The 67860-nt window shown below is 45.9% G+C and overlaps 11 protein-coding genes and 1 non-coding gene across 16 annotated transcripts; 5 read left to right on the plus strand and 7 right to left on the minus strand.

Moving 5' to 3' along the window:
* Window positions 1-6835: 6835 nt before the first annotated feature.
* Window positions 6836-10575, plus strand: LOC100842824 (sugar transport protein MST1). Its single transcript, XM_003581254.4, has 4 exons — window positions 6836-7165; window positions 7268-7587; window positions 9164-9796; window positions 9929-10575. Exons 1-4 carry the CDS (start codon window positions 7027-7029, stop codon window positions 10361-10363), a joined length of 1527 nt encoding a protein of 508 aa, XP_003581302.1. The 5' UTR covers window positions 6836-7026; the 3' UTR covers window positions 10364-10575.
* A 55-nt stretch (window positions 10576-10630) lies between these two features.
* Window positions 10631-10703, plus strand: TRNAR-ACG. The gene has a single exon. It is a non-coding gene; the product is annotated as a tRNA-Arg (tRNA).
* A 198-nt stretch (window positions 10704-10901) lies between these two features.
* LOC100840580 lies at window positions 10902-14299 on the minus strand. The gene is made up of 5 exons (XM_003579831.4): window positions 14102-14299; window positions 13891-13964; window positions 12727-12856; window positions 12009-12320; window positions 10902-11452 (listed from the first exon to the last, which is right to left on the minus strand). The coding sequence occupies exons 1-5, from the start codon at window positions 14222-14224 to the stop codon at window positions 11180-11182; spliced, it is 912 nt and encodes a 303-aa protein (XP_003579879.1). The 5' UTR covers window positions 14225-14299; the 3' UTR covers window positions 10902-11179.
* A 2117-nt stretch (window positions 14300-16416) lies between these two features.
* Window positions 16417-17498, minus strand: LOC100843128. The gene has a single exon (XM_003581255.4). The coding sequence runs from the start codon at window positions 17290-17292 to the stop codon at window positions 16666-16668; it is 627 nt and encodes a 208-aa protein (XP_003581303.1). The 5' UTR covers window positions 17293-17498; the 3' UTR covers window positions 16417-16665.
* A 2826-nt stretch (window positions 17499-20324) lies between these two features.
* LOC100843430 (lipoyl synthase, mitochondrial) lies at window positions 20325-24489 on the minus strand. Its single transcript, XM_010241679.3, has 4 exons — window positions 23952-24489; window positions 21984-22195; window positions 21236-21615; window positions 20325-20735 (listed from the first exon to the last, which is right to left on the minus strand). Exons 1-4 carry the CDS (start codon window positions 24392-24394, stop codon window positions 20610-20612), a joined length of 1161 nt encoding a protein of 386 aa, XP_010239981.1. The 5' UTR covers window positions 24395-24489; the 3' UTR covers window positions 20325-20609.
* A 4828-nt stretch (window positions 24490-29317) lies between these two features.
* LOC100841488 (endoplasmic reticulum-Golgi intermediate compartment protein 3) lies at window positions 29318-35975 on the minus strand. Of its 5 annotated transcripts, none has more exons than XR_733064.2 (14): window positions 35649-35975; window positions 34429-34502; window positions 34058-34141; window positions 33820-33900; window positions 33442-33522; window positions 32719-32811; window positions 32322-32501; window positions 32121-32188; window positions 31936-31987; window positions 31711-31764; window positions 31509-31601; window positions 30233-30299; window positions 29743-29906; window positions 29318-29630 (listed from the first exon to the last, which is right to left on the minus strand). XR_733064.2 is itself a non-coding variant. In XM_003579835.3 (13 exons), the coding sequence occupies exons 1-13, from the start codon at window positions 35788-35790 to the stop codon at window positions 29815-29817; spliced, it is 1161 nt and encodes a 386-aa protein (XP_003579883.1). In that variant the 5' UTR covers window positions 35791-35975; the 3' UTR covers window positions 29318-29814. The 5 variants fall into 5 exon arrangements, 1 of the variants encoding a protein (XP_003579883.1); XR_733065.2 differs by having other exon boundaries at window positions 29318-29633; XR_733062.2 differs by having other exon boundaries at window positions 29725-29906.
* A 1842-nt stretch (window positions 35976-37817) lies between these two features.
* On the plus strand, window positions 37818-38899 carry LOC100841793 (PLAT domain-containing protein 3). The gene is made up of 2 exons (XM_003579836.4): window positions 37818-38037; window positions 38152-38899. Exons 1-2 carry the CDS (start codon window positions 37996-37998, stop codon window positions 38695-38697), a joined length of 588 nt encoding a protein of 195 aa, XP_003579884.1. The 5' UTR covers window positions 37818-37995; the 3' UTR covers window positions 38698-38899.
* A 1508-nt stretch (window positions 38900-40407) lies between these two features.
* Window positions 40408-42532, plus strand: LOC100843739 (ETHYLENE INSENSITIVE 3-like 5 protein). Its single transcript, XM_024455546.1, has one exon. It carries the CDS (start codon window positions 40590-40592, stop codon window positions 41991-41993), a length of 1404 nt encoding a protein of 467 aa, XP_024311314.1. The 5' UTR covers window positions 40408-40589; the 3' UTR covers window positions 41994-42532.
* A 176-nt stretch (window positions 42533-42708) lies between these two features.
* On the plus strand, window positions 42709-44795 carry LOC100844042 (probable glucan endo-1,3-beta-glucosidase A6). The gene is made up of 2 exons (XM_003581257.2): window positions 42709-44201; window positions 44675-44795. The coding sequence occupies exons 1-2, from the start codon at window positions 42821-42823 to the stop codon at window positions 44713-44715; spliced, it is 1422 nt and encodes a 473-aa protein (XP_003581305.1). The 5' UTR covers window positions 42709-42820; the 3' UTR covers window positions 44716-44795.
* A 1981-nt stretch (window positions 44796-46776) lies between these two features.
* Window positions 46777-48032, minus strand: LOC100842091 (chlorophyll a-b binding protein CP24, chloroplastic). Its single transcript, XM_003579837.4, has 2 exons — window positions 47722-48032; window positions 46777-47622 (listed from the first exon to the last, which is right to left on the minus strand). Exons 1-2 carry the CDS (start codon window positions 47940-47942, stop codon window positions 47073-47075), a joined length of 771 nt encoding a protein of 256 aa, XP_003579885.1. The 5' UTR covers window positions 47943-48032; the 3' UTR covers window positions 46777-47072.
* Window positions 48033-52349: 4317 nt separating this feature from the next.
* Window positions 52350-54325, minus strand: LOC104581378 (two-component response regulator ORR24). The gene is made up of 4 exons (XM_024456051.1): window positions 53992-54325; window positions 53821-53897; window positions 52705-53685; window positions 52350-52394 (listed from the first exon to the last, which is right to left on the minus strand). The coding sequence occupies exons 1-4, from the start codon at window positions 54323-54325 to the stop codon at window positions 52350-52352; spliced, it is 1437 nt and encodes a 478-aa protein (XP_024311819.1).
* Window positions 54326-56193: 1868 nt separating this feature from the next.
* LOC112269377 (two-component response regulator ORR22-like) lies at window positions 56194-56733 on the minus strand. Its single transcript, XM_024456053.1, has 3 exons — window positions 56619-56733; window positions 56357-56509; window positions 56194-56213 (listed from the first exon to the last, which is right to left on the minus strand). The coding sequence occupies exons 1-3, from the start codon at window positions 56731-56733 to the stop codon at window positions 56194-56196; spliced, it is 288 nt and encodes a 95-aa protein (XP_024311821.1).
* Window positions 56734-67860: the final 11127 nt, after the last annotated feature.

Genomic DNA, 67860 nt, shown 5'->3' on the forward strand with positions numbered 1-67860 from the left:
GGCCCCAGCGGTGAGCCTTTTCTCGGCCCACCTGTCATTAACGATGACCGTCCCACCTGTTAGGACGCATGGGCGTGGCCCGCATGTAAGGTAACCAGACCCGTTAAGATCTGCTCGCTTGCACTGTCTCCGAACCCCACACGCCAGAAACGCGGCTTCGGCCCCACCTGTCAGCACTCCCCACGGTCCACCCGTCGGAAGCAAACGGTCAAAGGGGCTTGACCGTTAGCAGGTGCTCCGTGAGGGCATTTGTGAGGAAGCAGAAAGCGAACAAGTCTAGTAGCGAGCACAGTTTTGAGGCCTGGGTATTCCTGAGTACAGCTAAGGGATGAGGGGCACGGAAATAAAAAAACCCTAAATTATTACTGGTACGTAGTAGCTCCTAACAAAACAAAATCTAACCACGGATTCAGTGCTGATCGGTTCTTATAAATACTTGTAACAGATTTAATCTTATTATAAACAGTCTTGTAAATTTGATAACTTCCGCTCCTTGATCTTAATTCTGATTCACATGCCCAAAATGTTGATATTAGAGAAACCTGGTCTCTAAAACTGTTTTCCATGACTAATCATCGCTATATTCTTTCTTGTAAGATCCAACAACATATTCATATTTGTGGTTGATATCTAAAAAATCGTCATTATATGTATGTTGCCCCAAAATCTCTTCTCAATGGCATTATCGATATACTCCCTCCGTCCCATATTAAGTGACTTTCCATTACATGTATCTAGACACTTTTTAGACATAGGTACATCCATATTTGGACAAATTTGAGTCACTTAATATGAGACGGAGGGAGTAGATCCCAATATCCAAAAATTATGGGCAACTACCCATATTTTGCCCCGGCCTCAAAACCCAATGGGAATGCCCACCAAGGATACCCAAACGACCCAAAGCACACACGGGAAAGAAACTGCATCAAGCGGGACAAATCCGGCTGCCCCCGCGCTTCATGGCCCCCAAGACGTTGTACCTCTCCCCAATGAGAAGCGCCATGGCTCAATATCTCCGGCGCTACGGTTTCTCCTGGACAACCAGTGTTGCTGCCGCCACCTCGCTCCTGCAGCTCCTCTGCCCCGAAGCTCGCACCGCCGTCACAAGCGGCACGAGCACCACCGGCCTCCCACGACTTTTCCTGATGCGAGCGCCGCCGCCGCAACGCCCTTTGCGTCTCCCCTTCTGTGGCCGACACGCGTCCCCTTCCATAGCCATCGTTGCTTCTCCTATCGACTATAAGGGAATAATGTGCCCCTTGTGGGTTTTGACGATTCATGATAAATTGATTAAAAGACTAATGTGTAACTTGAGTGTTTCAAATGAATAGTCCCATTGAAAGCATTGGTTTGAGCAGCGTTGGCGACCCCCTAAAATGGAAGAAGAGATGAAGGCTACAAGCATCAAGACTAAGGGTGGGTTAAAGTTGTTTCCTAGATTTTTTGTGAAGCATTGACGAGCTGTATTATTAAGAGGGGCTGAAACACTAAGCTATTTAGGGTTGAAACCAATTGCTGCTCTAGCTTTCAGAGAATGAACTCGGATGTTCGGAGTTGCATGCTTCAAGTTATTGCTTTGCTGAGTTTTCAAAGGTGTTTAAAAAAATGGTTGTCGCATTTGGTTTGACTTGTTAATCTACCCATCGAAGTTGTCCGTTGGTGCTTGAAGAAACTGGATGCTTCGTGTTGTGCTTGTTCAACGGCTCTTAACGGACAGATTTTCTATCCCAACTACAAAAATCGACTGACCGCCTCGCCATTTGGTGGCGATTCCCAAAACGACTTTCTTGAAGAAAACTTTAGAGCTGAGTTGAGCTTGAAGCAAATGGAATCCCCCACCTGGCAGCACATTAATACTTGTTACTATTGGTGATTGGCATCACCTAGCCAGTTAGGAGTTAGTTGAAGATCATCCAAGCTATGTGGATTTGCCTCAATAATTTTGTGAAGCTTTGAAGATAGCTTTCCAAAGAAAGATCTACCACGAGTTATTGGGAGGGACTTTGTGTCCTAGCTCAAAGGGAATAGGGTGAGGACTGTGAGTCCATGAACCTTATGTGGTTCAGCCCCTCCAATGTAGACGTAGAACTGGGAAACAAATATGTGCCACAACCTGTCCCGGTGAAATCATTCTTCAACCTTGCGCAGAACATTGCCCAGAACATGCGTTGTCCAGCCGGGCTTGCTTTCCGGCATCCCTTGATGGAAAGCACAAGGAGGAATTAAATTCAATGTCACGTACATGCCGACACATTCAAGTGTACGTACAAACGTATTCCCTCCGTCTTATATTAAGTGACTTTCTATTACATGTATCTAAACGTTTTTACACATAGATACATTCATATTTAGACAAATTAAAGTCACTTAATATGGGACGGAGAGAGCACAATCAATGCTTGTTGATGCGGTGTGGCCACGATTCTAATATGTTGAATGCTAGTATTATGGAAAGGACGAAATAACATGACCTTCGTGAACGAGTCCACAACTGTAACCGGCGGCAAAGATGCAAACAGAGCTTGCGCTGTGGAGCGGTGCTGCAGTCCCGGGCGCTTCGGTTGTTCGGTATTCTAGTCACTGTAGCCAGCAAGGCTATTGCCGGTGGCTCTGTTCCCTCTCTTTCTTTAAGTTCTGTAAACGTATAATTTTATCACTTTACTGTTTTGTTGTAGATCGTCTTTTATGTGTGTTCCTGTCTTCCTTTCGAAAAAAAGAAAAGAGAAAACGTGTGGGCATGGATCCAAGTTGCGTTGAGTTTAAAACTGGCCTATGGTAAGGCTTGATCAATGGTGCATGATCCATTACCATCACAACATGGGCTCATGGCTGTCGCCTGTCACGTTCTAATTAACCCTGAAGCTGATCGAACGTACGGTCTGCTGATCACATCACGCACGGCGCTATCTTTTGGGTTAGGCGAGAGCGAGACTAGGACGTGAGTGGCTTGGGGTCATGCAAGTGATATATACTTTCAGTGGTTCGTTAGTTGCGACTCTGAGTTGCGCGCGCACATGAGTCCCTGTTGTTCGACACACACCATACAGTGACCACTTCCCATAATGAGACCCGTGTAGTGTTTGAAATCGATGCCAGATATGCTACGGAGTAGTAGAGTTTAGGCAGGCATTGAGAAGTTAGTACACGCAACTTCCCACCTATATCGGCCCCATTTGGGTGTAGGATCGGTGCTGCGCAGTGAGAACATGAATCTGCTATGCCTTATGCTAGCTTGCAAATTCTGACCGACATTTTTGCCTATAAAATCCAAGTTTTTGTGTCCAACTGTTTTAGATAGAAAAAATCATCTCAACTATAAAGGAAAATTATAGGCACATTGATATATGGAGTAGGACCAATTTACACCGCCTCTTAATTTGCTGGGTGGGTGAGTGAGTGAGACCGGCCTTGTGACCTTGGTGGAGCGTGCGGGACCCTGCATGACATGCACGCACTTGAGCTGCACACATGCAAGTACGGCCACGTCCGCCTAGCTACTTCCCTCTGTTTCATAAAAAAAATTTCAAATTTGTTCAACAATGGATGTATTTGTTTTTAAAAATGTCTAGATACATATAATATTTCGACAAGAATTATGAAACGGAGAGAATAGCAAGCAAATTGCTACGCTGCCACTGCCGATCGATAGCTCATCGTCCCACTTCGAACGGCCGGACGCGACGCGCCCATCATTCCGCCGTTGAAAGGGGCCAATCTCCCGGCGAAAAGAGAAGAGCCCGCGTAGCGGAAATCGATCTCTCCTCCTCCTGAGCCAGTGTGCGTGTGGACGTGTGGTGCTCAGCGATAACTGATAAGCGCTGCTGTCGGTTCGTCACTTGTCCGGTCGTCGCGGCGAGGGTGAAGATAACGTGGGGCGCGTGCGGTGAGGAGACGGGACGTACGACGGCGATGGATGGAGATGCGCAGCGGCTTCTTCTTCGGAGGAGGAGGTCACACGAATCGGCCGGCACACGGGCGAGGGAGGGCTTTGTTGAAAGGAAAGGATGCGTGGGCGGCCACGGTCGTGTCGCGTGACAACTGAGAACTGACTGTCCGCACTACGGCTCTTCGAAGGCAGCAGTTGGCTTGTAGCGTACTGGTAGCATCTCGGGGCCGGGCGAAATGATATGGAGGACTGGATGAGGCGGGACCCCGGAGAGATCTTTTTTTGGCTGCTCAATCAATTCCATTTCATTTTAGCGTGCTGAGTTGTCTCGATATAGAAGTTTAGTGGCCAAGACGCAACATTTTAATCTTATTTTAGCACAAAACTGATAAACAGATTGCAAAAATAGAATACTCAGTATCATAATTCATAAACCAAACCCACGGCAGTGCCAACTGCCAAGTGGGCCTAACATTTCATTTCATCCAGTGGAAATAGTATAAGCCCACAGGCCTTGAACAGTTTACAATTCTGCAGCGACTCGCTGTTCACGCTCTACTAATTTCACCAAACCGATATATAGTTGCCACACCATTAACCATTTTGACGGGTTGGATAGATTCGTCGTCACATGTACACTGAAGTTCGCCTGCACGTACAGCGGCGAATGGATCGATTCACCTAGACCGGGGGCACACAAACTAAGGCATAAGGCAAAGCAGAATACGAATGCCGCCATCTTTATCAATGGCGAGCAGAGCAGATCGGCATATAGCCCCGCATGAATGCGGCATGCACGAGGTGGAGCAGTTACTTTCGTCCGGTATCGATCCAGCGGTGCAATTATTCCGCGATTCTGCGTGTCCACAGCTCCTCTCGATCTATCTGTACGCACTACGCCGGGTACGTGCGTGCATCGCCATCGACGCCGATCGAAAGCGTGCGCGTCACGACCAAATCCACACGTACGGCATGGTGCGCAAAGGCGGCGGCTGGCCCAGGATCCGCACGCAGGACTGCGCGGACCGCAAAGCCGAGGAGCGCGCCCACCCGGCCAGCTCCGCGCCCTGCCCCCACGGACCGGATCCCCTCGCCCAGAACAGCGCGCCCACCCCCGGCCCCGCTCGACAGCGCGAACGTCCCCGGTGGCCCGCCGCGCTAGTCCCGTCGTCGTCACGCACACGACATCCCCGACCGTACCGCCGCATCGTGAGGGCGCGCGGATTGGTGCCGCCGGTGCTCACCAGCCCCAACACGGCATTGCCGATGCGTGCGTGCGTTTTAGAGAGAGAGAGAGCCTGGTGTTGCCGATGTGTGTATCTGTCTGTGTGCATGCAGCCTTGCTCGTTCGGTCGTTCCATGCGAATGGGCTTTTCCGTGGAAGCAGGCCTTCTTTGATCCTGAACTAAAAGAAAGGAGAGTGGAGAACGGAAATATTCCATTGACCCGGAGATATATTTGCATTGCCGTGGGGGCCATAAGAAAAGAATGGTTCGTGGTAAGCAACTACCCTAAGCATGCGAGGCTGCCGTATATGGTTGATGCAAATAATTCAGATTGCCCCACCAATTAAAGAGGTTGGTGCGGGAAACCAACACGAGAGGTGTGCATGCACATGATAGATTGATAGCTAGTCCCATTGACGTGGCATGGCAGCCCACACGGGCAAAATATGCATGGTTGCCACGAGCTTTGCCCAAATCACCAAATGCATCCTGCAGATAAGCCTACCACACGGGCAAAATATTTTGAAGTTGCGGTGGGCTGATTTGTTTTTTTGTTTTTTGAGAGAGAGGAGGTTGGGCTGCACGGATGAAACCAACAAACTGCTTTTTATCCAGCAAAGGAAAACGTGGGCTGTATTTTCACTACATTTTCTTACGAAAGTAGTCTAAAGGCCCAACATATGAGTAGTTCCTGGGTCACGGCTTGTCCCTTCTCCTAACAAACAGGCCCATTATGCATTGCTATCCCGTTGCCTGCTTGAATTGTTTGTTTTGATTTGTTTCTCCTCTTTATATGGAGCAGTGTCATTTCTTTGAGCTGCAGGTATTCAGGGCAGCAGAAAAATGACTCGTGATTTGGCATTATGGCTGGGATACCAAGGGATAGGGAGGAGCGAATGTAATGTTTTTTTTCTTATCAGTATAACAAATACTCCTACATGGTGGCAGGGTCAGAATTCGACACAGGTTGAGTGAAGAAGAGAGGAGAAACACACTGAGCCAAGCCTAGAATTGTTAAAATTTACAGTACCAAAGAAAAATGTTGCAAGCCGCGGATCATGGCCCTCGGCGCTCCAGATATGTTTGTGCCGTACAAATATGTATGGAAAAACTAGACTTCAAATGTACAGTACTCCTTCCGTGCATAAATAAGCGTACATTTGAGATTTTCCAACAATTTTATTTTAATTTTTTTAATATATATCGATGTTGTATATACAATATGTAAGTATAAATGGAACATTGTGTGGCCGCTTAACCGTTCAAAAGCGATTTGTTTAATCATCGTCGCCAGTGTGTGTACAACATCGATTTATCGATCTTACAGAATTACTCCCTCCGATTTTAAATTATTGTCGAAACATTACAGTATCTAGACGCTTTTTAAAAATATGTAAATTCATATTTGGACACATTTAAAACAAGAATTTAATATCGGAGGGAGTACAAAGCAATACACGGGGCTACGAAGTAGAATATGCTATTGATTGGAACGGAGGGAGTATATCGGATGGATGTAACGACCCACCCGTACGTTAATTGCAAGTTGCAATCTGCAACCCGGCCGCGAGCAGTAGCAAGGAGCTTCTGACAGACATTTTTATGGGGTTTGTTCAGGAACCGATCAGTTCTACCCTACACGACAACGTCGACAAGGAACTGAATAATTTGGTGCCGGGGGATCGGGTCCTACGGGCGCTTATAGCTACCTAACAAAACAACATGCTCTCACCTGTCACCAGCCCTATACAACAACGCTACGCCACACTGAGCCGGGTTATAGCTACCCCGCGACACCGTGTCCGTTTTGCTTACAGGCACAAAGCTAGCGACCAAGTCCGCGCGAGCCTGCCACGGTGCAATTGAGGCTAGTCACGTGCTGCTTGCCTGCTTGCGCATTCGCTTCTTCCGATGGCGGGTGGAGCGTTCGCCGTGGGCGACGGCGCCCCGTCCGTCCACTACGGCGGCGGCATCACCTTCTCCGTCGTGGTCACCTGCCTCATGGCCGCCTCCGGTGGCCTCATCTTCGGCTACGACATCGGCATCTCAGGTACGTACCCTCAATTTCGCCAACACATCATCCTTATCTACTCGATTTCTCTCTCTCTCTCTACGTACATCGGTGACACGTACGTTGGTCGGGCTTAATCAGGCGGCGTGACGGCGATGGAGTCGTTCCTGGAGGAATTCTTCCCGGGCGTGCTCCGGCGGATGGCGGCCGCGCGGCGGGACCAGTACTGCGTCTACAACAGCCACGTGCTCACGGCGTTCACCTCGTGCCTGTACCTGGCGGGGCTGGTCGCGTCGCTCGCGGCCGGCCGCGTCACCAGGGCGGTCGGGAGGCAGGCCGTCATGCTCGCCGGCGGCGCCTTCTTCTTGGCCGGCGCCGCCATGAACGCGGCCGCGGTGAACATCGCCATGCTCATCGTCGGCCGCATGCTGCTCGGCTTCGGCATCGGCTTCACCAACCAGGTATGTTTGTTACACAAATTTTTTGCCGAGAGCCGTCGTGTTGCAGATTTATGAATTCCAACGAGTATCTTCCGTGAAAAACAGAGAATGACCAGTACAGCTACAACTGTACAAGTAGCGTGAATGTTTTACCGGCATTTCTCTAGTTTGAATTTTACTCACGACGATTTTAGAAAATTGCATGTGTAGAAACCAACTAGTCAGCCGATCACTGAATTTCACAATCTTTTAATGGTTTTGCTATATCTTAGTCGCCTTATTTTTAGTTAATACTCCCTTTGATTCTAAATTCTTGACTCAAATTTGTTCAACTATGAATGTATCTATTCTTAAAAAGCGTCTAGATACATGTAATATTTCGACGACAATTTAGAATCGGATGGAATACATCGATTCCATAGGCATTGGATATGATTTGTGCTTTAAGATTCGAAACGAATAATTAAAAGAAGTCAATATACTAATCGAATAGTTCTGATTCATCAAGTTAGATTTAAACATTCTTCTTAAAAATCAGGCGTCTGAGACATAGCCCCATCCTTTAATTCTGGCTCTTTAAACTGTAGTTTTTTTCACACCAGATTGGTTCAAATTCGCTGTGGAATTTTGCCTAAAATAGTCCCTTTTTCAACAAGTAGCATGTTTTTAGGTGACCAGGTGGTACATTCAACGGTTTATGATACATATAAATTAGTCTTTGGAGCAAAAAGAACATGTTAGATAGCCTCCTCTTGTGATTTTGATGTGTGGCTTTAGAAGATCTCCACGGGAAGCCCCCTTTTCCTCGTCATTTGTCCATTTGAATACATGGACAAATTAGTAGGACAAATGGTGTCTCCTAGCCTATTTGGTACATAGTATTTTAGTCCAAAATAAGTGGGCTATCTAATATATCCACAGAGTTTTATAAAAAAAAAATCACTTCACCCCACGTTAGGCGGGGGGGAATACTTCAACAGAAATGGCATTACCACCACGCGTCGCATATGTCATGCAGATTTTTGTCAACAGGGTTTTCACCCCTGTTGGCGATTGCAACTTCCATTGGAAGGGAAAACCAGCCTCAAGTCTTACAAGTTACAACCATTAATTCACATCATCACATGTCATGCAGATCAGAATGGTAGTTGTGCCGGCCTCCTTGCTTCGTTTGTTGGGTGTCTCTCGAGTTAGCTAGCGCGAGTGGCCGGTTTGGGGTCAATCCGTCGCCCTCTCATGCTCCAAAGTGAATAGTAGAGGATAGGTTGTCACGTTTCATATCTTGGTCACTGGTCGATAGTTGCAACATGCACTCGTGCAGGCACGCATGAGGGGCACATATCACTTTCCTTCACTGGTTGGAACGTAGTAGCAGCGTCCGTGGGGAGGCAGTAGCTCCAGTGTTTCTGTCGTCCGTGCCGCGCTACCTGCCCCCTGTTGCACGAATGGTTTGATCAGGCCACCAGCAATGCTAATCCTAATCTCCTTTTGCATGCGTCATGATCGATAAGTATGTGTCACGTGTATGAATAAGCACACGATCTGATGTGTGAGTATGTGAATGTGGCCGTGGCAATTGATCAATTGATGACGCCAGGCGGCGCCGGTGTACCTGGCGGAGACGGCGCCGGCCAAGTGGAGGGGCGCGTTCACGACGGGGTTCCAGCTCTTCCTCGGCATCGGCAACCTCGCGGCGAACCTGACAAACTACGGCGCGGCGCGCATCCCGCGGTGGGGCTGGCGGCTCTCCCTGGGCCTGGCAGCGGTCCCGGCGTGCGTCATCCTCGTGGGCGCGCTGCTCATCCCGGACACGCCCAGCAGCCTCATCGTGCGCGGGCACGTCGAGCAGGCGCGCGCCGCGCTCCGGCGCGTCCGCGGGCCCAAGTCCGACGTGGACGCCGAGCTGGAGGACGTGGCGCGCGCCGTGGACGCGGCGCGCGTCCACGAGCAGGGCGCGTTCCGGAGGATCCTGAGGAGGGAACACCGCCCGCACCTGGTGATGGCCGTGGCCGTGCCGCTGTTCCAGCAGCTCACGGGAGTCATCGTCATCGCCTTCTTCTCCCCCGTGCTGTTCCAGACGGCCGGGTTCGGCAGCAACGCCGCGCTCATGGGCGCAGTCATACTCGGCGCCGTCAACCTCGGCTCCGCCCTCGTGTCCGTCGCCACGGTCGACCGCTACGGCCGCAGGCCGCTCTTCTTGGCCGGTGGACTTGTCATGATCATGTGCCAGGTACATTACACACATGTACAACAAGCACAAACAGGAATTAATTAACCGTGTTTCTGAAGCTAAGTATCCGACATATATATTGACCTCGCAACATACTGGAACTGACAGATTGAGACTGCTGCCTTTGATTAGGTTGCGGTTGCTTGGATCATGGGATCGCAGATCGGCCGTGACGGCGAGTCCACAATGGCGAGGAAGTACTCGGTCGCAGTGCTGGCGCTGACGTGCGTGTTCTCGGCGTCGTTCGGGTGGTCGTGGGGGCCTCTGACGTGGGTGATCCCCGGCGAGATATTCCCGGTGGAGGTCCGGTCGGCGGGGCAGGGCATCAGCGTGGCCGTCAACCTCGGGGCCACCTTCGTGCTCACGCAGACGTTCCTCTCCATGCTCTGCAGCTTCAAGTACGCCGCCTTCATCTACTACGCCGCCTGGGTCGCCGTCATGACCGCCTTCGTAGTGGCATTCCTGCCGGAGACCAAGGGGGTGCCCCTCGAGGCCATGGGGGCCGTCTGGGCGCGCCACTGGTACTGGGGCCGCTTCGTGCAGGTGCAGCAGCAGCCCAAGAATTAACGACGAGGCGCTCATCAGCTGACGACGTCTTTGCCGCGTGCCGCGTGGTGTGTGTCTCTTTTGATTCGTTTTCCGTACCAGTGTTGTTGTCTGTAACACATGCGAGTATTGAGAAGTTGACCAATATTGTTTGTTGGAACATTGTTTTGCGGTGTTTTATGTACGGAGTACGTTATTCCAGATTGATAACAGTCTATTGGATTCTCTATCAACGAGTGTCTAGTTGGATAAGAAAGTATAAAGAAACGAATTAAATACAAGCAGCAGGACTCCGTGGCCCAATGGATAAGGCGCTGGTCTACGGAACCAGAGATTCTGGGTTCGATCCCCAGCGGAGTCGTACAATTTTCCCCCATATAAGGCAACCTGGCCCAACTTTTAACAGTCCCTGCTTCAGTTCTCCATTCAAAATTTTGAAGCCAAAGTAAAAATTCAGTGAAAACGGGATGGAACATAGATAAGATTTGTGATGTTCAAATTTCACTTCAGTTTTACTGACATTTTAGTAATTTGGGGAAAGACTCCACGAATTACCGTATAAGCTCCAGATGACAGCCTTGTCAATGATGCCTTAGTCCATGATACTTATTCGCAGGTTCTCAGTACGGTGAGATTAATACATAAGTAGCAGAAACCAAGGATGGATCATGGATCACGCATAAGCGTACAAGATATGACCGGAGTCAGACTCTGCGACTCTGCATTATATTAGGGCTAAAGTATCCACCATAATTTAGATCACAAGCATGGTGTTGGGAAGAGCACACGCTTTGCCGATGAGGACTAGCCAGTCCCGATTAGAGCAGTCTACAATCATTAGATCAGCGCAATGCTGCTCTCGCCACCAGGGGGCTTCCGGACACCACCGAGGTAGTCTCGTGAAGACGCCTTCCCGTCAGAGAAGATGTCGTTGCCACTCATTTCCTTGAGCTTCGCCGAGCTCAGAGACTTCTCAGCTGAACCAGGGGAAGCATCCTCCTTGAAGATGTTATTGCCTGTCAGCTCTTGGAACTTCTGGTTGTGAATTTTCTTTGATGTTTTTGTTACAGGATCCTCGCTGAACGTGATGTTGCTTGGACCTCCAGCAGGCTACAAAGGCATTCCAAGTCATGCAGATTCAGAGGGTCAGATAATCATGCTAACAGCTTAAATACCATCTAGACTTTGTTGAAAGATGGTGATGCAACAGATCACAGAGATATTGTCAGATGAGCAAATTATCAAATAAAAATTGGGACATTGTTATCTGTGTTGACGTTAGACACTTACGATGAGTATGCCAGTAGTTGTGTAGATCATGAAATTTGCGTGAGAAATTTACAAACATGACAGCATGCTTATAAGGCAAAGCTAGCAGTGACTAAGTGCATCCATTTCCTGTACAACCAAGGTTGAAATTTGACATTGGTTTGTTTAAACTGAACACTGAAGAAATCAAATCACAGTGTAGCATCTAGAATGTAAGGAACAGAAGCATGTAAATATGATATCTAAGAATGCAATCAGCGCTATGCAAGCACATCAGATGGGGAGTAATGGGCCTTTTTTCTGGTCACCTGGCTCCAAAAGGAGTAAGGTACACAGGGTAAATATGGAATCAAATGCCAACAGGAAGTCAGGAAGGCGATACTGTCATGTCACTTACATTAGATACTTTCACTGATGTGTGGACACTTCTTGGTTGTGGAAGTGCAAAATCTAGATTTCCTTGTAACTCCATATTACGAGCAGCCAATGGCCTTGCAGGGGTCTCAGGAGGTGGACCAAAGATATCACTCCCGCTAAGCTCCTTGTTCTTGGCTTCAGAAAGCTGCCTGTTAATTTTAGCTTCAGCATCACTCTCGAATGTGCCACTAAGCTCTCGCTGCTTAGCCACTTCAGGCAGTGATGACGGCTTCTTTGGAGATACACTTCCATCAGCACTAAATGAGATCTGGCTTATTCCAGTAACAGTTTGCTGTTATGAAAAGGTGCATCAGTGAATGATATTTTTTAATACCACTAAATGGTAGTCGGAAGAAATCAAAGCTTGAGGTTTAGATTAGTCACCCCCACCCACACACACACATGAGATGCTGAATCTTCCTAAAAGGAAACTATATATACTTAAACTTGACACTATATATCTGAAGATGTGCTTCTTTTCAAGTCCCAAATACGAAATGGCAGTTTGTCTGAGCAAATTATTTCTGAAGTATGCCTTAACCCTTTTTTTTTAATTTGAAGTATGCCTTAACTTAGTACTCTCACCTGTTGCTCAGTGCTCTGTCAATCGACACATAATATAACATTAACAGCACTAGGAGCCATCGCAATGATACCCAGAGGGGAGATCATTACTTATTTTAGAACATGCTAAGTACCTGATACATCCTCACCGAAGTTCTGTTAGCAGGATTTGCAGACTCTGAATCACCATATTCACCCTTTTCAGCAAAAATCCCACTCCCAGTCATCTCTTTCATCTTGTAGCCAGAGACCAATTTCCTTTCACTAGAATGGGCTAACAAGTTTAGACACTTGACATAAAGTTCAATGTATCTTATCTTCGAGTAAGCATAACACATATGTATAAAAAGGCACCTGGCTAACTTTGTAATCACAGGAAGCAAATCAATCGCCTATCAGACTTACATTCATGGTACATAAACCAATGGAGATGGAACAAAGACATATATCGCATAGGAGTACCATGATACCACTAACCACAAGAATTTGTATACTCCGAATTATAACACGGAAGATAGCAATGAGGACATCGCTACTTTAAGAAAATGCATATCATCTACAGAAAATGTGAACTAGCATAATGTCTATAAGAAACCCACAGACAAATCTACCATGCAAGCATAGGTAATTCCAAGCAGGTCCTTAAACAGATGCAAGGGATAAATTGCAAAAACAATGCTCACGTGAGTAGATAAATTAGAGCATTCACTATGATTTGGCTACCATGGCAGGCACCCCAAGTTATGAGAACTAACAACAGAGAAAGTAGACAATGACGACACGGACACAACTACAAACACACAGTCAGGCATCACATGACCATCTACAAAAAAGCATCACATGACGCGACACGATCCGCTAATTTTCTAGTTTTTTTGTGCCACCCACGCCCGAAATTACTTGAATCCGATATCTTTCATCTTCATCACCCAAATCACTTGTAGACATCAATACATCATTATCAGTACGGCTGCATTTCTGGATTCTAGCACCACCTAAAATCGCTACTAACACGTCACGCAATAGCATAAATTTGGGTTTTGGACAGAAGCACCGCAAGCACGTCACACACAGGACATCCTCTCATGAAGTGATAAGCTAACCGCCTGCGCGCGAGTAAGCTCTCGCTAAAGCCAGAGCACCCCAACAAGCCGCTGTAAGTTCGATCGGTCAAACCACACATCCGAAGTACATAGCTACTATACCCAGATCGGGCTAATCAAATAAAAAACGCACAAGGAAACCACAGATCAAGCGGATCAGGGCGAAATGCCGCACGGGGAGGCCCCAGATCTCACCTGTTGCTCAGATCCTCGGCCTCGTGCTCGCTCACCGGCGCGCCGAACATCGCCGGCGTGATCCCCCCGGCGGGCTGTGCGAACGAAACAAGCAGAGCAGCAGCGAAGCGCATAGCCCCCAAGTTAGCCGCTACGACAGGAAACAGCAAACCTGACTCCGACAGGTGCAGTAACAGGGCGAGGCAGACGCCGCGGGCGCGCGCACGCTTACCTTGAGGCTGGGGCGGGAGGAGGCGGCCGGCGAGGCGGCCGGGGCGTCGGCGCCGGTCGGCGACCACGTGAGCAGGTCGGCCGTCGAGGTGTGAGGATTCCGCACCGGGACCGCCCTCTCCATGCTTCCGAGTTCCGAGCACTGCTGCTACCGTCTCTGGTCTGCTCGCTCGGGCTTCGTTTCTTCGCGGAGGGCACTGCAGCTGCAGCGTGGCGTGGGGTACTAGTACCCATCCGTTCCCGTCCGCGTCATAGAACAGTCACCTTACGGTCACTGACATGGGGGCTACAAAATCTATGGAGCCACTTGTCGGTGGGCTCTGGGTTTGAAAATGACCGGAAGATAGGCACTGAGCCGAGCGGAGCAGGAGATCCGGGATCTGTGTGTCCCGCAGCAATGAGTCAATTGGAGTACGTGGTGGACGATGAGTAGTTCCACGTAGTAGGGTGTTTCGTGTATACGTGCAGAGGATCCTACAATGTCTGGCGAGAGCCGGTGGGCACGTGCCTTGCCGTCACAGTCTTCCAGAGGATGATAGGCTGCGAAAATCCCCCCTCACTCCTGTTCCGTGACTCCAATTATGTTCTTTCTTAGTGAAGCAGGAAAGAAACATTTGTGAAAATGATCATTTAATGTTCTAGTTTCACAAAAATACATACAATCTCTGTTTCACTTTCACTAGAGTTGCACTCCTGTTTCATAACTCAAAGTGAATTTTGTTGAAATGGAAGTGATCATTTAATGTTGTGGCTTCACTGAAATTTCATTCTGGTTTCACTAAATTTTAGCGGTTCCCAGAGAAGCGTTCACAAGTGCAAAAATAGAATTCATCACTCACAGTGGGGTAAACTGTCCATGTGTCATACTCCTTCTGTTTTAAAATGTACTCACAGTGGAGTAGGAAGCATGTCTTTTGTTCACTATCAAACTTTTTGAAGTTTGATCAAGTTCATAGCAACAAGTATCAAACATATAAGGTGTCAAACAACTATATTATGAAAATATATTTCAAAATGGATTTAATGACCTTTATCAACAAATACGTGTATGCAAATTACATGTCAGTTGTAACCCCAACAGATCTCTTAAGCTAGCTTTCAAATAAAGCTAGACCAAAAGCCTTTTCTTTGGGGAAAAAAATAGTGTCCGACTCAACATGCTAAATGTTACAGAAGATGCTGCGGAATGAGGAATATAACTAGTGTCATTATAACTAGGATTAATTTGATATATGCCACTATAATTTTGACGAATTCGAAAAATGCGACTGCGATTCTCATCTTTTAAAAAACGACACTGCAATGGCACCTTTCAACCCATTGGAGTGGCATTTTTCGAAAAATCTCAGAATTGTAGTTGCATTTTTCAAAAGATGAAAATTGCAGTCATTTTTCGAATTCGCCAAAATTGCAGTGGCATTTATCAAATTAACCCTTAACTAGTAACGTTGGTTTTAAGATGGTGGTGTGAATTGAGCAATGTGCCATAATATTGCAAATCATTGTTAGAGGATATCAATGCTTATTTTGATCAGAGTGTTTTGTTTTTCTCAAGGTGCGATCGTTTGTGAACTTTTACGGTCCGTCTAAAATTCAAAGTACGTCGGGTGGTTCTCTTTCAACGTACCAAACATACAGTGACGTGTTCAGCCCAATTCGCCAGGGTGTTCCAACAGTGACTTTTTTGTATAAAATTATTTTTATATATAATTTTATCCTTTTTGCTATAGCATACCTAAGTTATAGAGAAATTCTGACCCTGTCCATCCTCTGGGTATGCCGGTGCAAGTGCAATCATACCATGCGCACCAATCAGAAATCAAGAGGTGGCATAGATTAGGGTGTGAGTATGCATCAGCCATCTGTTTTCAAGCAAAAAGCTTTAAATCTCAGTCAACAACAACACAAGAGCAGTTGAATTAGTACGCCGTTCTATTGCCTCATTTCCCTCGTTCGTTCTGAATCTTAAAGCACATAGAGTTCCGATGGCTGAGTAATCAACTAATCCCTTACTAAAAGGCATATTCTAGTAAAAACCAAGCGACTTAGACATAGCAGAACCTGGTGTGACTATCTCACAAGCGCATGATTTTCAAGTACAAGGCTTAAATCTCAATTCACGCATCAGAACAGTTGGATTACGATCTGGGTGCCATCCACACCTCCCTCTCAAACTTGCTGCGGGTGGATTAATATCTGATGGCCAAACAAGTCGGCTAATCTCTAACTAAAAAACAAATAGACTTTCCCGTTGCAAAATTGCTACTCCCTCCGATCATAAATTCTTGTTGCTGTTTTAGTTCAAATTTGCAAGAATTTAGAATCGGAGGGAGGGAGTAGATACCTATGGCCACACCGTTAGCAATGGCACACAATCGCAACGAGGATGCAGAAAGAAAAAATGAAACAGAGCCGCAATTTCTTGTTCAAAATTTCATGCCTGACTTGCCTGAAATCCATGAAAAGAGCAAAACAGTTATATGCACTATCTACCTCCCTCTTATACCGATCTACACATCTTACGCAGGTTCTCCAGTCTCCGTTACAATCTTGATGCCACTGTTGCTATTGAGTAAACGTCGCTGCAAGGAACATGTCTTCCTCGGTGCCGACCCACCCACAGCTACCGCAGCGCTCACCGCCACTGCAGCACTCGCTCACGCAGCCGAGGCTCCTCGCCTTCATATTGGCTACGCGGTCGGCAGCGGCCGCGACGGCGTGGGCGACCTTGACCTCGACAAGCAGCTTGGGCGCCTTGCCCCCGCCGCGTAGCTCTCGGCTAGCCGGGGAGAGCCTCAGCCAGCTCTCCGTCGACTTTGCTGCGCCGGACGCCACGGCGAGCTCAGCCCGCGCCAGCACCCGCGACGACGGCCTCCCGCCGGTCCCCAGGAACGCCGCCAGCCCGGACGACGGCGCCCGCGGCCTCCACCGGAGCTCGAACGCGACCTTGCCCGGTGCCGCGCCATCGCCGCCCGCCAGCAGCTCGAAGCGCACGAGCTCGCCCCAGAACACATCGATGTCGTCTCCGCACGGGACCTCACGCGTGTCCACGCGAATCCGCCGCCTCCCGTCGCCCGCCGGGACGTAGTACCTCACGAAGAGGCTGCCCTCGAGCCGCGCCTCGACGCCGGACACCCTCACGACCTTGACATCGAACTCCAGACTTGGCTTCCTCCACAAGGTTGTTGCCATGGTATGTTAGCTTCTGATTTCTCTTGCAAGCGCGCGCTCGATCTTATCTTCTCTCGCAGCGGCAACACGTCAGACTATATTATGCGCAGCGAGCACTGGCCGGTAGTGGTACTGAACTGAAGCTTTCTTGGAACGGGGTGTTTATATAGGACTCCCGCAGCTCGGCAAGTGGAACTAGTTATGCATATATCCGGGGAGCTACTATCTGCTCAGTGCGCCCATCAAATTAAGGGCCGGGCCGATGGCATGTTAAGTGCTAACTTTGGCTTTAATCTGCGTCGGCAGCCGTGCAAAACCACATGGCTGAAAATGAAACGGCTCTCGCTTTCCCGAGAGGGGATCGGATTGATCCGCGTGTGCTAGTGATGCTAGTGGGGGGTCGGGACTCGGGTTGGGGCGAAGCTGCAGGCTCCTCGAATTACCTTTGGGCGCGTCAAGGGCTGCCTGGCTAGTTCTGGCCATAGAGACGGCATAGTAGTGGCGGGAGCTGATGCGGATGGGCATGGTGATCAGGCTATTGATATGGTTTATTACTTCGTGTGTCCCAACGATCGGAGGTAGCAACGCTGACGCTTTTCTTGTCCAGTTGGCTCGGCACATGCGTTACATGGCGTAGATTACTGATCCACTACGGATTTTGTTTCATTGTTTTCTTGGAACGCACCCAGGTAAAGCGGTAAAGCCTCCATCTGAATCAGATTCAGATAACTAGATCAGGATCCAGCGATCGATACAGATCAGACTGTTGATAATTGCTTTCTTGCGCATGCTCGCTTTACTGCAGGTTAATCTAGTGTTTTGGGTTAAAGAGCAGGTTTGCTCCGGAATCGCTCCTATCCCAACTTACATTAGACCAGTCATAGTGCAAGTAACTTGTATAGTGACTGCGGCTACCTCCTCTTTCAGCACCGGGGGAAACCCTTGGTCTGGTGACGGAACCGACAATGGCGGCGCGGCGGTGTCGTTCTCCTCTCTTGATAGCGTTGTCTTGGTGGCTTTGGAACCCTTTTGCGAGCATGTTGCCGTCGGTGATTATGTCGGTTCCATGCCTGGGACGATGGGCCTCTGGACGCGATGTACCCCATCGTCGACGCATCTTGGACAATCTCCTTCCTCAGTTCTGCCCTGCTGCTACCCCACTTGCCGATCTTCTCTCTTGGTGCTATGGTGGGCTTGTACGGGGGCGGTCCTGATGTTGCGGTCATTCTTCGAGAGGCTTGGCAGCGGGCGTGAAGCGGTTGTTGAGGTCCTGTGCGCAACTTCATCGTCTCTTAGGCTTGATGTTGTGCAGGTATCTGCAGTGGTTACTGCTAGGCTCTGGTCCAAACTAGTTGGGTCGGTGGTGTGATTTTTCTTTTGCCACTTGTTGGCGTTATTCTTGCCGTTTTTGCATTGTACTAGCCTTCTGGCTCTTCTTCTTTAATCGATAATGCACCTGCTGGGTTGCATTCTCGAAAAAAAAGTAACTTGGATAGTAACATAAAAGCCAACTAGACAGTTCTGTGACATGGCATGCTAATAAATGAAAAAAAAGAGGTGCTAACTAGATATATTACCATAACATCACACAAATCAAGACAAGATGAGTTTATAATACAATTAATGACATAATGCATGACACCACATATAAGTTACTTGACACTATGGAGGTAGTAACTTAGACTAATAACATAAACATGTTATTACTCTATGTTACTCCCCAATATGACTAGCCTTATAGAGTATAATGTGCAATATAGATCTTCCAACAATTTGGGGTGTCTTACATAGTTATAGAAATTTTGAAAATCGTTGTCTATATCCTCGAAGTATACTTGACTCATCTAGGTCCAAATTGCCGATCAATTTCAACTAATTTGAACTTGGGTTAGTCAGTAGGTGTACTTTGAGGACCTAGGAGACACAAAAAATACAGAGTAGTTCGAAAACCTTCGATGCACTTTACTCTTTTTTTTTGCAGGGATCAATGCACTTGCTCGATATACTTCCTCCGTCCAACAAAAGATGTCTCAAGTTTGTCAAAATTTGGAGGTATTTAGACATGACTTAGTGTATAGATGCATTCAAATTTAGTTAAAGTTGAGACATCTTTTGTTGGACGGAGAGAGTAATAAGGTTGAACAGCGCTACTACATATCTTGGAGGCATGGTAAAGGACTGATCTCGGACCTTCCGGCATTACAAGAAAGACAATGAAGGTTTCAAAGCCCCCTTTGAATTTGGAAACTTGGTCCTAGCTGAGCATTAGCAAGAGCTCTCACTAGCTTTGTGACATGGTCTCTAAAAGAGCTAGAGTTTTTCTTTGATCTCCGTTTCTTCGAGCCATCTTTTTTTTTTCAAAAAATTTAGGGGTCTATGCCAAGGGCGGCGGCGGCCACCAGAGGCCAAAGAGGCAATCTTTGGCACCGCCAGGTTTTCGCCTCCCTGGTAGCCACTCACAGAACGATCCCGGAGTGTTTTGTACTGTAGTATACGATACCGCCTTGCTACTTAGCTAGCTGCTTCTGCATTTTTGAAGTTTTGCTGCAAATTTTTGCCAATACCATTTCTGCGTCCTATTTGCTGTCCTTCCAACGCAGTCTTTCCTCACATCTGGCCTTTTCCCTATTCTTGGCTCGGCAGTTTGATATTAAACCAAGAAAGTCCTAAGCGCGTTCAAGGATTTGACCCGACTCCAGTGGCATGAGAAAATGGTGGACATGGATGCTAACCTTCAGTGGGCGGTTGACAAAGCAAATAATAATTCAGATACTTCGTGTGTCTAGCATTATCGCACGACTTTTTAGATTCATTTTTGGGACAAGTCACCAGCATCAATAATTCCCGTAGTGGTGCTCTTTACGCCTGACACCTTCCTTTCATGACCCTATAGTGAGGACTGAGGAGGTCAGGAGGGCCTTGCAAAGTTGACTACAAAAAAGGGTCAAGCTGACTTACGAATAGAGCGCTCAGCATTTCGTGGAGTAATGAGGCCTCTCCACCCCCTGTCTCTTTCTCATGATCTTCAGCACTTCGGATCTACCAATAGCACAGAAAGTCCATAACCAATCTTCATCACATTTTATACAGGTACAAGCACAGCACATGGGGCATAATAATGGCCTCAATATTCAGTTGGTACATTGACAAACTGCATCGATGCTACTGTTACAATGAATGATTCTGGCCACATATAAAGGAAGAGATAGTATGAAATGTTACAAGGCGCAGAAGAATTTATTCCGTCAAAAAAGAACTGTTTGGGCAAGATGTAAAAAAAACATGTCTTTCAATTAGAATCTTATTTGCACCGTATCCATATCAAGGAATGGAGTCAACTATGAACTTGAGTCTGCAACAGCACCCGATTTTGCTCGGTCATCTTCAATCATAGCTTTGATGTAGAATTCACCAGCTTTATAGGAGGACCGAACCATTGGACCAGATGCAACATAACGGAATCCCTGTCATTTAAGACGATGTCATTTGTCATCAATCCGAGCAAAACAAGTACGATGCAGAACATAGTAGAATAGAAATCGATTCTAGGGAGCCGCACAGGACAATAATTTTGAGCTAATATTTTAAGCTTAACATAAAAAAGCAAGTTACTACTAGGAGATGTTAACTTCCCTAGCACAAAAAAAACAAGTTGATTTACTAAACAATAGAAGTGACAAGGGTGCTATCCAGACTTAACGTCTTTTGTGGATCATGATGTCTTGGGCAACCAATAACAAAATATTAGCCAAAACATTGTGGTTGAGAAAAAGCACTTTCTTGAGTATGTGATGTGAAATTGGATATATCGTTAATGATAGATTTGCCACATATAAGATGTAGAATAGCAATTGTGGATCCTAAATGATAATAGATCTTCGTTTTTTTGCGCAACCAGCGGTAGCTCTGATCTTTGTTTCTATAATGACAAGAGATAGAAGTACAAGATGCGGATGGAGCATACCATTTCAACACCAAGGGCTCGGTAGTTCTCAAAGGCTTCAGGTGTGACATACTCAGATACCGGCATATGTCGCTTTGATGGCCTCATGTACTGACCAAATGTAATCACATCAACACCAGCAGCCCTCACCTTCTCCATTGTGCTGACAACCTGATCAGGGGTCTCCCCACAACCCAGCATGACTGATGTCTTTGTAAGGGTGCCAGGAGGTGCATACTTCTTTGCCATTTTTAGAACATCCATTGATTGCTTAAAATTTGCACGGTGGTCTCGCACACTACTTTGAAGTTCTTCCACTGTTTCAATATTGTGTGCGAAAACATGCAACCCAGAAGTTGCAACCTTCTCTACACAGCTTGGATCTCCACGGAAATCAGGTACTGTAAAATTACTTGTATAAGGGTACATTACATGTTATGCCAAATATTAAAAGAGAACAGATGTGTATCGAAATACTCTTTCTGTTTATTTTTATAAGTTGCCACTCGTTGGATATTAAAACTTTGTATTGCTTGAGACATAATTAGCTGAAACTACAGGTTTATTAACACAAAGTGGCACCTGTTAGATTCATATCTAAAAGTACATTCATTAAATGATGACTATCTAGTTATTGATGACATCATGTAAAAGGAATTAACGTTCAAAATTCAATCTCCAAGACCATACCAAGTTTAACCACACCTTGCAAAAATCAACTAACAGGGTACTGAACAATTAAACAACATAACCAGGAGTATGCTCTTACCGAGCGCTTCAATAAGCATATCTGGCTTTAAAGCCTTCAGCTTCTGTACTGTTTCAGCAAAATGGCCACTCCCCTGATCAGGTAAATCATCCCGGTCGACACTTGTGATGACTATATATTCAAGTCCCCAAGAGGCAATAGCATGTGCAACATTCGAAGGCTCATCAGGATCTGGTGGAGGAGGGGTTCGCGATGTCTTGACATTGCAAAATCTGCAAATTGTTGACTTTCTCAAATTCTCAAACAATCTGAATACACGGCTTGCAGCCTTGCACTTCTTTCTCTAAAAGGTGAGTCTCAACTAACACAAGTAGATTGTTATATGAGCAAGCAAGTGAGCAACTCGAATGAATTGACAAATAAAACAATAATAAGTTAATAACTCACTTCTGTTCGCTGCAGTTACACGTAAACATGAGTACACAACTAAAACAAAATCATAGCCAAAACAATAAAACACAGCAGTACCTATGAAGTGGATGTCACAGGATAATCCATTCTGGTATCTGAAATTGGAACCCATAGAAAATTCGGACAGGATTGGTTTGTGGTTTTGTGCAGTGCCCAAACAACGCAAACATTCACTTTTTTTCAACATGTGATGACATACCATAAATAGAAGAAGATAATTTTTCTCCAGAAGTTCTTTAGCCTAAAGGCCAAATTTGGCACATCATTATTAAGAGAGCTAATTATTACAGTTAACATCTGGCGAAACTAATTACACAGTTTCACAATGATAGCACAGAAAAAAGGCACACACCACAAAGCTAAACAAACACTTACACATGAACAGTTCAACACACTCCTGGCAATTGACAATAAAATAAAATAATGATTGGCGATACAATGTCCAAAGAAACTAGCTTGACAAACAATGAAGGGAACCAAAACTCAAGTCGAGTAACTGTGAACACAAAAGCACATAATTCTTGACCAAGGACAGCAAAGAAACAATAATGCTCCAAGTGAAAAAAGGATAACACAACTCTTTCACGCGCTGCTACCAGGGTTCAAAGTAAAAAAGAAATGTTACTAAAATCCTTCCCATGTACTGCAGATTGTTAAGGGTAATATGAACATCAAATAGTTGCTCTTTCTTTTTTCTGAACTCCCGCTCCTCGCTGCAATTTATTGCCGTAATCAATTTGTAATGTACTAAAGTGAAACATCCTGGACAACTTAAAGTGCGGCCTTCTCTAAACATGTCTCAAGACCCTGGCAAGGACCAATGCCAATGTTTTATGTTAGGAACTAGTGAGATCTGGTAGGCTGTTGAACAGGTCAGCACACCTCCTACTCGTCTATTACAACTCTAGTATTTGAACAAGCTCCTCGGTGCAAGCACAAGTGCAGGAACGATATATTTGCTTAATCCAAACCCTCCATTTCCCTCAAGATAGCCAATATCATCATCTCCTGGAGCTGGTATTTGAATGTGTACTGAGACAAATCCAGTTGGTTAAAGCAAGCATGACATCATATATGTTCACAATTTTCCAAAGCTATTTACATGTTAACTGAATAACTGCACAAGTTATAGTTTACTTTAGTTCAACTCAATCTGAAGATTGCAGTTGGTGAAGCCATGTCTGAATTCAGTTCTATCTAGAATTGCTTCACAATAAGCATCTCCTCTCAGTCTCTTACACAGCAGCTAAATTCCACACTTCCTAAATCGCTAGCAGCGTCAAAACATCCCCATGGTCTAGCACAAGCAATTTAACTACACAAACTATAAAGTCACACCAATTGCACTCAGTCACACGGTTCTAGGTGAATGCGTAACATGCAGAAATATGGAGAAAAAACTAGAAACGGAGACCATATAGATCACAGAGTAGCCCCTGATAATCCTAAAATATAAAGCTATCGAAGGTTTCCTTGTACACAGCCTAAACAACCTAAGCAGCTGTTGGCAATGCCCAATACAAGCAATAAAAGAAAAAAATATTGATGGTCTCTTACCTGCATCCGCGCGTGCAGGTGTCACCGAGAATCATGATAGTGGCGGTGGCGGTGCCGGTCTCGCCGCCGGACCAGCACTCGCCGAGGTTGGGGCAGCGCGCCTCCTCGCAGACGGTGTGCAGCTTCAGCTCCCGCAGCTTGGCCTTGATGGCCGCGTACTTGGCCCCGCCGGGGATGGTCTCCTTCATCCACTTGGGCTTGGGCAGCGGCTTCTTACGCGTCCCCACCTCCACCGAGTACGCGAAGTCCCCCAGGGACGGCCCGTCAGCCTGCAGCCTCCTCCGCATCTCAGCGAGCCGCCCCACCGCGGGTGCGGCGAGGGGAGGCGACTGCGTGGACGGGTCGAGGGTTTGGAGAAGGGACGGGGTGGAGGAGATGGGGCGGGAGGGGGCCTGGGCGAGGGATCGGGCCAGCGAGGCCGCGAGATGGCGGCGGCCGTGCATGACGGCGGCCTGGAGGAGCCGCAGCGGCAGGCGGTTGGTGGAGCCTGAACGGGGGAGATGAGGGAGACGAAACGATGGTGTTTGTTCGGTGCGGAGAGGCTCGATGAAGCTTATTTTTGCCAGCAACGTTCAGGAGAATTTTATTTTGTCTTCGATGCGGTTTCAAAATCTTACATGTTGCAGAAAAAAATGTTGAATGGGCTACAACATCGTAAATTTCGAACTGAACAGATTTCTATATCGGTATCTCTCCTCATGTACCCCTGCGTTTGTAGAAAAAAATGTCTCAACAACTTTGAGTCGCAGTTGTATACAAAACATAAAAGATTGGATAGGTAAAACAATAACATCAGTTTTGCTTTGAAACATATTTTCATAATATTTTAATTTTATAAAACATGTTACTCCGCATTAATTATTATTGTTAGGTATGTGGGGGGTGGGCGACAGGGTACAGCCGTACAGGGGCAAGTAGCCGTGGATTATGTTTCTGAACATCAAGATGAGTTATGAATTTATTGGCTACGTATTAGGTGAAAACCTTTATTCAGTGAAAACATGAAAACTTTCGGTCATAACCGTTAGATCCTAAATAAATGGATCAGATAAGAGGTGAGACCTCTAATCACTTCAATGTGTTTTCCGATAACCTCCCTAAACCTCTAATCTTGAGGGGGATTTTCATAAAACACTTTTAAGTTATTAGAGTAAACCTTTCATCTGGTGCATTTATTTAGACTCTAATGGATAAGATTAAAAGTTTTCAAGTTTTCACTGAACAAAGGTTTTCACCTATTTCTGAATTTACTTGTGCTTTCCATGTTGTACTTTCACGACAAAAGCGATCAAGTTCAATAAGGGCATGTAGAATGGTCGATAAAACTGTTTTATCTTATGTGTTCCACGTCATTTAGAAAAGACTACAAAAATGTGTTGTACAATATTGTCATATTTCACAGTTAAAATGCTTAGGTGAATAAAATTAATTAACTAAATATATGCTAAAAAAGGTGAAATCTAGTACAACGGGAAGTTTGTCTTATCTTTTTCTTATCCTTGTTGTGAAGAGATCATCTATTAATTAAGAAAAGGCTTTTTCATCCCTTTCTCTTTCATGTCAGATTTTATCTTACGTGACATCGCTAAAAAAGCTGACGTCAACCCATTGTACATGCCCTAATGCATTTTATATTTGACAATTGTTATTATTGCGTAGGCTCGGAGACCGCGATGTGAGAACTAGAGTTGCCATTGCAATAGTGTGTGGAGCAGGGCCAGTTGTGAAAGATCGGTATGGTTGACTAGAAGGGGGGTGAATAGCTTTTTTTTTCTTTTCTAGAAAGATAAAAACACTTAATCCTAGGGTTTACTAGATTCTCTAAAGTGAATGCAACCCTAGAATGAAATGCAATAGCCGAAGCAACAATAGATAGCAAGAATGTAAAGAGGAAATGATACCACACGTGGAGATGAAGATTTCATCGGAGTTCCACCTATTGGGATCGGTGTACGTCTCCGTTTGGAGGAGTGCTCTACCACAAAGGTAGAAACGCCATGAAGGCTCACTGTATTCTCCAACTCACCACACCACAAAGGTGGGATGAGCTCTCACAACACAACAAAGGTGATGTGAGTTCCACTAATGGCTTCCTTGAGGACGAACGCTGAACCCTTACAAACTTGACCAGGGCAAACTCCACAACTCAATTGAAGGCTCCCAATCCAAACCCCGAGCTCCTCACACACCAAGGGAGAGCTCGAGGTGACCGCTTCCGTCTAGGGTTCCCAACAACCCAAGAGAAACGAAATCCAGAAAGAAAACAAGGGGAATCATCATTTTGACTTGATGAAACCCTAGAACAATATCTTCTCCTCCAATCCTCAAAGAATCAAGAGTTATGAGTGGCTAGGGAGGGAGATCTTGGAGATTTAAGCTTGACGTGTTCTTGAGGTGAGAGGTGGTGTTCTTGGCTGCTTGCTTGGTCAAAATGGTTCGTTGGGGACGAAGGGGTATATAAGTGGGTTCCTAAAAATCGAGCCGTTAGGCACTGCTCGGGGTAGGCCGGATCTTCCGCTGAATGGCCGGAACTTCCGGCTGACCGGAAGTTCCGAATATTCACCGGAAGTTCCGAATATTCACCGGAAGTTCCGAATATTCACCGGAAGTTCCACATATTCCCCCAGGACTAACAAAGAGCACCCGAAGGTTCGGGCGGAAGTTCACCCGGAACTTCCGCCGCCTGGAAACTTGAGATGCCAGAACACACTCTGAAAAATGTTTTCTTCTCACACTTTTTTGGGTAGGCTTTTTAGTGGGTGCAATTTGGTGTAGATGTGTACGTGAAATTGATTCACCCGTTACCTTTCCTTGTGGATCCCCACTTAATAGTACGGATGTCCTACGACTCAAATCAACCGAAAAAGCCGCTAAACACCACTACGCTCTTTCCTTTTTGAGGGTCCACAATTCATCTTGTGTCGAGTTCTTTATAAACCCTGAAATGCTTAGCACAAGATTAGATAACAAAACACGTTGTCATCACCACCAAAACCACTTAGGGGAGAAAATGCCCTTTCAAGTTGTCACTCATCGGTGAGTTGTCCACAAACACAATAGTCTCTTCTGGACACCACTATCCACTTTAAGGCTGGTCGTTGTTCAGGGTGGGCATAAAAACCGAGAAACCGAGACCGAGACCCGAAAAACCAGAAACCGAAACCGATGGAGCCAAAACCGATTAAAAACTAGGTTTTGAATTCTGAAGAACCGATCTTTTTCCGGTCAGTTCGGTCATGGGCCTCGGTTAAGCGAAATAATCCGAACTAAACCGAACAATAGTAATAAGCCCACTAAAATTCAACCCAGTCCATCAAGACACAGTTGTTGTCCATCTAAACCTGCTTATCCAGCCCATCCGCCCATTCCCCGTCTGAGCCCAAGACCCCGACTCACGGAGTCACAGGAGATGTGGAGTCACGAGTCCTGACCCTCCTGTGAGTCTCCCAACTAGAGGTGCAACATGGTGACCCTCAGGGTACCCTTTGACCCTCCTTATCATAGTTGAACTAAGGAGGGTCAAAGGGTACCCTGAGGGTCACAAAGTTGCAGCTCTACTCCCAACCCTAGCCGCCATAGCTCTAGTCCTCTAGCTCGACCCCTCCTTCTCTTCTGATTTTCTTCCTCCTCTCCTGATCTCTGGCCTATCGACCTCTCGTCTCCCGATCTTCCGGCGGCCGGCGCTCGCCCCCATCAAATCCTCCCCAGCTTCCATCTCCCTGCAAGCTGCAGCAGCCGTCATGGCGGATTGGCGGCTTGAGTCAGATGAGGAAACAGCTTGCCCGCAGCGACATCTATCGAGGAACATCGACGCCCATTATTCTTTACTGTCTTTTTTGACAACATGTTTCGGTTTTGTTCGGTTAAAACCGAAAACCGAACCGAAATTTTGAGAAACCGAATTTCCGGTTAGCAGATCTGGAAAGAATCAATTGGTCGCTTTTTTTCTCAGGAACCGAATTTCCTAAAAACCCGAGGAACCGAACCGATTGGTTCGGTCTAACCGAACGCCCACGCCTAGTCCTAGTGGAGGGTAACTTAGAGCATCTCCAGCCCCCCCCCCCCCCCCCCATATGGCCATACGCGGAATGATTTATGGGGGAGACGGGTGGAATAGAGTAGTAACATGCTTATGTTATTAGTCTAAGTTACTAGTTTCATAGTGGGTAGAAGTAGTAACCTACATGTGATGTCATGTTTTGTGTCATTTATTACGTTGTATATTCATATTGTCTTGATTTGTGTGATGTTACAGTAACATATCAATTTACCATCTGCTTTTTTTTTTAATTTTTACGAGACATGTCATCAAAATGCTTAGTTAACGATGACACGCGTGGGATGCCTCTCCAGCTGTCTGGACGAGCCAGAGCACGCAGGCACGCCAGGTTCACTGTGCACTACCCAATTCCTCCGCTGCTAGTCCACCTCTTAAAAGGACCTCTTAAAGGCAGTTTACGGGCAGTCCACCCCTCATGGGCAAGCATTGAGTGGCGCAACGGCGTGTATTAGCGATTCCGGCTACATTATCGCCATTGCTCTGCATCTGAGCTTTTTTCTATGTCGGTTTTGGTACAATTGGGGTCAAATACGAGACACGATATACACGTTGTTCTCGGGTTCTTACTACATCTTCACTTCATACGACTTTATCTATCTCCTAATTAGTTCTCCTCCGCGTTAGACAAGCAATGACGTGGAACCTCTTAGATACGATACACTCTAGGATGCTGCGAGTGCCCTTAGCGGATCAGGCTGCACCATCGACATTGCTTTGCATCTGAGCTTTTTTTACACAGTATTCGTGCAGTGGTGTTAAATGCAAAACATGGCATACACCTAGCTTTGTGGTTGTGCCTCGAGCCGTATCGACGTCTTAATACGATTTTAATCTCCCACTATCATCACAGACAAAGCTTTGCCAAACCTTAAACAAGCAAGTTCGTAAATGTTTGGCTTCAAATGCAATTGTGGGATGCCACACTTCCTTATCCCGCTAACCCATATGTCATAATCATTTTCTAGCCAACTTTTAACACATTTGTGGCAAGCAAAATGTCCACAACAAAAAAATATATGACATGCCACACTTAGCACAAAAGCGTGATAGAGTTTGGAGGGCGACTAAACATGCCCATAGACGTGGGGGGCTCTTTGACACGCTAGGCTAGTAGTTCCCAAAGGACAAAAATCTAATGAAACAGAAGCACTGGGCCGTCTTTTTATTTATGTAGAGCCACATCTTTGTCCTGATCATGTTACGGTTGAAATATAAAGTAACTTGATTCACAAACCAAGGTATTTTCCATAAATCATTTTACCCAACGCATAGCCAGCAAGCAACCAACAAAGTACCCAGGTCTTAGTTGGAAAGGAAACACAGTAAAAGAAATATAAACTTAATTTCCTTCAAAGGGTCTTTACATCTTTTAACCTGGCCTGCAAGGGCTGCAAATGAAGAAAAATATAACCTGTTATAACTTACTCATAGCCAAAAATATCCATTCTACCGACAGTCTACAGTCCTCTTGGCGGATTTACAAAGATATACAAAAAAAAAACATGCTGCTTACAACAATAACTCGTTTTTCCTCGTAGACTAGTGTACAAAAAGGAGCACCTCTGAAATGTTCCATTTGCCAGAGTGCGAAGATGAGCCATTTTGTATGACAGCAGCTTCTGCTGGAAGCAAGGCACCAACAGTTACTTGAAAAACAGTTGTCTGCAAGCACATCACAAGTTCCAGAGCGAAAACTATGACAAAGATACCAACCGGTTGGTTCACTCGTACTTTTGGAACCTGGAGAGGACTCGATTCCTAAGATGGAATAGTTGGCAGCAACAGGAAGGCTTGATTGAACATTTAGTTGAATTTGCCAATTTCCCTCTTCTTAGTGATTGCTCTCTGGCCATGGTAGACGAATGAATCTATGATTCCAGAAACAGTGAACACACCTGTCAATCAAGAAGACATGCCCTTTAGGCCTGAAGTGCTGAAATGATGTCGTAAGACCTGGCTGGATAGAATTCATAACTTTGCTAACTCCAGGAAATGCCTAACAAAGGAGCCATATATATTTTGTTCGTGTATTAAGAACAGCCATAACTGATGGAAGACTAAGGCAGATTTAGATGACTAATGATGGAAGTTAACGAAAAGATATATATTTTTAAATATCAAATGCTCAACTGAAGCATAGGCAGTTCAATTAAAATGTGAACATAAAAGGTATGATTCGGCAGAAATTGATAAAGAAAACTGGCCAGAAGGGAAATATTACCTCCAACAATCGCACAAACATTAGTTAAGAAGTGTAAGAATGACACATGGCGCTCCGTGAATGTGACCTGTAAAAGGCATGGATACCAAGTTATTACTAAAATATTAATGCATGGCAAAAATATCAATGCAAAATGCATGACTAAAAATCAAAACAGACAATTTTGTTTCGCTGTGTTATCTAAATAGTAAAGTCAATAAGCAAATGATGTGCACCAAAGAATCAACAAATGCAAATGCTCCCTCCCTCTCTCTCGATCAAAGGGGAGGGGGAGTCAGGTTTCCCTCGTCCTCTGTATATCCAGCTACTTATAGGGTTGTTGCCCCTTAGGGGTGCTTGGCTTGATGCCGTTTGTGGTCTGGTCGCCGAGAGATCACCATTCACCAGAGTTTCTTGAGGCTGTATCAGAGTCCCGTGCTCATTGTTGGCTTAGCAGGAGCTCTGTCGCCTTGATGCAACCTCAAGCAGATCTATGGCTCCCCCAGATCTATGGCTTCACTTCATTGCTCCTGCTTCACGTGAAGCCGACAGCGCTTCTGCCAGAGCTGCTAAATCTGAGGTTTTCCCTTCTAGCTTCTCCAATAATCCTCCTGCTCTGTGTTTTCTCTAGCATCTCTCCAAGATGAGACAATTCAAAGGGTCCAATATGTGGTCAACAACACAATGTATCACCCAAATTTGTTTTGTTGTAACCATTTCCTCATGCATCACTTACATCTTAAGCTGCTTAGGGCCTTCTCTTTTGTTATTGCAAAATGCATCTCTTTACAAATCCATTTGTTGGCGTTTGCTTGGATTTACTGCTGCACTGTGGATCCCCGGGGTAAGCTACGCCACCTGCTGCAGTCCCTAACCTCCCTACAGGGAGGCCCACCTGGTGGTCCTGACTGCGGCAGGTGCAAGGCCGTCCTACTGATGGTCTTCACGACATACTCTGCATCTTTGCCAGTCGATGGTCGTCTTCAGAAACTCATGCCCTGGCAAAATCAGTTTGTTCCTGCAGCCTGTTCATGGACGTTTTTCAGGAGCAAGAACAGAAGCGTTGAAGCTCGTCGGTGGCCGTCGCTGGGGGTGTTCCACGTCATCCTTCCTTTCAGACGCATGGAAACATATGTGCCGAATCGTTGTTTGATTTACAGACACGTGGTTTCAGTGGCAGGCTTTGCAAAGTTTATTTTTATTTTGCCCTTCTTTAACTTGGTGCCATGCAATGGTCCTTTGAAATGGAAAGCAAGTAAGAAGCAGTTGTCCGAAAAACAAAACTTCAAGATGGTACCTTAATTGGCGAAAGGTCATAAAAGAAAAACACGCCAGGAAGAGCTTGCATACGGACACTCTCGCTACTTCTGGCATGTTCTGTCACAGAAAACTGCAGCAAAGAATAACAGCATCTTGTGAAATGCTTGAAAATCACATACATATATGTGCATCCCCAGATGAGTATGCTTGTGCACACAAGGGAGAAAGATATAGGTTACCTGATTGGAGAGAATAATCTGCTCATTTATGTGAGAGTATACAGTGGGAACGACCTGACAAATAAAAAGGAATAAAGAGAGCATGATATTATGATCATATGTGTTCAAACTTAAGTCATGTTGTAAGTATCAGGAATAAGGTTCTAACAAAATAAAGAGCAAATGAGAAATGAAATTAGCAAGGTTGTTTTACTGAAACAATTGCAAAGGATCGATAGGACAAACCTTAACGAAGTATTGATACATTCCATATGGTGAATGTTGGAACCAATGCGCCCTACACATTATATAAATATGAAATGTTAAACATTCTTTTTATTTTTGTCAGGTAATATTTTTCTCACACCCGAACAAACACAAGAAAGAAGGATATAAGGGAATCAAGAACGTTAATATAGAAAGGAATTTACCCGTCAAGGGGATTGACCACACCAGGAAAGGGTTCTCCAAAACTTAATTTATTTATCTTATGGCTGACCTGGCATTGTAGCGGAGAAAATAATAAGTTTCCAAATCTAAAGCAAGAATATTGGCAAGCAAATCCTAAATTTTCCCGTCAGTATCTATAGTTTCTAAAATTACTTGCAGATTTTCTCAAGTATGACTCTTACATTGAAGCTATCCTTTTGAAATGGAAGCAGATCGTGAACATGAACGTTTGACTGCTGGAAGCTTTTCCCTGGAGCAAAGTGGAAATTTCCAGCAACCTTGTTAATTTCCACGAAGCCGTAAATGTTGCATCCTTCACCTTCTTCATCCTTTATAGTTTGGAGGAAACCCTCCCTTTTGCACTACACAACAGTGCACATCATATAAAATAAGTTGCCTTCAAGGTGAAGAACACACAGGTTACACAAAATGTAACATGTTATCCTTCTTCATCCTTATAGTTTGGAGGACACCCTCCCTTTTGCACTACACAACAGTGCACATCATATAAAATAAGTTGCCTTCAAGGTGAAGAACACACAGGTTACACATCATATAGGCCAAAATACAAGGTTATACCTGATCGATCGAATCTGGATTTGATACGCCCCAACCTTTTTTCCTGTATGCTTCGCGGACATCTTCACATGAATTACAACATTGTTCACCAGGCTACATTTAAACAAGGAAGTTATTCAGTCAAAATGCATAAGAGAATAGCAAATGCACTGAGTGTAGATAGCCTAATGCAACGATCTGATTCATCTGAATCGACATAATAGAAAAAACAGAAGAAAAGCCTGAAAAAAAAATTGAGCAGAGAAGAAAGCATTGGTCAGCATTAGGCATTTCATCGGTAAGTTAAAATATTGAATGGCATACTCCCAAGCAGCATCGATGTAATGGAGGAACACACAATGATCTGAGACGTGCAAATATATATGATAACCCCTGATGTAGCTATGAAGTGTGCCTTTCATCGCTATAACTCATAGGACTGAAACTAAGGGTGGCATAATTCACATCAAGACCTTCAATTCGAACAGTTAAAACATGATTAAAAAGATGGACTCAGCTGGCATTTGACTATCCCAAAACCTATCAACAAAAAAGTTTATCCAGCAATTTCTGAACGGTAACTTTGCTGAGCTCATGAGAACAAAAATGAGCAACAGATTACTAAAATCAGGTATTCTGTAAGTCCAAGAGATGTACGTACAACATGGAAGTCAGTAAAGCTATTGCATATTGCAGGTCAGCAATGAGCCAACGAAATATTATCTAAAATGAGAATGAGCATACTTCTTCTGCACCATAACATGAGCCACAATAGGTCTCATTGTGTTCAAGCCTGCCACCATGCATCTGCAAGGGCTTTTCCACCTGTGAAAATTAAAAAATAAAAAGAAATATTATTCTTCAGGTCTAACATTATGTATCAGGACTTCCACACCACCTAGCTGGCAATTACTTGAGAAATAAAAATGTACGTCATGTTACACATCTAGGTAATAATTCAGATAATATGTGCAGAACCAATACTCATTACCTTTATGCTAGGAATCTAGGGCATTTCCACAGCATGCGTACAATTGTATAGAAGAATGTAACATGGAATAAATAACACTATGCTCTAGAAATTACAAGCGAAACTTTTAGAAGTACAAACGAGTTACTGACCTTCATCCCACCAACTGCATCTTGCTTAGTTGCAATAACATTGCCATTGGCATCAATTCGCTGCTTGAATACATCATGCTTCTACATAGAGCATTATAGTGAAAACAAGCAAGTTACTACAACCTGGCAGCCTCATTGATCAATGATAAAGTGTACTTGTCAAAAGAATGTGCAAGATATTGAGAAAGAATATCTAAAGCAAAATAGATAGCAATAATAACAATACACAAATACATACCACATCAAGGTGCTCTTGTCCACTGATGTCCATCACATCGATACTAATTATAGAACACTGCAGGGCTGGAAAGGTGATATCAAACTGCAATTTTAAGCATCAGACGAAAGGTAGATGTTAACAAGTGTCTGAACAGATTGAAATATAGGTAATTAGTTCAGAATTATCACGCAAGGTACTAATTCTGGAAAAGGAAGGCACAATGCGTGGAAATGAGGTAATCAACAGGAAATATGCAATAAAAAGAATAAACTGTGAACAAATCAAGCTAAAGGAAATCAGGAACAGAACGTTTGCTAATCCTTAACAAATTGACAAAAAAAGAGAGCTTAGAAATAAAATTAGAGGCAACCAAAGAAAATGATATTTACATTTATGCGAAGTTTTTCTCCCCTTGAGGTATCAACCCTTAGAGTTGTCTCTGTAACTGCATGAAGATACAATCCTGCATCGTGAAATATTACCGTTAAATATAGGGTGAATAATGAACTGCAAAAGAATAATTAGTATAAGTTAGTAGCACATAGATTAAGTAAACACTAATTCAAGCTAGCCTTCTGATTCCTTGACATTTCATACAGCAAAATACATAAGCAGACCTAGCTATGTGGATTATTTTTTCTTCAAGGAGGTAAAACCCCTGGCCTCTGAATCGATCTATGCACACAGCCATCATATTATTAAAATCTAGAACATCGTACAAGTCTCAAAGTTTACAACTCAAGTAAAAGCAAGGCTAGAATAGATCAAGCCATATGGATATTTACACATTAATCACATGATATTTGAAATATTAAGGTCAAACGTCATTCTTCATTTAATAATTGTATCAGTAAACTTAAATGTCTAAATGCTAGGTACTTAGGTTAACTGCCTCTTACTTTCCACGTGGAAATAAACCAGAGCGGAGAAAAGCTGACTTGTAATCTCAATTTTCTATGTGAAACTGAGCGTTATGTATGTAAAATTGATCCTCCGAGTCACTACAGTCGCTAAGCTTTATGTAAACATATTGTCACCAAAGTGCCACAATTTTACGGATTAATCAAGAGCAATACAAAAATAATACTCCCTCCGACCGGTATTACTTGTCTGAAATCTGCCCAAATACGGATGTATCTATGTGTAAAAAGCGTCTAGGATACATGTAATATTTCGACAAGTAATTCCGACCGGAGGGAGTACTAGAATCTCCCAACCTGTACAATTGTTCACTAGATGCAACAGAATTAAACGAGTAAAATACCAATGATGTAGAACAAGAAAGAACAGGTCAAGCAAAATACAGCAAAATAACACATCTTGCTATGAAAAAAAAGCACAGTAACACATTCAAGTCTAAATAATCGCTAATTCCAGTCTCATCAACCAAATGAACGCGGTAAGGTCCATCCATCCTGTATTTACTCTCAAATCAGCTAAACGGGCCACGAGATCTTAGCAAAAGCAAGGCAAATCCTAACGCAACAATGGCTGAAGCCTCGCGGGCGCACAAATAAACGCAAAGCCCGAATCTAGAATCTACACAGTCAAGTCTTACGGAGGCCGCGTGGGCCTAACGGGGCTGGATCCGAGCGAGAGAGGTGCGTACGGAGCTCGGAGACGAAGAGGAGGAGCATGACGAAGGAAGAGGCGAGTGTTATGACGCCGCCTGAGAGGGTGCGGCTGTAGAAGTCCTCGTTCACCTTGGGGTACGCGTCCAGGTTCCGGAGCTTGGACATGAGCCCGTCCATGGCAGGAGGATCTCGGCGCTCCCCCGACGACGCCGGGGCGAGGCGGCTAAGATTCGGGCTTTGGTTGACGAATCGGGAATAGGGGACGGCCGAGCCTAGCCTGTTCCTATTTCCAAGTTGTTTATCGGGAAGTTGTCTGATCAAAACGGAGATGGAGCACGGGGAGACCAGCAGGCGCTAGCTTTTTCCTGCTCGCACTTCCGCTTTGTGATCAAAAGAGTAAATTCATCTAAAGAAATGAGTAAATGAACCCTCTATTTTATTTTAATTTTGATCCGGCCACTGATCTTATTTAAGCGTGAATTGACAAAAAACCTGATAATATGGTCCATCTGTCCGAGCTAGTGTGGCGCCATGATGGATATCTGGTTCGAGCACGGTTACAATAACCATATAACTTGTGTCGAGGTGTATTTGCTTCGCCGACCGCTGGCTGCAGGAAAGAGGCCTCGTGTTATGAAGAAGAGATTGACAACAAAACCGGTTTGACACATGGTCATGGCAAAGAAGGTACATAAGAGAACACAAGCATGCCATCCAGCTGTGGTGGGTGGGATCGGAGTGGGCATTTACATAGTAATTGTTTGCTCGCAATGGCAACACAACACTATTAAATGTATCAGATTGCGATGTAATTAGGTATAGGACATAAACATCAAACCAAAAACATCGATAATCCATATCAACAGGCCCAAGTATGAAATTTAGATTATGAAACCCTCCTAATATAAAAAGGACTCATGAAAAATTAACGTATGCTGCCATTTGTGGTATGCACACAGTAATCTTTAGTAATTTTTTGATCTTTTACGACTGTATGGCTTGGCTGAGGGTCAATTACGTACGTATGGCTTGCCCGCAAATAGTAAAGGCCCAAAAAAGAAAAAGCATACTGTGTGAATCAGTGACAGTGAATCATGGAAGTTTCATGGCAATTCCAGCGGGAAAATCCATTTGGCCCGTATCGGTCCGTTCGGAGTGAAACGGACAAAACGCGTCCCCCAACAGGGTGACCCATTTCCGCTGACGTCCGGATAATTTGAGATGGAAATGTATCGGGGAGGACATCACGTTTGCACTGCGCTTGTCCTCCGTTGCTTCTTTTTTCTGACGGTGCCTCCATGTTTATGACAATAAAACGAACCAAATTTATTGACCCTAACGGAAAAAAAAGGAAAGATTTTTTCGTCTGTCCGGACCGACAAAAACGACCATGATAGCAACGAATAGCAACGAAGGAAGTGACTACCGAGTCATGCATGGAGATCGATCTGGGTACGGTCTTCTTTCGCTCCGCGTGCCCGAAACAACGTCGACAAATACACTGTCAGCCCACATTTCTCGTCTGACACGGTGACACCTGCCCCACTGTCTCCGTCTTGGCCAGCCAACTGCATGCGACACGTACACGTTTAGCCAACACATACACACACCGACACCATAAAAATCTTCTCAGCCTGTTTGCCAACTGAAGAATTAATCAAGCGAAAACAACGTCGAACCCATCTCTTTCTAAGCACCGTGCCACTCTTGCACGCACACAGCAAGAACTGCAGGAATGTAACCTGCGATGCTACCAGGAGTGGCTCGATTGGTATATCCATGTCTTTACATAGCCGGACCAGTGTATTTCAGTGGTTTCTAGAGGGCTGTTTGGATGGTGACCAGATGTTACACTACCAAATTTTTGGTCATTGATCAAGATTTGTTTTTTGTTTGGACGAGAGCCAATTATTTGGCAAGTCAAAACTTCACTGCCAATTTTAGTTTATTATTTTGGTCAAAGTTGATCAACTCATGGATAAGAAAAACCTCAACCAAATTTTTGGTAACCAATTTTTTGGCAAGTCTACTGTAGGTTCAAACCAAACAGCCATCCTCGTTGGGCTTGTACACGTTTTCTTTCTTTGCCTGTACACGGAACACGGTCTAAACAGTCATGGCATGAGAAATGTGTAGTATTATGTATATAAGCCCCTGAGAATATGCCACATTGGATTCATCTGCCATCAAACAAAAATCAAGCCCCTCCAGCTTCTTCCCCCCATAGTTTCACTGTCGCGTGGCCCCTCCCAGACTCCGTCGGTCCCTTCCTTTATAGCGCCACGCCACCGTGCCCATTAGTCTCGTCCCCAATCGCCGATTTTCCCATCTGATTGTCCCGTTGACAATCGCTCGCAGGCAGCGAAGCCTCCCTAGCAGGCCATGAAGCTCTCCTGCCTTCTCCTCGTCTCCTTCGCTGCCGCGGTAAGCTCCTCATCATCTAGCTAGTCAGGGTCATCTCTTCTACGCGCAAAATCGCCGGTGATTTCTTACTCCGTGTCCGTGTGGCGCGTCTCCTGGGGTTTATTGCTTAATTAGGCGTTGGCGTCGGAGGGCGCGGTGGAGGTCGCGGGCGGCGGCGGCGGCGGGCGGCTGGCGTCGGACCCGGAGAAGAAGTGCGTGTACACGGTGTACGTGCGGACGGGGTCGATCTGGAAGGGCGGGACGGACTCGAAGATCGGCGTGACGCTGCTGGGCTCGGACGGCACGGGCATCCGGATCGGCGACCTGGAGCGGTGGGGCGGCCTGATGGAGGACGGCCACGACTACTACGAGCGGGGCAACCTCGACATCTTCAGCGGCCGCGGGCCCTGCATGGCCCGCCTCCCGTGCTGGGCCAACGTCACCTCCGACGGCGCCGGCGCGCACCACGGCTGGTACTGCAACTACGTCGAGGTCACGGTCACGGGGCCCCACATGGGCTGCGCGCAGCAGCTCTTCACCGTCGAGCAGTGGCTCGCCACCGACGCCTCGCCGTACCGCCTCTACGCCGTCCGGGACACGTGCTCCTCAGGGGACTCTGGCTCCGTCTCCGTCTCCGCGCCGGTCGCCACGGGAGACGAGGCCAGGGGCGCCGCTTCTTGACTTGAAATCCCCATGGCCGGCCGTGCTGTCAGTGGGGAAAGACTTTTGATATCTTCCCGTCTGAATGTGATTACTGTGTTGTACTACTACTAGTAAGCGTGATCTGCTACTCTGATCGATGCGCGCGGTCAGCTTTTGCCGGTTTCCTGTTATCATCGTTGGGAAATAAAATCAGGGCCTCCCTTTTGGTTTACAACATCCATATTAAAATTCTTAAATTTCACTATAGCTTCTTCTATTAATTCTCATCTAAAAACAGTCAATGCATATTCTCTCAAGTTTTTAAGCACTTTATTAGGTTTTTCTTGTTACAGTGATATACTAGTGTGTGTTTTTGCAAGATATATAACTATTGATTTTAGAGATGCGTCCTCTAAACTGAAAGGCAGCCAGTACATGTTATCTTATTGGAATTGAATTGGAGAACAATTTTTAGGTTTTCTTGGTTATAGTGATATACTGTTGCTTTTTTTTGCAAAATACTCCATCATCCTAGTGAGTATATACTAGTGGTTTTAGAGATACGACTTGTAAACCGAAAGGTCTCCATCATCCGAAATATATATTACTCCCTCCGTCCCATATTAAGTGACGAAATATTATATGTATCTAGACGTTTTTTTATACATGTCCATATTTGGACAAATTTGAGTCACCTAATATGGGACGGATGAAGTAGTGGTTTTAGAGACGCGTCTTGTAAACTGAAAGGAAAACAGTACATGTCATCTTATTTGGGAACGATTTCTTTTTGAGTGTGCCTATGTCTCAGATTTTTAAGCAAAGTATTTAAATCCGACAAATCATGACGGTTGGAATAATATCTGGAGTCTTCTCTTTCCATCGTTTGGCCCGGATCTTAAAACGCAAACTATGTCCAAAGGCTAAGAAATCTACTCATCTCTAACTAAAAATTAGACAGCCCTTCAGCACAGCCCATCTCCAGTCTGCAGTTCGTATGATTAATTGATCGATCAGGTTCTGGCCTAGCTAACTAGGGAATATTTGTCTTACATCCAAGTGGTGGTCAGCCTTATACTTACATGCTGTTGTCGATGACCGAATTGATCCTTAGGGACCAAGTCATGTTAATTGGGGGAGATAAGTTCAACATCTTAATTGGGGTAAAATCTGGCCCAATTTTCGCTAAATGGTGTAAGATTAGAGAATTTCTACTAAATGGAATAATTGTTGTCAAGAATTTTAAAACTAGGGGAAAAAAGGATACGAGGGCCCTTTCCGTAGAACATTTTTGCATAGTGCTCTGCTCTGTACTGTGCAACGTCGGGAACATGGACGAGACGTAGTCTTTATACCTACTTTTTTGCCACTCTTTCAGCCTACTTAGTTGAGATCAATCAACACTAGAATTCCCTCTTCATAGGAAGTAGTTGAGAGCAATCAGCACAAGAATTCCCTCTTCCACAAAGAGAGATCAGCACAACTGCGCCACCATAGTTTGGGGAAAATCGACACATTCGGCCATATATTAGAACATTCTAGTAGCGCACAAGATTAGTTTGGATAGGACGAGCATGCATGGATGATGGATCTTAAATTAATGTTGACTGACTCCTTAACAGCCTGAAACGACGTGCATCTTCTCAATCTTATCTTCTTCGTCGTCTCTTAATTCGTGAAGAGATTTTTACCTGTATGGCTGTATATATCTCGTGAGGCATGACCCAAACCATGTGCGCGGCCGTTGGCGCTACATACTACAGAGCTCAAGGCAAGTGATACCGCCATCACGCCGACGTGCCGCGGCTCGGATCCCTAGACGCTTCTACATTCTTCTGCGCCTCTGCGGCACGTATAAATTCGATGCCCGTCTACGGCCGGCACGTCGAGTTGCACGGCGCCACGGTGCTAGCTAGCGGTACGTACATCCCATGGCAAGTCCCAACGTCAGCGACGACGAGAACTCTGCTCCTACTCTCCAAGAGCTGCCACGGCCAGCCATGGACAGAGGCAAGGCCAAGGCCGCCCGCCATGCCGCGGCTATCGCCGCAGACGCAGAGCCCGACCAGAACGAAGAGCTGTTCAGCGAATCAGAGTCAGGTTCAGAGTCTATCGAGATCGCCGACCTCAAGAAACGCATGTGGAAGGACCAAATGCTTCTCATGAAGCTCGAGGGCAGCTCGGGCGGCCATGACCGGAGAGCCGGCGCGCAGCGGCCAGCAGCTGGCTCGCACCTGGCCCAAGCCCAGAAGGACTCAGAGACGCCCGAGTCACGGTACCGCCGCAAGGCGATGCTCCGGGCGCAGGACGGCGTCCTCCGGCACATGCTCAGGATGATGGAGGCGTGCAACGCGCGGGGGTTCGTGTACGGCATCGTGGACGAGGCCGGCGTGCCCGTGTCCGGCTCCTCCGACAGCCTCCGCGGCTGGTGGAAGGAGGACGTCGGGTTCGAACGGTCCGGCCCGCTCTCCTTGGTCGGCCCGGGGACGGCGCACGGGAGCCCGGCGTCGTCGTCGTTTCTCCACGGGCTCCTCGACATCCAGGACAGCACGCTGGGGTCCCTGCTCTCGGCGCTCATCCAGCACTGCGAGCCCCCTCAGCGGAGCTTCCCGCTGGACCGGGGCCTGCCGCCGCCGTGGTGGCCCACGGGCCAGGAGGTCTGGTGGGGCCTGCAGGGCGAGAGCCAGGCCCATCAGGGCCCGCCGCCGTACCGGAAGCCCCACGACCTGAAGAAGGCGTGGAAGATCTCCCTGCTGAGCGCGGTGATCAAGCACCTGACCCCGCGCTTCGACCAGATGCGCAGGCTCGTGTGGCAGTCCAAGCGGCTGCAGCACAGGATGAGCGCCAGGGACGCCGAGACCTGGTCCAGGGTCATCACCCAGGAGGAGGCGCTCGACCGCCAGGTGCAGCGTTCGCTGCAGATCACGCCGCTCGACGAGGACGACAAGGATTCCGCCGTCGGCGATGGTCCGCGGGAAGCGGTACGCGGCATGCACGTCGACAAGCGCAAGCGCCAGGTCGTCGGCAATGAGAGCGCAGGTGGAAATCTCGACACTGGCGTTGGCGCGGAGCCACTGGCGACGCTATCGGGCATTGACGGCGTCGCAGAGGCCGACCGCAATTCCATCGACGAGCTCATGAAGATGTACTACAGCTGCCTGCAGGGGACAGACGGTGGTGAGCAGGACACCAAGGATGTGGTGGCCGTCGGACGTGGAGGTGGAGAACAGAGCAACACTCCTGCCGAGAACGCTCCGCTCGACGCCGATCAAGGTGCATGCCGATATGCCGCTTCAAGGTTTCCTGAGCGTCGCCGATGTGATGGACATGAATGACTTCCCAAGCAGTCCGATCTGGCACTGGGGGAGTTCGGATTTGGATTAGTGTGTTCATAAATACGGAAGAAGTTTCTGATCAACGCGGTGCAGTTCAGTCTACCTGACAATTGCTCTAGTGCTCTGCTGTCTTCGTTTTCGGCAAGTCACTCCTATACACGCGCACTGAATTAGTGAATTTATCAGGTGGGTGTTGTAGCCTCGTGATTGTGAAGGACGGAGCTGGATCTCAGATATGCACCTACTGGATTTCTTCCGGCATGCAACCCGTCGTCTCTGTCCAAACCTAGTTCTGCTCCGTTCAGATTTCAGAACTAGTCTGATCAAAAAGTGTGGATGACCAACTGAGGACTGATCGATCTCGATGCACGAGGGTGGCATAGAAAATGGATTGTTGCTCCTGATCCAACGGATACACATGGGTTGTATGTGTTTTATGGGTACCGTTTTGTTATTGACTTGTGATTTGTGAATTATGATGACCATGTATCGTTGCTTGTGTATGGGTCTATGGGATAAGCTAACGGGTCAAGCCTTGAGATCGATGCCTTCACCTGCTGCCGTTATCGTATTAGCCCAGTTTCTCTTCTTTAACACTCGAATCTTGCAACTTGCTAATAGAAGATAAATTTCTTCATATATGAATGAAAATTTGAGCACTCCAAGGCAGTTCAAAAAAATCGTGTGACTCGCATCACCTAGGATGACAAAGCTTGCAACTTCCAAACAGTCTTTATAAACACAGGCGAAAGCATACTCGTAGTGGGTGGGAAAACCACTCTCTAGTTCCATCGGGGAGTGAATCGGGGTTCACATCCCGCGGCACAATGACAATGTCACCTTCCATCGTCGTCGTCGCGCTCAACCTCCTCCTCTTCCTCGCCGATGCGGCGCTGGCCACGGAGCCCGCGCACTTTCTTGGCGTCAGCTACGGCACGCTGGGCGACGACCTCCCGCCCCCGCACGTGGCCCTCGAGCTCGCCAGGTCAGCCGGCGCTGCCGCGGTCAGGTTCTACGATTCCAACGCCACCCTCCTGGCCGCGGCCTCCTCCTCCGGCCTTGGCTTCGTCCCGGGCGTCCCCAACGAGCTCATACCCTCCCTCTCCGCGTCCCGGCGCGCCGCGGACGCCTGGGTCGCGTCCACGCTCCTCCCCTTCCGCCGCAACCCCCGCCTCCGCTACCTCTTCGTCGGCAACGAGGTGCTCTCCGACCCGACCACCAAGTCCCGCTGGTCGCAGCTCGTCCCCGCCATGGCCAACCTCCACCGCGCGCTCCGCCGCCACGGCCTCGGCCGCGTCAAGGTGAGCACCACGCTGGGCATGGACGCTCTCGTCGGCCAGAACGTGTTCCCGCCGTCCGCGGGGGTGTTCCGCCCGGACATCGTCGACGTCGCCGTGCGCCCGCTCCTCGCCTTCCTCGAGCGCACCGAGTCTTACCTCTTCGTCGACACGTACACCTACTTCACCTGGACCGCGAACCACACCGTGGTGCCGCTCCCCTACGCGCTGCTCGAGGCTTCGAAGTTCCGGTACCACGACCCCGGCACGGGGCTGTCGTATACCAACCTCCTCGACCACATGCTGGACGCCGTGGTCGCCGCCATGTGCGGCGCGGGCCACTGCGGCGTGAAGCTGGCGCTGGCCGAGACCGGCTGGCCCAATGCGGGCGACCTGGACCAGTTCGGCGCCAACGTGCGGAACGCGGCCACGTACAACCGCAACGTGGCGCGGCACCTGGCGTCCGGGGCCGGCACGCCGCGGAGGCCCGGGATGATGCGCATGCCGGCGTTCGTGTTCGCGCTCTTCAACGAGGACCTCAAGGGAGGACCCGGGACGGAGCGGCACTGGGGCCTCTTCTACCCCAACAGCAGCGCGGTGTACGAGGTCGACCTGTCGGGGCGCCGGACTGCCGCGTCGTCGTACCCGCCGCTGCCTCCGGCGACCAACGACGCGCCGTACCCGGGCAAGCTGTGGTGCATGACTAAGAAGCTGGCGAACGGGACGGCGGTGCGGGAGCAGGTGGCGGCGGCGTGCAAGGACGAGGCCGCGCTGTGTGATCCCGTGCGGCCCGGCGGCCGCTGCCACCTGCCGGACACGGTGGCCGCGCACGCCAGCTACGTCTTCAGCGCGCACTGGAACAGGTTCAGCAAGCAGTACGGTGGCTGGTGCTACTTCGCCGGCCTCGCCGTGGAGACGACCATCGACCCTAGTGAGTCAAGAATTCAAGGAAAAAAATGCTGCCCGTCTTTTTTTTTTTCACTGGCGGCAAGTCGCCGGCAACGCAGCACACGCTAAGGAAAATGTATTACGTTGTGCTTACAATTTTTTGCATGTTTGTTACTCCCTCCAATCCATATAAGTGATAGACACTTATTATGGATCGAAAGGAGTACAACATTATTTATAGTTTTGCTATTCTATCAGATAACTGAGAAATAGTTACTATTAAGTCGAAACCCTGATAGGAAATTCGTGTCGGTATAAAGGGATGAGAAATCATCATCCAACCACTATGAACATTATACTTAGGATAGACCATTTCTAAATTTGAAGTCAATTAAATTGAGAAGTAGTAACTTCCGGATTAACTACATTCGTGCCTTTTTGTACACATTTAGGCAAACTCGGGCATACTTCTCCTTGCCACATTTGAACAATAAACTCTTTTGCTTCCTTTTTCAGGTCATGGATCATGTAGATATCCCAGCGTTATACCTGGCTGAAAAAGGCTCAGCAACTGCTACGCCCCCATGAAATAAGATCATCAAATGAACAATGGATGATCCGATCTATCTTGTTGTAATCTATTTTCTACATCTACATTCCTTCCGTTCGAAAAACTCGATTTTTACGTCTAGCTTACGCACAGCAGTGGAAAGTAACTAGCTGCTTATAATTTGGGGGGAATTACATCTTTGCTTATAATTGCTAAGTCTGTTCTCTGTTCCCGCAAAAAAGAAAAGAAAAGAGAAGATGTGTTGTTCTCTCGACGTTTTTCTTTTTGCAGGGAGTTGTTCTCTCAACTTAACAGCGTCCAAAAAACAATATCTAAGAAGTCAGACTTATGAATGTTTATTGTTCTAAGTGTTTGAACTATTTCTTGTAAATAAGATCAATTTTGTGACATGTGTATAGAAGACAAATTTAGTGCTCAATTTTTTTTGGCTTTTAGAGCCTCAAGATTTGTTGTTTTCGTTCAGGGAACAAGAATGCTTTGTTTTAGATGAAATTTACATGCACAATTCAAGTAGACATGAGTATTCATATGAGTTTTTTTTTTACACTTTCAGATTAAGTTTTTTTAGGAGATTTTATTGCATTGCCAATAAGACATGTTCTCGAGAACCCTATCTCGAGATGCAGAAATTAAAATGCATCGATGATTCTTTAACTTGGCAGCTGAGTTCAGTTTAGTCCACAAACTTGAAATATTTCAACTGGCGCCTAAATTTGTTGGGTGTGGGTTCACTCTAGTCCAAATTGAAATCATTGACCGAAACATGACCCTACCGTGTTGACCTACACAATGCCCACGAGCTGAACACGTGAGGAAGGCGATCACCTTGACCAACTTGACCTGGCAGTGTAATTTGCGGAAAGAGCCTTTAGTTTCTGCAACGTCACACTATAAGCCTTGACTCCTCCGTTTCGAAAAAAAAATAAGCCTTGACTCCTGTGAAGCGTAGCTGAGGCGAGCTGAGCTACGTGGCAATTAAGCGCGAACACTCTGTTGACATCAGAAGGCGTTGATTGTCTTGGGCTCTGTTGATGGAACCACGAGGTGGAATCCTACTATGACGAACGCTAGGGACATGTGTATGTGCGCGCCCTTGCAACGCATCCCTCGGTATATCAACTTTGCATTGTGTCGAGTTTTGGCCACCGTATTCAAGCTTGACTAAACTGAACTCGCTTGCCAGGTTTAAGGTGCCAACTGAAATAACTTTCAAATATATTGACTGCAGTAAACTGCACATGGCATCTCACCCTTTGCAGGCGAGGTGTCGTCGTGCAGTCACGTTGCATCTCACCTTTTGCAGGCTAGGTGTCTCCAAGCGAAAGCTCAGGTCCGGTTTTTTTGGATCGGGCAACGGTGGCGTCTTCGGATGTCGTGTCCTCCTTGGAGGCGTTGCCTCTGGAGCCCTTGCCTGGCGGCGGAGGTCTGCTTCTTGCACCGGGCCGGGCTTGGATCTTGGCCGGGGATGGTGGCTTCGAGCAATACAGGCTGGCCTTTGCGTGAGCCGTTCCGGTCAGGGCAGCCTTCTTCTTGCTCCGGTCGCCGAAGAAACCCAATTCTGCCTACCTTCTCCTGGCGATAGGATCTGCTCCCTGTTCTGTGTCGTTGGAGCGGGAGGGGGTTTGCTTTTGGCAGTTGTGGCTTGCTCTTCGGTTTAGTCTTGTGTTTGCTTGTGGTTAGGGTTTTTGCACGGCTTTCCTTGAATAAGCCGTGTATTGTCTTATAAACGGGGTCAATTCTTTCTTCTAATTGAATCGTGGGTATCGACCGTTTGCGTCCTATAAAAAAAAACTGCACACGGCAATTTTATGGGGATGCAGATCGTTCGGCAGGTAAGGCTAGAGAACGAACACCGTGCCCTGGTTCCTTCCTTGAAGTTTCAGATAACTTAGTGATCCTGTCAGTTTCCAATTCCAGAGCCAACAGTAGTTCTAGTTGGGGGCACCCTTTACGATTTTGTAGACAAACTTAGCATCATCTTGTGATCTGCAGTTAAGACTTTGGTAGTGTTCCAGCTTGAGCTGATGCAATGTTCTGAAAGACTTTGTTGCGGATCAACCAAATGTCTAACTCATCCTGCCTTAATTAAAAGTACAGAACCCAGACTTATATTACATGGTACATTGGTACATACACTGGAAAAAGGAGAGAGTACTACTCCTTGATTCCCCATTCGTTTCACATACACCACCCATGAGAAGTCATGGAACACATAAACTTCTGCTTCTTCTTCCACCTCTAGCCGATGTCATGGTGCCGTTCTGATGCAGTGCAACAATTTTAATCCTCACCCACCACCACCAGGCGCGCGCACCGCAAACCAAAATTCGTAGCCGCTGTGTCTTATAGGCCGAGCGCGCCGAGCGGCGTCTTGCCCTGTCCGGCCTCGAAGTAGAAGATGAGCATGGCGAGCATGGCGAGGCGCGCGTGCTTGATCTCGGCCAGCTTCAGCCGCTCGAGCTTGTCGGTGTCGGGGATGTAGACGCCGTCCTTGGTGTCGCCGCCGAGTCCGAGCGGGTCGAAGAACTTGCCGCCGGGGTATCCTTGATCGCCCGTGGAGTTGGCGAAGTTGTCGGCGGTGCGAGACCACGGCGTGGCCCACTCCACGGCCTGGGAGTCCGGGTTGAAGAAGTCGACCCACCGCTTGGACTCCACCCACCCCATGAGCAGCAGCTGGGTGCCGAGGAGCGACCCGAACGAGAAGGGCGCCACGGCGCCTGGCTGCGCGCCGGCCTCGAACCACGGCACGCCGCTGTAGGCCTGCCCGACGAAGATGCCCAGGACGGCCGCCATCGCCCACCGCCCGTGGATCAGCTCGGCCTCCCTGTACCACTTGAGGAACGCCGGGTCCTTCCCCAGCCCCAGCGGGTCGAAGCCGAAGTCACCGGGGAGCCTGCGTTTAATTCATTCATTTCACCACCCGCGCTCAGTCTCTTTCCCAGTGCAGTAGATTGTAGAATCCAGAGCGAAGGGGGAGGCGAGGAGGACTTACGAGCCATCGAGCCAGGACGGGTTGATGAACTCGGCGTCACTCTTGAAAGCGGGGATCCACGACTTCTTGGCGGCGGCCGCGGCGACGACCACCACGCGGCGCGTCGCGGGCTTCGCGGCGGCGCCGAAGGAAGCGGCATTGGCGAGCGCGCGCCGAGCCCCGAGGAACGGGTTCTTGAGCACGGCCGCGGAGGCGGTGGCGGAGGTGGAGGCGAGCGCCATTAATCAAATCGTTGGTCCGAGCCCCTTGGGCGCGCGGCGGAGGCAGAGTGGCTGGTCGGAAGGAGGGTGCAAGGATTGCAGGGATGCAACGACGGTTTTGATGTTAAATCGTGGCGCTGCGGCGCGGGGCAGCCACAAGATGCGGGCGAGGAAATCTTGGTGCGGTAGGATGGATAGAGCGCTGGCCAATGGGGAGCTGGCGCCATCGGATTCGGCTGCGCCGGTGGACGCCGCGTGGACAATATCCTGGCCAGTGATGCTTCTGGTGATCTGTGGGGACGGGCTCCCTGTTGATCCAAGGATCTCCGTGGTGACGAGCGAATGAAAGAGGTTCGACCCATCACCCATGGCGTTGTCACTATTTTAGGTGCTCGTATAGCGAGGTGACGTCATCGTGTCAGCAAACAATCTCACTCATGTCTAATCTCATCTAATATCCCTCCTCTAAACTACCATTCCTCTTCACACGTGTTGCCAAACGCCCTGATAGGGTAATTACTGATGAAGAAAAAGAGAAAAATAAAAAAATGTCAAAATGAAGAAAAGATAAGAAGGTCTAAGGCTTGCCGCGGGACGGTCAAACGACCCTGAAAATTAAACTGATGGTTTGGAGTAGAGATTTTTTATAGTATCCGGTGCTCAAAAAACAAAACCGGAGTACCAAATAAATCTGACCATCTACGCGAAGGGCAAACCCGATAATAATCAAAGGGTATAATAGCCCTTCATTTATCTCCGATCGGTCGTTAGTTACAGCCGAACGAAAAGGAAAAAAAATAGCATCAATTTGGGTCAGCCTCGTCGAGCGACGGCAGCAGTGGTGGAGGATCTGGACGAGAGCGGAGGTGGAGTTGGACCTAAACGGACAAATTAATTAGCAACTCGTAGCTGTTCCAATGCATGGTGGCGGCAGCGGCGGCATTGGACGCAGTGTAGTACGTGTTCCTTGCTGACCTCGTGGAGCACGGACGCCCTCTGTCAGCTCAATCCTGGCTCGGCCCATTCGAGGTGTGTCGTCGTATGATCCGCCAGCTGGCACCCCAATCGTGGCGCTGCCATGAGCCCCCTCCGATGTCTGCCCCACAGGCGCAACACTCCTGTCTCTCCACCGGCGCCGCCGCCAAGCCACCGCACAATCACGGCAGCCTCTTCCCTTCAACCGACGCAGCAAAGGCGCGGTAGCCTCTTCCCTTCAACCGGCGCAGCAGAGGCATGGCGGCTGCCTCGTCCCTCTGCCGGCGCATCCGCTTTGTGGACGGGGGGCTGGATTATTTGACAAAGAGAACACATAGTTTCTATTTTTCTTAATTGCATGCCAAAATCCAATTGACCACGTGAAAAGACCAAAGTACCCTCACACAATCACAATTTTTCCCTCCAACTCGAGGTACTCCACGGTATTCGACTCGGTACTCCGTGGAATTGAGGATGAAGTACCATGTAATAATAACCATTAGATCGGGACAAATAAATGGCTCTTATTAAATCCAGTGTACCGTAAAAGAGCTCGTTCTTATATTTGTCTCCCCGACTACACACCCATATAAGTACATGCAGATATTGTCAAATTACGCCGTAGATTGTTACAAGCACACCATTGCAGATAAGAACCTGCAAGATCCGCTTCCACCAAAATCTTAGATCTAAACTTATTATTTATACTATTCATCCAATTTCCAAAAGTATTTGGCACGCTTCATGGCGGGCGAAGGTTAGACACCACCTGAAAGGTGGACCGCACAAAACGAGCAAGCCGCCTGTAAAAAAAATGCTTGACTGCCTGAGAATATGATGCAAAACCTGACAATCGTGCCAGTTTCTTTTTATTAGATTGTGCTTCGCGAGAATCACCCCACAGCATGGGAGCCACATGAAGATTGTCGCCTTGAGTGAAACTTTGAGCTTCCACATATGTCGATTCATAGAAGGATCACCCAAGTTGACCAAAGTGGGGTATGTTGAGCGGATTGTAACCGACCCAGGCTGATGTAAATTTCAATGGAATACATCCCCGTTATGAGTCGGTTGGACCACGCTTTCAATAATTTGTTATTGGAGGTTGCCACGGGTTTTGATTATTATCCTGGTTAAAAGTTTACGAAAGGAGGAGTTGAGATGGATTGAAGAGTCACCAAAATTGGGCTGGCGGTGGTGGGAGCTTTCAGGTATTGGTGCATGCAAGGCCTGTTGGTTTCCTGAAGTGTTTCTTGCCCAAATTTGCAGTTCTACATACCTACAGTCCTACACCAACATCCAAGAACAACGACCAGTGATTTATGCGTTCTTCTGTACAGCGGAACAGCTAAGTATTTCCTGAATATGATCGATCTCATTGCAGAAACATGCTATGTTAAAAAACCCTCCTGTTTTTTTTTTCCTTTCTTCATGCAACTGTAAGAAGATCTGTACAAAGAAGCCAAGAAGCTGAAGCTCTTTGCACTCTGAAATACAAGTACTAGTGATGAAGCAAATGTTTGTTACCTGTTCGAAGACTTTCATACACTTACATTTGGCTTTCTCTGTCTAAACGTTCACCGAAAGTGGGTTGCAATTTAATTGCGCCAGTTTGATCTTAAACTCAAGACATGTTGGTTTCTAATACCATGAATAGTGTCATGCACCGAACCAGTTCACCCAAATGATGGGAAAAAGAAAACAATGTACTTATACTTCAACACTGACAATTACAAGTCATTAAGGCTAAATGGTTGTTCACTCAAGGAAATGATAAGATGGTGACGATTTTGCAGAGGGCTGGGGGTAGTCATCAGGTAACAAACTAAGATCACCCAAGTTCATCCGTGTTTCCAACTTGAGAAAAACAAACCAACTCTGAATTTCTCGGTGTTCGCTGTAAAACAGGCTCGTACAAAAGCACAAAAGTTACCTTTACAGTTTACCGGCGATTTTTTTGTGGCAATAATAACTGTAAGTCGTAGTGAATTGTATATGCAGTAAACATATACCTAATGGCCAGCTGGCAACAAGCACGCGTAAAACTTTGTTTGCGACCCTCACACTTGTGTGAAATTGATCTAAGAAAAAAATGATTTTTTGGTCCCGCAACTTGTCGGAAAGTTAATTTTTCATCGCTTAAACATAATTCATACTTTTTTCCCTCACACTCAAATGTCCAAATCATATATATTTTTGTCCCTTCCCTCAGCCCAACCGGTATTTTTATCCACGTAGCTCGGTTTTCCATGAATTAGCCACCATGGATGGTTTTCGGAGCCCCGCCCTCAAGTCAGCAAGAGGCCATTAATAGGTTGCCTAAAGGCATCAACAATAGTATAGTCAGTACCGTCTCTTCACGTCATCTAGAGGCGACAAAAAATAACATATACAATGAATTGTGTCTTGGCTATGTAATTATTGCATGACATTTTTAATAAAGTTCTCGAGAGGTTTGGGAGCAATATCATCTTCTCCAACACAATGCAAGGCCAGGGGAGCTGAGGAGGGTTGGACTAAAAGGTTTTGCCAGGGTACTTCACTTTTTTTTTTAAAAGACTAAAATATTTTACAATATGATTATTCATAATGGCAGTTTTAGGCTTTCAGATAACATTATTTTACTGTAATTTCAGGGTGCTTAACAACGTTGTTCTTTTCACCGAGAAAGGTAAACATGAAGTCATAGAGAAGTTTTAGAAGGGTTTTTTTTTTGAAACTTTTATGCATGGTTAATGTTGTTCAGGGGCTCATCATTTGGACTTCAGGTCAGCAACCAAAGATGACCCAGATTGGGCCATGACCCATGAAACAAAGAAGACAAGAAATTGAGATCATACATGGATGAATATATCAGTATAACAAGGCGCAATTGCGGTCATAAAAGAAAGGAAAAGATAAATATTTGGCCCAAAGCAAACTACACAGATGATTATGAGCTATCTATTCTTTGGTCTAAAGGTCTAGATTAACCAATACTTCTTAATATGCCAATATGGAAGTATCAAGTACCATCTAAAAATGGAGTATCAGAAAGCAAAGGTGAAGATGTTACCTGTGAGCGAAACCAACAGAAAAATAATGCATAGATTTGCCCAGGGCTATTTTTAGAAAGAAAAGAAAAATCTTTGCAGGGGCATCTCAGGAAAAAAGAAGAAGCATTGCACATATAACAAATAAATGAAGTGAAATATTTTATTTTTATGATCCATAAAAAATCTTCATAATTTAAACCATACATGGCAATTAGTTCCACCTCACATAACACAACTTTGTTTCAAAAGACAAGCACCAAGTTCAAGACTAAAGCAGATGTAAAATAAAACTCCAAAACACTCCTTCTAACTAGCCCGCTACAATGAGCACAAACTTTGCACACATAGTGTGCAAGAGTGCCATGGACCAATGAGCAGCTGGTTTGGGCACATGCAGAAACATCTCTGAACAAACTACTCAGAACCAGTCCCCGTTAAGGAGATCGTTATCTTGACTAAAATTCTGCAGTGAGAAAAGAAGGTTAAATTAGATAGATTTGAACTGCTCAGAAGTTTATATCTACAACCTAAAAAGTCCAACGACAATGTTGAGGGTAAGTAGCCGTTGAAGACGCCATATGTTAAAGATTACATGAACGGACCAACATAGTGAAGCGATAATCTAGTTTCTAATAAGTACTACGTTATGTATAATCCTTTATGCCACATTTGTTATTTGGGATAAAGACTGGTGATTAAAAAACACCATAAAGTAGGCAGAGTAAAATGAACGGGCATTGTGCAGTAAAAGACTAGGAAAAGTCCTTAATTACCTGGTCATCCATAGCAAGAATATCATCCAAGGGAAATTCAGTGTTGTCATTCAATTGATCATCAAGACCTTCTTGGCCAGCCGTGTCTTCTTGCACAGGGAGAAAGCCAACATCATGCCCACCATTAAGCTTTTGAGTTGACACGACTGAACTTTCTGCTTGAATGTTAGGCAATGCGTAATTGTTGCTTAGGCCATTTAGCATCCGAGTCATTGTGGCAGAATTGTCGGTGTGAATGTTACGCAAAATTATGCTTGAACTGCTACCAGGCGCAAAGTTGCCATTCGACATCTCAACCGAGCTTGTGTTGCTTCCTATGTTGAATGGTGTCATCTGTTCATTGAGACCTCCCATTGGTGTGGTGTTGCTGATGAATGCCGCCATTGGATTCTGAAGTTCATTTTGAGCCATCGGTATCTGGCAAGATGAGTCTCCTACAAAGCTTATGAGTTGGTTCATCTTGGGGATATTTGCCAAAGATGGGCCTAGAGATGTTTGCCAGGAGTTGTCAAAGTTCCCAAAAAGATCTGGAAACTTGGAAGCATCGCCAAGTGCACCGCTCACATATGTAGCAGGTGCATTCATCAGAATAGAAGATTGGTTGACCAATTCTAGGGGCTGCATCGGTAACTGATTTACAGGTTCCAACATCTTGTCGTTTGGCATGTTTACAAAGGAGTAGTCAAGGTGCGAACAAGCGGTGCCTTCGTTTGTCTTCAATAGAATGCAACGCAGGGTGTTTGCAGAGGCTTCGGTTTTACGACTTGTTACACTCGGTAGTGGTGGCAAAACATCCTTGAGTGTACTGCCCAACTGAATTGGCTGAGTTGCGAAGTGATTGTTTGAACTTGAAGAGGCAAAAATTGAAGATGCAGGATAATGCTTAAAACTTTCAAGGTTACTCATGTTGCTATAGGAATTCCATTTCATAGATGCACGAGCAGATGGATCGGATTGCTTTTGCAGGTATATCCGGTACTTCTGGAAGAAAAACAAGAAAGGCAAGAACATAAATAAGATGCACACTCATGGCTGAAATGTAGACTTACATGTGACAAAATATTAGAAAGAATATGAACGCAAACATAGAAATTAAGTACAAGGGTAAAATCAAACCTGCAGATGACTTGCAACATTGTGTCTACTGATGTAATCCACATTCATCATTTCACATATCCTCTTTGGAACAGCCTCTGCATTTACATAATCAAAGTTTTGTCATTGAAAACAAATCAAAAAGTTATAAGCTTTATTTTGTTGCATAAGCCGTTAAATGTGAGCTCTTACTATCACCGAGCCGATTGAAAGCTTCCAAAAACTTGTGGTGCAGCTCCGTTGTCCATGTCACCCTTGGCTTCTTCCCTGTGTTCTCTTTGTTCTTCTCATGGTAATCATCCCCCGCATTATTTCTGTTCCTCGTTGAGTTCTTGTTGGGAGTCTTTGCACCCTGCTCAGCCTGAGCAATCCCTGATTGTACATTGTGATCATCATCATTATCACTGTTATCATGATTTCTTGCTTCGCCCTTTCTCCTTAAAACATGTTGCCATATGTTTTTGAGCTTCTCGGTGCTCGCTGGTTTTGCCAAATAGCAGCACGCCCCTGAACTTAACCCCTTCATCACAGTCTCTGTGTCCTCGTATGCAGATAGCACTGTATGATATATGATCACCGAGTTAGCTTAGAATGTATTACAATAAAAAATAAACAGGAGTTACTGGACACCATTAAAACTGCCCCCATTGATCCAAATCAGGATCAATATTTTGTTGGAGTGACAAACGTTTTGGTAAAATTCACACATCCAATAGAATAAAAGGATGCCTCGTGCAAGGAAGTTGTTGACCACCCGCAGATATAAGATCAACAATAAAAAAAGAGTAATGCTGACAGAACTTATTGTAACACAACGTTCCCACATGGGAAATTCCATTATCATATCTATCGTCAGTAGTGATGAACCTCAACATCCAATACTATCATTGTGATCCATAACACATATCACTACTCAGGAAGATAATGGTGTAAACTCAAGAATAAATGCGTGTAAAGACCCAAATTGAAGAAATCATGTTACCTATTGTGATTAGTGATGGCCCTCAGTGTTAAATATATACTATTGTTGCCATTCAACCATTTCTACCTAGTCTATTACTACTATGTAGGTAACAGTTTAACGTTGTAAGTGGTGTTAAACGAACATCGCATATTTTAGCTTCTAGATGACAAGTGCATGTCTAACCTAAGTTAGTACATCTACTCAATGTTCAAAGGTATAAAAATGGAACGAGCTACTAGAAAAGAGCTGCTACGGGGCTGGCACGTGTTGGGAGAAGCGTATCTACTTGTTTGCCTTTTTCGAACACAACACATATCTAAACATGTGTCATAGTGGAGTGGAAGGATTGTCGAGAAGGTGTGAGATGGGTCTTTTTTTAAGGAAAAACACTTGAAAACGTACGACACCTAAAAAAAACAAATGACAAAACAAAGACCGCAAACTCTTTTCTAGCGGGCTGCCACGCAGACACGTGACGCCCAACCAGGCCCACGTGTTTTTTGGAGTGATATTTTTCTTTCAAAAAGGTGGGCTCCCCGGCCTCTGCATCGAAGCGATGCACACATCCAATTTATTGCAAAGTTATGTCATCTCAGTACAAAATTCACGAATCACACAAAGTGAAGACAAAAATAAGCCAAACAAAACAAAGATCCTGAAGATAATTCCTATGCATCTTGCAATCTAGCAACAGGCCGCCGGCCAGCCAGGTTGGAGATACCCCGAGCGACCGTCTCCAGCCGAGTGCACCAAAAAGCCGAAAGCTCCCGCTTGTCCACAGGGAGGAGGAGTGGTGGCGCCTGGGTGGCTAGCCCGGTGCCCGCGTTATAAAGACAAGATCTAGACCTAGAGATTGTTAAGACCTGCTCGGGAATCAGCACAGCTGTCCAATGATGTCCATCTAACGGCATACCAGTTTTGTACTACTACCTCGGCACCAAAAGTGCCAACCCGTAGGGGTAACAACGTAAGTTCGCCGGCTATCAGGGCTCGCTTGCGTCATGTCTGATTCCGACCAATGCTCGCATTCGCACGCACGGCACAGCCGGCAAGTCACCTGCAACCTCTCCAGCTCCGAAGAATCTGTGTGCTCGCGGCGAGACATGCACAGATTTCGAGACGAGCAACACGTACGGGCTGCCGCCTTTTAATTTTTGCTACTAATTGAGCGCGTTTGGGGGATCTGCAGTGGGGTGCACGCACGGCATGCGGGCCGATCGGGGGTTCTTCCTCCTCCAGGCCGGCCAGCCGGCCTGTTCCATTAATTTCTAGAAACGATAGGAGATAGCGACGAGATCAGATCAGATCTGATTACTTCGCCTGGGAATGCTGCGGCTCCACGACCTCGCCGCTGCTTCTGCCAACCTTGCTGTCGGGTGGTACTCTCTACTGGTACGTACAATTGCTCAAGAACTAGTGCTAAGAAGCTATCATGCATTAAAACTTGTAGCTATAGGAGTAACAAACAGTAATACGCGTCTATATATGAGGAATAAACGACCGTGGGCAATTAATATATGTCATGGATGCATGCATGTCAGGCAAAAAAAGAAGTAAAAACTAATAAAAAGGAGAAGTTGGATTTGAGTTTACCGATGACGGGTATACCCAGCTCGACGGCGATGTGCCGGAGGAGCTTGAAGGCATCTATGTCCGGCATGTGCAGCTCGCTGATCACCAGATCGAACGGATCCTTCGCCTCCCTCAGCCTCTGCAGCGCCGTCTTCGCGTCCATCACCGATGTCACTGCAACAGCACGAAAAAAATTAGATCGATTAACCATACTTACATATGCACGACTTGCATGATTAGGGGGGATCGAGACTATATGTAGGCATCTGCAAGAGCTGCTCACCGTTGTTGTAGTTGCACCGGTGCAGGGTGGCCTCCAGGATCTTGAGGCAGACGCGGTCCTTGTCGATGGCGAGCACGCGCATCCCAGCCCAGATCTCGTCCCCCGCAGCAGCCATGGATTATGCATGGAGTTATCACAAATGATTATGCATGGAGTTAGCACATCACATAATTTATTTAGATTTAAAGCAGTTATTAGTAGGCAACACTCCCTATAGCTACCGCATGGTTATATGCAAACGTCTAGTTTATTGTCCTCTAAGAAATCCCCTCCATGATCGAGTCCTTAGTTCTCTCCTTGGGGCGACCTGGAAGCACTAACCACAGACATGGTCGTCCCAAGGTTCTACACCGCGCGCCATCGCCAATGGTTTTCGCCCGACACCACGGTGGCTCTGGAGATGGTATATCAGCATAAACTTTCGGTTTTGCAGGCAATAAATGATTATAAATGGAGTCGATGCGCCAAATGAAGGATGAGATTTAAATGAGGATTTTGGATTTAAAGCTTCATATTAGTTGGCGACGGTACAAGATTGGCAAACGTGGCTCCTTACCGCTTAATCACATTTTCATGAAGATTCTAACTCACCTACAATTACTTGCAAATTCCATGTCTAGTGTCAAGTTTTTTCTGCAAATCTTGGAGATTAGTTAGGTGCATTGAAAGTTTGTCCATTAATTTTCTCAAACCGCATCTTTGGAACAATTCTGTTTTGTCATATGTACTAGTAGATGACTTTTAAAATCATTTTGAAGCGAAAAGAAAAACATGCTAAGCTTAATATTTTCCGGGAGATAAATACTTATACATGAAGTCAACAAACAACGCGAAAGATTCATAAATATGGAGATTTTGGATTTGAAGTGTTGAATTATTAGGCCACGATTATATAGGAATTTTTGATTTCCTACGACTTATAGCACACCTAATTACTGTAAACAAATTCTACTGCAGCTACAATTATTTGCAAGGAGAAATTATCTGGTGGAAATCACCCTTTCCCATGGAAACATGCAAACCAACATATTAGCCATTGGATCAAAGATGTGTGGACTAAGACTCTACCACGTGTCAGACAATTCCTCGTGAACAAAGTTGACGCTTCCACAAAGCAAAGTGTCACAACAGCTAGACTTCCCTCTGACGGTTTTAAACAACGATGCGTCTGTAGAGATTGAGCGTCAGAAGTGTAGAAGTTCTCTGACGCGTCAAGGTGGTACATGTCAGCAATATCTTCTTGCCACGGCCTCCCGATGCTACCTGTGACAGCTGTTATAAGAAGCATCAGAGCTAAGTATCTTTGCTGACGCATTTTAGTTTTACCTGAGTGGGGAGTTTCCAAGTGTAACGGATTCTGTAGTAGTGGGTGCCGTCGCGCACCACGTTTCACAGGATCGTCCCCGGTACATCAGCAATGTCAGAAGGACGGGTAACCCTCGAAGTAATCTTCGGCGACAGGGAAAACCACCGCATGGAGTCCATCACATTTGAGGTGGTGGACATCAAAGTCCATATCACGCCATCTTCGGACGACCAACGTTCGCTAAATTCATGGCACGACCATGCTACACCTACATGAAGATGAAAATGAAGAACACTGCTTATCCTCGAAGGGTTATTTAAGACGTTTATGTCACGAGGCATAATCAAACACTGCTTATCCTCGCCGCTCACCGGCAAGACAAGACCAATAGCCACTTGGTCACTGTACACTTCGGACAAGTAATGGATATGGGCGAGCAGCAGTCGGCATGAATCTAGAAAGGGTTCATGTCGTTGAGCGACAACCATATTAGCCATGAAAATGACGTTTCCGACTTGTATTATACCGGATGGGAGAGTTGGCTTGAAAAAAGGTCCCTGGCAGTCAGGTGACACGTGTTGCAAAGCATGTATGACACACACAGCAGCACACCAGAAATAGAGACACGGTCTATAAATGTGACAACGGTCACCGGTTTGCTGTCCAACAGAGTTAAGCTCTCTCTTAATACGAAAACGTAAAAAGAGACACTTAACATAAAGCCAGAAGCGTTAAAGGGCAACAGCCCACATAGCAGTGTGTCCCTTCAGTCAGATGCGTTTGGACACACACATAAAGGGTACCTACATGTTACGAGTGTACACCCACTCAACAAGAATGAACAATGAGATTAGGCCTCAAGTCAAGTTTCCTGCTATACTTAAATCAGGAACTCGGGGGCTAACCCTGACAATCCTCACCCGTTTTCAGGAGAAAACGCATCAGGACTCGGGGGCTACAAAGCACAAATCCAGAAATATTTTTCGCAAATCTAGCTACAACAAGCAATCTAAGGACTATCAAGGGATAACAAAAACCCATAACCGAGTTTCGCCAAAACTCATCTACGGGCTCGGGGGCTATGAAGGATACAAACCACTCGGCTCGTCCGAGTAGGAATCCAAAGTGAAAGTGGCAAAACAACCCACAAAATAAACCTTTTAAGAGCAGGAGGACAAAACTCGAGTTTTCACTCGGCTCCAAGAAAGGCAAAGAGAAGTAAGTGGCCTCTGCATACGACGGGGAACTTGGACCGATCAAGGCAAACGCAAGCCCAAAAGGTAAAAACATTACTCATCTTTTTATTCCTTCTTTAAAGAAACAAAATTACATTTGAAGGTACAAGGAAAAGGAAGAACCCTACTCGACCTGGGGCTTTCTTGGAATCAAGACCGCCCTTAGGATTAATCCCTAAAATCCTACGGATCAGGACGGCGGCCCCATCGTTTCTTCACTGGAAGTACAGAAGATGGCGGTCCAGCGCCCTCCTGCATCAAGCGAACATCATTCGCCAACTTCGGAAGGAGCGTGGTTGCACTCCCTGGCTCGGTTGGGGGATCCTTGACTTTGAGTCGGTACACCCCCGATGGCCGACCCAGAGGTAGGCGCGCCGTTTCCCTCCTCTGAAGAAGAAGATATGAAGACCAGAGTTTTCCTCCCCCTCTTGCCCACAAATTCTCGGCTGGATTCTGAATCACGATCCATGGTAAGAAAGAGGAAGAGGGGCAGAGGTGGGAAGGAAAGGGAGAAAGAATCCCCGTATTTATAACCACAGGCCGAGTAGCCAATGTAAAGAAAAACTTGCCTCTTAAAATAATCAAGAGAAAGACCATGGTTTCAGTCAAAGCGACCTGCCCGATGAGAATCGGAGCAGAATACCACGAGTCAAAGCTGAAAAAGATGATTCCCTATACAGAGGCATCGAAATGTTGATTAAAACGTGCCAGTCTTGGGGAATATACTCAGATGACGTGGCTATACAGTCAGAAAAGGGTAAATACTTTAGTAGAAGTAAGTGCGACGTGAAACAGGGTCCCGATCCCTGGATACTCCAGTCAAAGCTATTTAAACAACCGATCAAAAGATGACCTCAAGACATCATTGAGATATAGAAGCAATCAGGTTAAGAACTGCAGTTCGAACAAGCTACCTGCAGAAGAGAAAAAAACGAGTCCCCTTAACCACGCCGCACTTAGGGGCTAATGACGATAACATCCCAGTGGGGTGGCCGAGTGCCGACTACACAAGGCAGCCGACTGGAGAAGCACAAGACCTGGCGGATCCACTACCCAGACAAGGAAGACACCGTACCAAAGGAAGACGCCGTACCAGAGAAGGAAGGCTAGTATATATAACCTTTAGTATGTGCCAATCTTATGTAGGAAGGATGCCATACGCATATCTTGTAAAGGAAAAATCCTTAGTAGTATAGAAAGACGAAGTCCTAGTTAGGTACGAACCGGCTCCGCCCCAAACCCTAACTGTTTGACTATATAAAGTCGAACATGGGCCCCCTCAATGGGCAGAACACAACTTGCAAGATCATACACAAATAATAGATTGCCAACAAGACGTAGGCTTATCTCACGAGAAGGGATAAGTCGAACCTGTATAAACCCTTGTTTCTTTCGATACTCGTACAACCCGATCTCGATTGCTCCTACCTCCTTCCGTCGGCCCTGCTCTACGATCATCCTTCGTGATGGTATATGTCTCTCAGATACGTCGACAAGGATGGAGTACCATGCAATTATAACCATTTGATCATGACAAATAAATGGCTAATATTAAATCCAGGATACCGTAAAAGAGCTCGCTCTTGTATTTGTCTCCCCGACTACACTCCCCTATAAGTACATGCGGAGATTCTCAAGTTACGCTCTAGATTATTACAAGCACACCATTGCAGATAAAATCCTGCTCGAGAGCTAGCTTCACTTTCGTACAGGAAGCCAAAACCATTGGGTGTCCATTTCCTGGTGCAACAAAGCTCAGAAACGTAGCAAATGTGCATAACAGAAGATAACCGGCATAAGAGGTGGAGATAGTCCGCAATTAAAAACAATGTCGTTCTTGCATAAGCATATCTACCAATAAAGATCCGCTTTTACCAAAATCTTAGATCTAAACTTATTACTTATACCATTCAGTCAATTTTCGAAGTATTTGGCACGCTTCATGGCGGGCGAAGGTTAGACCCCACCTAAAAGGTGGACCGCATAGAATGAGCAAGCCGCCCATAAAAAAAATGCTTGACTGCCTGAGAATATGATGCACAACCTGACAATTGTGCCAGTTTCTTTTTACTAGATTCTGCTTTGCGAGAATCACCCCACAGCATGGTAGCCACGTGAAGATTTTTGCCTTGAGTGAAACGTTGAGCTTCCACAGATGTCGATTCATAGAAAGAACACCCAAGTTGACCAAAGTGGGGGTATGTCGAGCGGACTGTAATCGACCCAAGCTGATGTAAATTTCAATGGAATACATCCCCGTTATGAGTCAGCTGGACCACGCTTTCAATAATTTGTTATTGGAGGTTGCAAAGGGTTTTGATTATTATCCTGGTTAAAAGTTTACGAAACGAGGAGTTGAGATGGATTGAAGAGTCACTAAAATCGCGCTGGTGGTGGTGGGAGCTTTCAGGTATTGGTCCTATAGGGCTCAAGTACACATGACATTGCAATACTACATTTTTCCTATTCCTTTAGTTTTCCAATCATATGAATCAAAGAGGCCTTTACTAGTCATTAAGGCTAAATGGCTCTTCACTAAAGGAAATGATAAGATGGTGATAGTTTTGCAGAGGGCTGGTGGTAGTCATCAGGTAACAGACTAAGATCACCCAAGTTAAGCCGCGTTTCCAACTTCAGCAAAACAAACCAATTCTGAATTTCTCGGTGTTCGCTGCAAAACAGGCTCGTACAAATACACGAAAGTTACGTGTACAGTTTACCGGCGATTTTCCTGTGACAATAATAACTGTTAGTCGCAGTGAATTGTATATGCAGTAAACATAGACCCAATGGCCAGCTGGCACCTGGCAACAAGCACGTTTAAACTTTGTTTGCGATCCTCACACTTGTGTGAATTTGATCTGAGAAAAAAAATATTTTTTTGGTCCCGCAACTTTTCGAAAAGTTAATTTTTCGTTCCTTAAAAATATTTCGTACTTTCTTCCTCACTCAAATGTCCAAAATCGAAATCGTACAGATTTTGTCCCTTCCCTGAGCCCAATCGGTAATTTTATCCACGTGACTCGGTTTTCCATGAATTAGCAACCATGGATTGTTTTCAGAGCCCCGCCCTCAAGTTAGCAAGCGGCCATTAATAGGTTGCCTAAAGGCATCAACAATAGTATAGTCAGTACCGTCTCTCCATGTCATCTAGAGCCGACGAAAAATAACATATACAATGGATTGTGTCTTGGTTATGTAGTTATTGCACGACAAATTTTTGTAAGAGTAAAATGCACCAGAGGTCCTAATTATTTCGTAAAGGTCCCAAGTTAGTCCTAATTCTTTGAAACTGTACGTTTGAGTCCCAATTGTTTCGTAAGTGGTTCAGCGCAGGTCCTATGGTGGCTCAATTGCGTGCCTGGTGCCAGCTCGGGCGTGTGCCTGGTGCCCACGTAGGCACCAGGCACGCAACCGAGCCACCATAGGACCTGCGCTGAACCACTTACGAAACAATTGGGACTCAAAAGTGCAATTTCAAAGAATTGTGACTAATTTGAAACTTTTACGAAAGAACTAGTACCTCCAGTGCTTTTTATTTTTTTTTTTAATAAAGTTCTCAAGAGGTTTGGGAGCAATATCATCTTCTCCAACACAATGCAAGGCTAGTGGAGCCCAGGAGGGTTGGACTAAAAGGTTTTGCTAGGGTACTTCCCTTTTTCGAAAAAAAGACTAAAATATTTTACAATCTAATTATTCGTAATGGCAGTTTTAGGCTTTCAGATAACATTATTTTACTGTGATTTTCAGGGTGCTCAGCAACATTGTTCTTTTCACCGAGAAAGGTAAACATGAAGTCAGAGAAGTTTTAGAAAGGTTTTTGAAACTTCTATGCATGGTTAATGTTGTTCGGGCCCATCATTTGGACTTCAGATCAGCAACCAAAGATGACCCAGACTGGGCCATGACCCATGAAACAAAGAAGACAAGAAATTGAGATCATACATGGATGAATATATCGGTATAACAAGGTCATCGCACATATGTCACAGTGAAAGGCGCAATTGTCGTTAGAAAAGAAAGGAAAAGATAAATATTTGGCCCTATGCAAAATACAAAGATTGGTTATGAGCTATCTATTCTTTGGTCTAAAGGTCTAGATTAGCCAATACTTCTTAATATGCCAATATGGAAGTATGAAGTACCATCTAAAAATGCAATATCAGAAAGCAAAAGTGAAGTTGTTACCTGCGAGCGAAACAGAAAAATAAGGCATGGATTTTCCCTGGGCTATTTTTTACAAAGAAAAAAAACTTTGCAGGGGCATCTCAGGAAAAAAGAAGAAGCATTACACGTACAAAAAATAAATGAAGCAAAACATTTCAATTTTCAGATGATCCATAAAAAATCTTCATAATTTAAACCATACATGGCAATTAGTTCCACCTCACATAACACAACTTCTTTTCAAAAGACAAGCACCAAGTTCAAGGCTAAAGAAGATGTAAAATAAAACTCCAAAACACTCCTTCTAACTAGCCCGCTACAATGAGCACAAACCACATATAGTGTGCAAGAGCGCCATGGACCAATCAGGAGCTGGCTTGGGCACATATAGAAACATCTCTTAACAAACTACTCAGAACCAGTCCCCATTAAGGAGATCGTTATCTTGACTGAAATTCTGCAGTGAGAAAAGAAGGTTGAATTAGACAGATTTGAACTGCTCAGAAGTTTATATCTACAACCTAAAAATTCCACCGACAATGTCAAGGGTAAGTAGCTGTTGAACATGCCTTATGTTCAAGATTACATGCACAATCCAACACAATGAAGCGATAATGTGGTTTCTAATCAGCACTACATTATGTATAATCCTTAATGCCATATTTGTTATTTGGGATAAAGAGCGGTGACATGATGAAAAAACACCATAAAGCAGGCAGAGTAAAATGAACGGGTTGTGTAGTAAAAGACTAGGAAAATTCCTTACCTGGTCATCCATAGCAAGAATATCATCCCAGGGAAATTCAGTGTTGTCATTCGATTGACCATCAAGACCTTCTTGGTCAGCCATGTCTTCTTGCACAGGGAGAAAGCCAACATCATCCCCACCATTAAGCTTCTGAGTTGACACGACAGAACTTTCTTCTTCAATGTTAGGCAATGTATAATTGTTGCTTAGACCATTTACTATCTGAGTCATTGTGGCAGAATTGTCTGTGTGAATGTTTGGCAAAATTATGCTTGAACTGCTACCAGGCGCAAAGTTGCCATTCGACATCTCAACTGAGCTTGTGTTGCTTCCTATGTTGAATGGTGACATCTTTTCGTTGAGACCTGCCATTGGTGTAGTGTTGCTGACGAATGCCACCATTGGATTCTGCAGATCATTTTGAGCCGTCGGTACCAGGCAAGATGAGGCTCCTACAAAGCTTGTGAGTTGGTTGATCTTGGGGATATTCGCCGAAGATGGGCCAAGAGATGTTTGCTAGGAGTTGTCACGGTTCCCAAAAAGTTTTGGAAACTTGGAAGCATCGCCAAGTGCACCGTTCACATTTGTAGCAGGTGCATTCATCAGAATAGAAGATTTGTTGACCCATTCTAGGGGATGCATCGGTAACTGATTTACATGCTCCAACATCTCGTCGTCTGGCATGTTTTGAAATGAGTAGTCAAGATGGGAAGAAGCCTTGGTTTGTCTTCAACAGAATGTCACGCCGGGTCTTTGCAGAGGCTTCGGTTTTACGACTTGTTACACCCGCCAGTGGTGGCAAAACATCCTTGAGTGTACTGCCCAACTGAATTGGCTGAGTTGCGAAGTGATTGTTTGAACTTGAAGAGGCAAAAATTGAAGATGCAGGCCGTATCTCATGCCCATGATAATGCTTAAAACTTTCATAGATGCATGAGCAGATGGATCGGATTGCTTTTGCATGTATATCCGGTACTTCTGGAAAAAAAACAAGAAAGGCAAGAACATAAATAAGACGCACACTCATGGGTAAAAGTTGAAACATATGTGTTTAACAAAACGAGCATGCAAGGTTTGAAAAACTCAAGAAACGCGAACGATGCATTGCTAAAATATATGTATGTATATCTCACATTTTTCACAGACAAAAAATTCGGTAAAATTTTTCTAGATAAAGTACTAGATGAACGATGCATTGCTAAAATGTAGATTTACATGTGACAAAATATTAGAAAGAATATGAACGCAAACATAGAAATTAAGTACAAGGATAAAATCAAACCTGCAGATGACTTGCAACATTGTGTCTACTGATGTAATCCACATTCATCATTTCACATATCCTCTTTGGAACAGCCTCTGCATTTACATAATCAAAGTTTTGTCATTGAAAACAAATCAAAAAGTTATAAGCTTTATTTTGACGCATAAGCCGTTAAATGTGAGCTCTTACTATCACCGAGCCAATTGAAAGCTTCCAAAAACTTGTCGTGCAGCTCCGTTGTCCATGTCACCCTTGGCTTCTTCCCTGAGTTCTCCTTGTTCTTCTCATCGTAATCATCTCCCGCATAATTTCTGTTCCTCATTGAGTTCTTGCTGGGAGTCTTTGCACCCTGCTCAGCCTGAGCAATCCCTGATTGCACATTGTGATCAGCATCATCATTATCACTGTTATCATGATTCCTTGCTTCGCCCTTTCTCCCTAAAACATTTTTGAACTTCTTGGTGCTCGCTGGTTTTGCCAAATAGCAGCACGCCCCTGAAAACCCCTTCATCACGGTCTCTCTGTCCTCGTATGCAGATAGCACTGGTATGATATATGATCACCGAGTTAGCTGAGAATGTATTAAAATAAAAAATAAACAGGAGTCACTGGACACCATTAAAACTCCCCCAGTTGATCCAAATCAGGATCAATATTTTCTTGGAGTGACACACATTTTGGTAAAATTCACACATCCAATAGAATAAAAGGATGCCTCATGCAAGGAAGTTGTTGACCACCCGCAGATATAAGATCAACAATAAAAAAAGAGTAATGCTGACAGAACTTATTGTAACACAACGTTCCCACAGGGGAAATTCCATTATCATATCTATCGTCAGTAGTGATGAACCTCAACGTCCAATACTATCATTGTGATCAGTAACACATATCACTAGTCACGGAAGATAATGGTGTAAACTCAAGAATAAACGCGTGTAAAGACCCAAATTGAAGAAATCATGTTACCTATTGTGATTAGTGATGACCCTCAGGGTTAAGTATATACTATTGTTGCCATTCAACCATTTCTACCTAGTCTATTACTACTATGTAGGTAACAGTTTAACGTTGTAAGTGGTGTTAAACGAACATCGCATATTTTAGCTTCTATATGACAAGTGGCATGTCTTACCTAAGTTAGTACATCTACTCAATGTTCAAAGGTATAAAAATGGAAGGAGCCACTAGAAAAGAGCTGCTACGGGGCTGGCACGTGCTGGGAGAAGCGTATCTACTTGTTTGCCCTTTTCCTACACAACACATATCTAAACATGTGTCATAGTGGAGTGGAAGGATTGTCGAGAAGGTGTGAGATAGGTCTTTTTTTAAGGAAAACGCTTGCAAACGTACGACACCTAAAAAAACAAATGACAAAACAAAGACCGCAAACTCTTTTCTAGCGGGCTGTTACACAGACACGTGACGCCCAACCAGGCCCACGTGTTTTTTGGAGTGATATTTTTTTTTGCAAAAAGGTGGGCTCCCCGGCCTCTGCATCGAAGCGATGCACACAGCCAATTTATTGCAAAGTTATGTCATGTCAGTACAAAATTCACGAATCACACAAAGTGAAGACAAAAATAAGCCAAACAAAACAAAGATCCTGAAGATAATTCCTATGCATCTTGCAATCTAGCAACAGGCCGCCGGCCAGCCAGGTTGGAGATACCCCGAGCGACCGTCTCCAGCCAAGTGAACCAAGAAGCCGAAAGCTCCCGCTTGTCCACAGGGAGGAGGAGTGGTGGCGCCTGGGTGGCTAGCCCGGTGCCCGCGTTATAAAGACAAGATTTAGACCTAGAGATTGTTAAGACCTGCTCATGAATTACCACAGCCGTCCAATGATGTCCATCTAATGGCTCAGAAACGCATGCAGGATACCAATTTTGTACTACTGCCTCGTCACCAAAAGTGCCAACCCGTAGGGGTAACAACGTAAATTCGCCGGCTATCAGGGCTTGCCTGCGTCATGTCTGATTCCGGACAATGCTCGCATTCGCACGCACGGCACAGCCGGCAAATCACCTGCAACCTCTCCGGCTCCGAAGAATCCGTGTGCTTGCGGCGAGACATGCACAGATTTCGAGACGAGCAACACGTACGGGCTGCCGCCTTTTAATTTCTGCTACTACTTGAGCGGGTTTGGGGGATCTGCAGTGGGGTGCACGCACGGCATGCGGGTCGATCGGGGGTTCTTCCTCCTCCCCCCCGGCCGGCCGGCCTGTTCCATTAATTTCTAGAAACGATAGGAGATAGCGACGAGATCAGATCTGATCTGATTACTTCGCCTGGCAATGCTGCGGCTCCACAACCTCGCCGCCGCCGCTGCCAACGTTGCCGTCAGGTGGTACTCTCTACTGGTACGTAGAATTGCTCTAGAACTAGTGCTAAGAAGCTCTCATGCATTAAAACTTGTGGCTGTAGGAGTAATAAGCAGTAATACGTGTCTATATATGAGGAATAAACGACCGTGGGCAATTAATATATGTCATGCATGCATGCATGTCAGGCAGCAAAAGAAG

The sequence above is a fragment of the Brachypodium distachyon genome, chromosome 5, assembly GCF_000005505.3.
Source record: "Brachypodium distachyon strain Bd21 chromosome 5, Brachypodium_distachyon_v3.0, whole genome shotgun sequence".
NCBI classification, from domain to species: domain Eukaryota; kingdom Viridiplantae; phylum Streptophyta; class Magnoliopsida; order Poales; family Poaceae; genus Brachypodium; species Brachypodium distachyon.

Coding starts and splice junctions, on each gene's coding strand:
- LOC100842091 (XM_003579837.4), bottom strand. CDS start 47,942: ATGGCGCTCGCCTCCACCTCCGCCACCGCCTCCGCGGCCGTGCTCAAG. Junction 47,623..47,721: donor CCGTCCTGGCTCGATGGCTC/GTAAGTCCTCCT, acceptor AATTAAACGCAG/GCTCCCCGGTGACTTCGGCT.
- LOC100843430 (XM_010241679.3), bottom strand. CDS start 24,394: ATGCACGGCCGCCGCCATCTCGCGGCCTCGCTGGCCCGATCCCTCGCC. Junction 22,196..23,951: donor ACCTGCACGCGCGGATGCAG/GTAAGAGACCAT, acceptor AACAATTTGCAG/ATTTTGCAATGTCAAGACAT. Junction 21,616..21,983: donor TATGCTTATTGAAGCGCTCG/GTAAGAGCATAC, acceptor GTAATTTTACAG/TACCTGATTTCCGTGGAGAT.
- LOC100840580 (XM_003579831.4), bottom strand. CDS start 14,224: ATGGAGAGGGCGGTCCCGGTGCGGAATCCTCACACCTCGACGGCCGAC. Junction 13,965..14,101: donor CCTCCCGCCCCAGCCTCAAG/GTAAGCGTGCGC, acceptor TCGTTCGCACAG/CCCGCCGGGGGGATCACGCC. Junction 12,321..12,726: donor CTTCGGTGAGGATGTATCAG/GTACTTAGCATG, acceptor TTTTCATAACAG/CAAACTGTTACTGGAATAAG.
- LOC100843128 (XM_003581255.4), bottom strand. CDS start 17,292: ATGGCAACAACCTTGTGGAGGAAGCCAAGTCTGGAGTTCGATGTCAAG.
- LOC100844042 (XM_003581257.2), top strand. CDS start 42,821: ATGACAATGTCACCTTCCATCGTCGTCGTCGCGCTCAACCTCCTCCTC. Junction 44,202..44,674: donor GGAGACGACCATCGACCCTA/GTGAGTCAAGAA, acceptor TTCCTTTTTCAG/GTCATGGATCATGTAGATAT.
- LOC112269377 (XM_024456053.1), bottom strand. CDS start 56,733: ATGGCTGCTGCGGGGGACGAGATCTGGGCTGGGATGCGCGTGCTCGCC. Junction 56,510..56,618: donor CCGGTGCAACTACAACAACG/GTGAGCAGCTCT, acceptor GTGCTGTTGCAG/TGACATCGGTGATGGACGCG. Junction 56,214..56,356: donor GCTGGGTATACCCGTCATCG/GTAAACTCAAAT, acceptor TTACTCCTATAG/CTACAAGTTTTAATGCATGA.
- LOC100842824 (XM_003581254.4), top strand. CDS start 7,027: ATGGCGGGTGGAGCGTTCGCCGTGGGCGACGGCGCCCCGTCCGTCCAC. Junction 7,166..7,267: donor CTACGACATCGGCATCTCAG/GTACGTACCCTC, acceptor GGGCTTAATCAG/GCGGCGTGACGGCGATGGAG. Junction 9,797..9,928: donor TTGTCATGATCATGTGCCAG/GTACATTACACA, acceptor GCCTTTGATTAG/GTTGCGGTTGCTTGGATCAT.
- LOC100841488 (XM_003579835.3), bottom strand. CDS start 35,790: ATGGACGGGCTCATGTCCAAGCTCCGGAACCTGGACGCGTACCCCAAG. Junction 32,812..33,441: donor CATGTTATGGTGCAGAAGAA/GTATGCTCATTC, acceptor GTTTAAATGTAG/CCTGGTGAACAATGTTGTAA. Junction 32,189..32,321: donor TTCAAAAGGATAGCTTCAAT/GTAAGAGTCATA, acceptor CTACAATGCCAG/GTCAGCCATAAGATAAATAA.
- LOC100843739 (XM_024455546.1), top strand. CDS start 40,590: ATGGCAAGTCCCAACGTCAGCGACGACGAGAACTCTGCTCCTACTCTC.
- LOC100841793 (XM_003579836.4), top strand. CDS start 37,996: ATGAAGCTCTCCTGCCTTCTCCTCGTCTCCTTCGCTGCCGCG. Junction 38,038..38,151: donor TCGTCTCCTTCGCTGCCGCG/GTAAGCTCCTCA, acceptor TTGCTTAATTAG/GCGTTGGCGTCGGAGGGCGC.
- LOC104581378 (XM_024456051.1), bottom strand. CDS start 54,325: ATGAAGGGGTTAAGTTCAGGGGCGTGCTGCTATTTGGCAAAACCAGCG. Junction 53,898..53,991: donor TTTCAATCGGCTCGGTGATA/GTAAGAGCTCAC, acceptor ATGTAAATGCAG/AGGCTGTTCCAAAGAGGATA. Junction 53,686..53,820: donor ATGTTGCAAGTCATCTGCAG/GTTTGATTTTAC, acceptor TTTTTCTTCCAG/AAGTACCGGATATACCTGCA.